Here is a 72,089-nt window from a genome sequence, read left to right on the forward strand (position 1 = left end):
GCTCCCATAAAGTCGAGTCCAGTGGACTACAAACAAGACTTGAAAGAGGAATTGTAATTTTCCATGCTTGCCTTTTTCCCCCAAAATCTCTGTGCTATTGGGCAGACAATTCAGAACTTTCTGGCCTGTGTGGCAAGAGTTAGACATCTTTAAAATCCTTATAGAAACAAGAAGTACTAAAAGGTTTGCTTGGGGTTTGGTTAATTGTTGTGGGAAATGCACAGGAATTTGGAATAAGACAGTTAGTTCAAGACTTCATATATTGAATAAATATATTAGGTGTTCTCATATATGTATAATATATGCATCCTAGATGGCACGCCAGCGTGCAGAAGAAAATCACTCTAATAGTTACAGCACTGCAAAACCTAGACGTAAAGAAGACCCTGGAAGCTCTTAGTGGATTCTTCTTGGTCTTTTTGTGAAAGTACGTTAAAAAACAGATAGCTGTTGGTTATGCATAAGAATGAGGGAAATTCTGGTGTTGTCTGAAAAAATGACTGTTTTTTACAGAAAATAAACAGAAACAAATTAGTTCAGCTGTATTAAGTGCTTTTTCATAGATACCTCCAATCAAATAAAATATTTTTACAGTCTTGATAACAACATACCTTTATCAAATAGATTGAAAGGTTCCACTGGCTTTGTGTTGCACTGTGTAAGACATCCCTCATAGACAGGATGCAGCCGACTTAAAAGCTCTCAGCAGGGACTGCACTCTGGGCTTAACTGATTACATAAAACATTTTAAGTCAATTTAATGAAACAAAATATTTCATTGTGGATGGAATTAACTCCAAATATTTTATTTGAATTTTCCCCATAGAAGTGTGTTACTTTGGAGGGGAGCTTGACATTTTCTTGCAGGTAGTACCACCAATTTTAATAAGAATTTGTTCTCATCAGGTTACTGCGGGGGAGAATTTCTAAGAGCTCTGCTATGTTTTCCGTAGAAGAGCTAATTAGGTTTGCACTTCTCCAGTCCTGTTGGAGGGAAGATCTGTAGTGCAACCTTCTCCATCACCAGTGAAGTGCCAGACCCTCCAAATAAGTTAGAATAGATTGCAGTACCCCTCCCTGACTGCGAGACAGGGTCAGGCCATGGCTCTGCAGGGTTGTATGTGGACAGTGCCTTTGGGTGATTTAGCTTTGCCAGCAGTGAAGGAGTGAAGAGCACTGCAAATGCTCAGCTGCTGTTCAGCAAAGGCAGCTGGAGCTGATGTGTCTGAATAAAGAGGATTTCTTTCAAGCCCATTGGGCCCAGGGTGATTACTGAACACTACAATCAGGGTCTTTTACTGTTTTTTATTTTTTTTTAAGTTTGATTGCCCTCGCATGAGACTGGAAGGCAGAGAAAGGGCTGTGGCAGTACAGATTCCTATGATCTCCCCTCGCCATGTAATCAGAAGAGCTCTGCAATTGGATATTTCACAATAATCACTGCATTTTCAATGGAGATGATATAAAAGCAAATATCAAGGCCTCTGGCTGACAAAAGCAGAATACAGAGGGAAAATATGAAAATAGCAACTTACTTCAGCAATAAAGAGAGTATATTTTATTCTGCAGTTTTTCTTTTTGTTAAATCATGACTTTCTAGTAAATGACATCCCAGAAGATATTTATCAAAGCAGGAGAGCACTAGAAAGGAGCACCCTGCATTCACTTTAATATTTCTCCTTTTCTTCTGACATTTTCTTGCCTAGAGATCTAATTCCATTAAATATGTACATTTTTGACTGGAAGACTTCTTCATGTATCTTTCAGATGAATCTTAAAAGTACATAAGGTCTGTAGGGCAGGTTTTTTTAAGTGCAAATGAGGCACACAGTAGAATATTGTCTATGAGGTTTTTCAAATTATTTATATTCCTGCAGTGCTTTACCTTTCTCTTTCTGTGATAATGATAAGGAAGAAGTGAGACTCCAGTGCACCTTCTGTGGAACACTGTCAAACAACGTAAGTCACATTTAATATCTGACATGCAGGAACTTACTTTGGCTGATCTCCATTTTTATTGGATTTATTAGACGTTATCACGTCTGTAACTTTCTCTGATTCCGTGGCACATCGAAGTGTTAAAACCCATTAGGCCCATGATTGGCCAGTGTTAGAGCCCCGTTGTGCTCTTGTGAATGGATATAAATTAACATTCCCTCATTAAGCCTACTTTGCAGTACACGTGAATCTGCTGGAGGAATAACGGCGGCTAAATGCTCTGTTGTTCCCCAGCCATGCCCACTTGTGCCGATCTCCTCCAGCCTTCTTCTGAAGCTGCGTGGGGCTGGGCCATGACAGTGCTTGGAAAGATGTACTCTGCAGGTCGCTTGGGTGCTGTAGAAAGTGGCATGGGTGCTGAGTAGGTGGCTGTTTTCCCCACAGCACCTTTGAAACAGTGACCTTATGTTGTGTTAGAGGCCACTGTGCTGTAAGAGGTGCTACTTCAGATTTGGTATAGAGCAGAGGCCCTGACCATTTGCAGTCATTAAAGACTTCATTGCTTTCTCATAAGAATTTGAGTTAAGGGTGTTAATCCTGGTGTCCCAGCCAAATTGCTACCTAAATAATTGTAATCCCCCTGCCTGTACTGCTTCTAGCATCATCCCCCTAAGTGTCTGCCTGTACTGCTGCTAGCATCACCCTCCTCCCATTACCTCTGAGCATCTTGAGCCTTATTTCAGAACCCACATTTGAATAACTTATCCTCACCGTTGTGCAGTGGTCTTAGGTGTGATTTACCAAGAAATATACAGAGCTATGAAGATTGGAATGGTAAGACTTTGCTTTCTGTGGTTCGGTGAATTAAACTTCTACAGAGAAGGGGAGGGTCTTCAGCAGGAGTAAGCAGTGACAGTGATCTGTTAAGTCTCTCTAGCAGGAATCTGAGAGCTGAATAAGTCTTTCCAAAGCTTTTGCTAGGCCAAATGTTTCTACCTTCCATAGTGTTACCTAGCTGTAATACCTCCAAAAAATTATGTAGTCAAGGGCTATATGAGATATAAGGCCATCTTCAGTCCACAAACTCTAGGCTATTCATTCCTATCCTAATCAGAAATGACAAATTGTTCAACAGAGCTTCTCTCTCCTGCCCTGGTTATGGCTACTTGCATGTTCTTGTGTAGGATCATAGAGTCATTTAGGTTGGAAAAAACCTTTAAGATCATCGAGTCCAACTGTTAACCTAGCACTGCCTATTCCACCACTAAACCTTGTCCCGAAGTGCCACATCTACCCATCTTTTAAATACCTCCAGGGATGGTGACTCTGGAAACTTACTGAGGGTGCACTCAATCCCCTCGTCTAGATCATTGATAAAGGTATCTTATACCTTTAGTATACCTTAGTAGCTAGTCCCGAGTATTGCTGTTGGAGCTGATACTTAGTCTTTCCCAGGAATTTAGTTTACTGTTTGCTTACAAGCTGCAGAATATAAATAAGCCTCATTTATGGTGACTGCTAAGAAAGCCTATCCCACTGAAAAACAGTGCCTGTATATGGACTCTGTGGCTTTGTGGTTTCTCTTAGAGTTCAGCTCCATGTTACACTTCGAGCTTGAAAGCCTGAGCATAATTTTAGTCTCCACCTTCCCAATGAAACTCCTCTTGTTTCTCATCCTTGCATATGTTAGTTTGCTGTTGAACTTAATTCAATGTGTAATCTGCTATGATAAGACTGCATTCGCCTTAAGTTCCTCAAGTGTTTTTGGACTGGTGAGTGCTCTCAGCTTCTTTCACCTTCTCCTTCATTTTTTTTTTCCCTTTTCCTTTTTTTCCTTCTCCTTTTTCGATGTCTGGCTGATTGGTCCCACATCTGGAAGGAGATACCCATTTCTGCTCAGATTCCTTCTGGTTCCCTGGCTGAAGCGGAATACTGCCATTCATCACTGAAGTCAGACACTGTGAATAGGATGCCACTTTATCCCTCGCTGCCACCACAACCCCCTTTAGAAGTCTGTGGGTTTATCCTATGTAAATATGGTCCTCTCCAATGCTACCAGCCAGGTTTGAATGTAGTAAGACCCTCAGCCCTGCAACCCACTGAGATCCCAAGCCTTCCTTCACATAGGCCTTTTCCTCCTGAAGTTCAGGAAAGTGGTTGCCTTTCTTTAATTGTTGGTTTGTTGTATGGGATTATTTCCTCTTCCCAAGTCTTAACTTGGCTTTTGACAGGGTTTCATTCAAAGAGTAACTCATACAACTTTGGTTGCTGAGTTTTGAAAAATCATAGTGCTGATGTTGAATTATATCTGCATGTTTTACCTGCTTAAGGAGTTCTTGTGCCTGCTGACTTCTGCAAAGTGCTGTCTGATAGCATCTCCCATCAGCTCAATATATTCCCAGAAGTACTTGAACTGTGGCAGTCTTAGTTGCACTGCAATCAGTGTCGGGGGAGGAAAAAAAAGGTACTTTTCAGTTTAACACTGGCACTGCAAGAACTTCCCCTCCATGTTTCCTTCCTTTGGGCTGCCTGGCTGCTGCTCTCCGCATACACCCTCCATCCCCAGATGTTTTGATAACATCTCTGCTGATATGTACTAGCAATACATCAACAAATAAAAGTGCAAAGCAAATGATCACTGTCAGCAGAAATATATAGTTGAGACAGCACGTTTTGAAATACACAGAGGTGAGAGTCAGTGATGTGTTGAAGAGTCAGGACCCACGTACGTATTGCCATATGGCTGCAGGCACCTATGGGATCCAGTAAGAAAAGTCACAAGTTTTTCATTTATACTCAATGTAGCAGGATGCAAGGTGCATGCATCTCTTCATGTCTTCCATGTTAAATATCTGAAGGCAATGGGTGAGGCATTAGCAAGACAAATATATGGCCAAGCCCCAAAGAAAGAAGACAGATTGATGCTAGGAGAATAAAATATATATATACACTTCATGCTTAACAGCCTACCATAGGAAGCTGCTTGAGAGAGGGAATGATGCTAAGTATGAGAAGCAGCTCCTTTTCTCACAGGGTGTCCCCTGCCTGAATCTTGTCAAGCCAAAAAGAGTTTCTCTAAGGCTTCTTGTCCCTACTATGTTAAATAATTGTTCTATCCTTGCATTGGTTTGTTCTTACTACTGCGACTGATAGCAGCCTAAGGGAAGGGGGGTAAGGAAATATGTCGCTTCTGCAAAATCATCGTAGGAAGAATAGCCAGAACATAACTGATACTGTTTTGGCTTCAAAAGGGTAAGCAGGTGTCTTAGGAGTCCCAGAAGAGTGATGCGCAAGCTTGTACAAACAACCTCCGGATCACGCCTGTTTGTTATTCACACAGAGTTGAAACGGTCTGAATTCTTCAGTTCCCAGAATTCAGATGGTGCACAATGGCCCATAATGAACAACACCTGTGCTTACCTCAGTTTCTACACAGAGCCAAACAACAGCAAGAAGGGCTTTCAAGAATATTTTTTCAATAATAGATTTAGTTATGTCTTTCATAATTGGATTCAAAAGCTCAAAATTTCATTTTGCAACTTGTTCATGAAATTTGTATGAAAAAAGTCTGGCATTTATTCAAAAGAAATACTCTATGAGCAAGAAATTGCAAAACAGCCAACTGCTGGTAACTAAGCAGCCAAATTATAGTCCGAGCGCTTGGCAAATACACCGTCTTTTTTATTATTTCAGTAATTGAATTTCTGTTAAAGCGTGGAGCATAATTTAACATCAGGAATTTATTTATAATACAATAGTGTTTCAGTAATAAATGCATTATTATTGTCACTTTTAATGGAGTCTTATGTATTCCCTCAGAGACTATGTGGCAGACTCTGAGACAACCACTGCATCAGTGTTGTTTGTAGACAATTGAATTAATTGGAGACAGGGTCATTAACTCGACCTGAATACCTCTGATTGCTTCTGTAAATAAGGTTAGAGACCAAATGGCTAATCTTTGTTGTCATTATAGATTCTTTTTACATTTTCACACTGCCTTGTATATTAAGATCATTTTGCTAAGCAGCTTTTCAGGCTGTTGTCATGTTTACAGTATTGTCTTGCATGGCATACAACCGTAATTGTATCAGACTTACATTTCATTTCCCATATCTATATAAAACATGATTCTAGAGAGAGGCCTATTCTGAATTGCAGCACATAAAAACCATTGGACCAACAAATTAATAAACCAAAATGAATAAGCTGTAGCATTAAAAAAAAATAATTAAATCACAAAACAAAAGTTGATTTTGTTTGCTTTTGTTTGAAAATTCCAACCTGCGAGACTTGCCAGGGATAATACGGTGAGTCCATTACTCAGTTGGGAGCATGACCCACAGGGCCAGCTCTGTGTATACCGGCCTGCGAGTTAAAGGTTATCTGGACTTTTGGCATGGGTTTCCTTGGAAAACGGGCAGCAGGCTGTCATATAAGAGCAGATAGAACACGGATATTTTTCAAGGAGAGATCCAAAAAAAGGTTGTGAGCACACTGTTCCATTTCTCAACAAACTTTAATAAAGAGTATAGCCTGAGAGGTCTAGGAGGGCATGTGTCAGGAGCTAGAGGCACCCCAAACTTGAGAATGAGGTCAGGTTCCCATTGAACTCAGGGATACCAGCTTGTCATCACTCCCATATTCCACCATATACTTAAAAAGACTCATTGCTTTCTCAGAAACAGTCTTGTAAGTGGAGGAAAACAGCTGGCAGTGACTTATAATATGTCTGGTATTTGCATGTATTTCTTTCGTTCTAAATTTATACTCAAGATGGGCTTGAACCCAAACCCCAGATATGCAGTGTGAGTTATCCAAACTCTGGAGCCAAGTGTGGGATCCTGAGTCCAACGGTAACCTAGACGATAAGTGATGTTTTATGAATTCAGATTCAAAAATAACAGCCTCTCCACTTCAAAACTAGCAAGTACAGATTTTAGCTTCAAAACTCTGCCCATGTCAAACTCCCATTGACAGTAGGTGCAGGAATCCAGCCTGACTTGAGCACAGTGGGAGGAACATGGTGCCACACTGTGTTTTCTCTCAGCAGCCTCTGCACAACTCACTTGGAAGAACATTTAGGGATGTTGTTTCATTATAAAACAGTGGAGGAGACAAAGCATTGAAGACATGCTAAATTGTTCCAGAGTCTGGAAGGCTTCATATGAACTTACAGACTGGCCTTGTAGGTTTTGCTCTGCAAAAAAAGAGACCAGCCAAGTTGTGTTACTAGCTGTTAGATCAGCGTTGTTACTGAGCAGGTTCTGGCTTAGTACTGATCTGAAATTCAGGGTGAGCCTTTTAAGTCTGGGCCACAGTGTTTGTTTCTCCCTGCACATTTGCAGGGGATCCAGGCACTGGTGGTGGTCGCCTTGGAGCACTGCTGCAGAAGCAATCGGTCCTGCTCAGCTTCTTTGACCATTTGTGCTCCCTTCTACTGGTGGGGGGGAAGGAGGGGAGGGTGGCTGGCTTTTGAGCTCTGTCCTCAGTTAATTTAGCTTTATTGTCCATGATATCCCAAATTCTACAGGCAAAATTAGAGAGGATGCTTTTTTTTTATTATTTAAAATCCTAATGCAGAAAATGTGTCAGTACTTTTCTACTTCCCTGCTAGTAGTGACACTTTGCTACTGATTTTTGTCATTAATGAGCAGGAGAGCTTCAGGTCTCATGTCACGGGCAACCACCATGCCGCACTAGAGCATTAGGAGATTGAGGCTGTCTGGGCAGATGTGTGAAGAATACACTTACACCTTACTAAAGGAATGATTATCAAGTTGAAAACAATAAAAAGTTCAAGGGAGATTGAACTTTGCCTGTTTACCTCTGTGTCCATGGGGGGTTTGGGTCTTCCTGACCTTTGTCTGTCGTCAGACCTTCAACAAATCATTGCTGATACAATAACCTTTTGTCAGTCTGAGGAAGAATGGATGTTGGTAATGCTGAAAAATCCATTTCTTGTAACTCAGGAACATAAGTTTCCAGAGTGAAAGCTTCTTAGCTGGAAGGTTTTTAAGAAGAATTAATTTAACTAATCCTAAAGGTCTAAATTACTTTGTCAATATTGAAAAGATAAACAAAATGTTGCTTTTTTTCAGCATCCCATTGTCAAAATCCACTTCTTTATACTTGGGATTATGGTCACGCCACTTCTCTTTCCCCGAACCCCTCTTGGGGAATATATTTGTCCACAGTCCTTTCCTGTACAAACTTTACCTGCCTCTGCCAGGCATCCCAGTTTCTCTCAGCCTAAGGTTAAGCAAGCAGGCGGTGCGATGAGAGGATAAAGTACTGAGGTAGCACTTCAGGAAGGCATCCAGTGTTGCAACTGCTACTTCTGGCAATCCCAGTTAGCCTTTCCTGTTTACATCGCAGCTGGCTCTGAACTGGTCCTGGGCGTGCGCGCAGGCAGGGTGATCCTTCTGCTTGTGGTGTTTTGACTTCACTCCCACAGAGCTCCATCCTGAGGGTGCTGAGCACTACCAGCTCCCTCTGGAAGACGTGACAACTCTGTTTGCCCACAAGGTCCCAGCAAGTAGGTGCGGAAGCTGGTAGGATCTTCCCTTTATTTTGTTGTGGATGAAAAAGGCTGAAAGGCAAGATTTTCAGCTAGATAAGGTTAAAGAATTAAAGATTCTCTGTTTCCTTTCGCTGTCATTCAAAATAACAAGCATAGAAAATTCCATTTAAAATAGCTGAGCCTCTTGACTTAAAGGGTTTTCATGTCGAAGATTTAAGATGTCAGGTTTAAACATGACACTGATAGTATTAGGCAAAGTATGAGAGCAGATACTTGTAGTAACTGTCATTTTTTCTGACTGTTTATTAATGGCCTTTTGTGATTTATAGTCAATGTTGTGAAGGATCTTCAGGTCCATTAATCACTCAAAAGAAGCGCCATTTTTTTCTATAATACCTTCGTACATCATAATTAAGGGCGGATGCTGCTTAAAGATTTAGCTCTGTTCTTAACATAAGATTTCTCAAGATTATATTTAATCCTAAATAGATTGAATACCTTTTCTTAATCTGTAAAGCAGTGTATTATGTAACTGGCACAAATCAACAGCATTTAAAGGAGCTCACATTAGACAGAAATATAGAGGAGGTTTAGATTTTCACTCCAAGTGGAGTATTTCACTCGATTTTAAAATAAATTGTAAGGAGTATGCCTACGTTTCGGCGTTCAGCTTTATTAATATTTTGCTAGACAGGTTTCTCCTTGTTCAAAAAACAAGTCGTGTGCTGAAGTACATCTTTATAACCATGAAAGGCTCTGGTGGTGTGCCATAAATTCATCATGTGCCTTTAGGAATACTTCTTTAAAAACTGTTTCAGAGTAATTGCCCATTATTAATAATGATGATTCCTTTTTACTATTATGGCAGTAGCAGTGAAACTAAGCGTCTGCTTGCGGTTTTCATTACTGTCTGTGTACTTCTGCGGCCCCTGTTACCCTACGACATAAATCTGATGCACGTAAATATGTTTAGAGTCTCACAATACTATCTGTATTAGAAACAGGGAAGAAGTGCCAGGAATTGAATTGTTTTGCCCATGAAATTCCAGAGAGACACAGGGATCTAACGAGTTTTCTACAGTGTCAGACCAGTGCTATAACCACAGGGCTGTCTGTCCTTACAGAGGTGCAGTACTCACCTCCATAGAGGTGGATTATTTGTGCCTTAATCATTTGAGTACATGCCTACGAACCACGCCATGCCTGTAGCACCAGTCCTGCAGGTTCATGCTTCACACAGTGCATAATGCATAGAAATTGCAACCAGTTTGTGAGCAGCTGAACCTTATTTAGTAAAATATTACCCAGTTTGTTCTGATTGTCCTCCGTTTTTGCCTCTTCCTTTTTCTGCATTGCTCCTGACAATAGCCACGGTTGGAGCAATCTTGGGCCTTTCCAGTAGGGGTGTTTGCCCTTCTCTGGCTTGCGGAGACTCGTGTTCCTGCTTCATCGTCTTTGCTGTGGTCTGGAAGTGGTTATACTGCTGACCTGCTCTCAGGGGATGCCCCTGGAAAGGAAACACTCAGAGGGTTTCCTGAGCTGACGTGATGATGCTTGTGCATAGCACCCCGGTGTGAATGACTGCGTGTGTGCTGTGAAGCTCTGCAAAATCAGGATATGCCTTTTGGCACCTTTTCAAGCTCAGAGGTGCTGTCTTACTTGGACAATTTAAAAAAAAAATCCCACTTTCTCATGTTTTCTGACTTCTTGGTTGCTCAGGATTGTAAAATTAGCTTTCCTTAGATAGCAGATGAGACTGGAAATGTTGAAGATTTGGAGGTGTCATATGGATCCATCTGCACCAGTGCGTTTTGGTCCCATGGTTCCCTCTTCCCACTGGGCTCTGTAAGCTAGATTCTGTTTTCAGTTAGCCCCGAAGTAGAAATGAGTTAGAATGAGCCGAGTAGTTAATTTACAATGTTATATGTCCAAGTTTCTACCATGCATGAATGACAAAAAAGCCAACACTGCTTTTGGAGATTCGCTTTGGGTGTTTTTTAGCATGCCCACACTTGGGCTTTCTGCTGAAATACAAAAAATCAAAGTGCAAATAAGTGAGTAATTAAAAAACATTTTATGTTAACTTAAAATTGTAGAGCAGTACAGGAGTGAATGTGTACTTCTAAACTTTCATGGAGGATTCACAAAGTGTACTGAAAGATGCAGTATTGCACATTTCCTTTGTGGAAAATAAACAAGTTTCTATGTATCAGCACTCGTATCTAGCTTGATTCAGTGGGGCAATATTGATATAACGAAATGGTTCCATTTACATCGAATGAGGCCCTTTGGAGTCTCACGGTAAGAGATAGTGTTCTTCTTGTTCCAGATGCCAAACAAACAGGGCATACAGGACATACATCAGGGCATAGTACAAATAATGCTCTCTGACACTTGAATCCATTCACTAAAATATTGTACGTCAAAAAGCCCACATACATTGCATTCCCTGAATAATATCATGCTCATAAAATTGTTTCCAAACTCTGAGGTCAGCAGGGTGATGCATGCACAAATCATGGATACAATATTGCTTTTAATATGCAAAATCCCCTTCTCTTCCATGTCAAGTGTGTATAAGAATGCTGTGAAATTGGAAGGAGAGCGATTACCATACCAATAGTTCAGAAAGTTTTTTTATGTACACCGTTAGGGATGTGCCATTAAAATTCCTCCTCTTCTGTTTGCTTTTTATAATTTCACAGGCAGTTTGCTGTGTTACACCTCTTCTTTATCGCAGGTGTGACAGGGAGCCAGAACTTACTGCAGCCCAGGAATAAAACCAGGAGAAGGGGCAGAATAGGACAGTAGAAACAGTACCATGGTTAAAGTCACATTGCAGATGTATATACACAGTTCCACCTAGAATATGTGGCTAATGTAATTCTTTATTGGAAGGCTTTGACCTTGTTACGGATTCTTGGCAGCTTTTCCCCACTCTATTCATTACTAATGCAAGCTGTCAATCACTTTAGTTCTGCTTTGACATAGATTGTGGCTCATAGGAGTTAGCTCTGTCATTCTTTTTATTTCTTTCATCTTTACTATCCTTTTTTATGGTCTTTAAAGCTGGATGTATAAAAGGGTTATATGTATATGAAAAAAATCTGTTTCAGTACCTCTATCAACCGTGTTATAAACAGTCTTTGATTAAAACAGTTACTTTTGAGCACAGTAAAATGAGAATGTGGCTCTTTACATACAATATCTTGTAAATTACCCTCCTTCTCAAAATAAATCAGAACTCCTATTTGCATTACAGTGTTCAGGATTGATACAGGCAGATCAACTGCCACATCCTGAATAACGTATTTCCGTGTGCTTTGACATGAGCGAGCCATCATAAGTGATGTCTTACTATGCGTGCTAATGTTAGCTGAAGTAACAACTTCCACACCTTGTTTCATTTCATTGACCTGGGTGCTGATTAATATTTCAAAAGGGCTTGATACGGGTTTTCAGTTTCTGTGTCAACCCAATCTTTGAAAGTTTAGATTTGAATCCTACCAGCATGATGATAAATAATTTAGTACTAACCAATGGAAAGGCAATGAACAAATCACTCAGAGCAATCCTTTTCTTTAAAAAGCAATCTAATGGCAGTCATATATAAGTTTGAAGATATAGATATGAACAATTCATTATGAAAAAATGGCAACTCCCTTTCAAATTAGAAGAGAATATTACTTCCTGATAATGGTGTAAGAATAGAAGAGAAATAAAACTTTTATGGTATTAAATTCTGACACTAAATATTAATCTGCTTGGTGCTCTCTATTATTATCTGCTGGAATAATGAAGCAGCCTTTTTTGAACAGTTACTGAGCCCAGTAACTCCTAGGAATGCCCCTCAGGTTCACAGTTTTTCCATAGAAATAGAATCTGGAGGGGAGGTTGGGCTGAAGCCGATTTGTTCCTGTGTCTCTCGAAATAAAGTGCAATGAGTGGGAGAACGACAGTATCCCCCCAAAAGTGAATGCTACCATCAGCTCTGGTAGGTGATGTAGTGTGGTTGTAGTGCACAAAAGTCTTACTCAGAGCTGGGCGCCCACTTCTCAGTGCCCTGTGCAATCAGAGTCTTTGTTCTGAGGAATTTGCATTTTAAATAGACAGGCCAGATTAAGGATAGGCAGCATAGTCTGTCTTTTCCTCAGCAGGATCTAATGCACAGATGTATTTTCTTCTCAGACACAAAGCAAAATTCAGCCAAGTCCCAGTCCAATGCCTCCACAGGAAGATCAACCATTCTGTCAAGTCTGTAGTCACTTTTCCAGCATAGACCTTGCCCTCTCCAGATTTCAGTGGTTGGATTTTCCCTAAAAATGGGCCTGTGCAGTAAAGCAATCTTTGTAGAGTGCTGCTTCTTTTAGAAATACATTGCCAGCATTGATAATAGTGTTGACTCACTGGTCAGCTCCCATCTACAATTTCCCACTGCCCAGCAGTGCTCTGCTTTCTCAAAGTTTACACTTTGATTTCTGGGTAGAGCAATGGAACAAGTGGTTAATTCATCGTTACCCTAAAAAGGACGGGTTGAAATGAATAAACCTATTGTTGGAGGGCACTGTCTGTTTGCCAAATTCTCTTCACAGCAATTAACATGACTGCATCTAATTGGTGAAAAGTTCAGGGAGATAGCTAAGGACTTGTTAGGGATTTTTGTTCCTTGATGAGTTTTACTGCAGTGGTCTGAATTATATGACTTTTTTAACATATGTATTTACAAGGTAAAAGTTTTATTAATTTTCTTATTAGAGATTAATGAGTTTTAGTATTTCACATTATCTTTGTTGTAACTACCAGGTTTAGTCTTGAAAGCCATTTATTACAACAGTAGGGTAAATGATGTGTTGAAAATAATATAATAATAGTCTAGACGACAACAACAACAAAAAAAGGGTAAGCCACACATCGGGCCTTCAGTTGTCTAGGCAGCATAATAATCCAAACACATAATAATGTCACATCTGCTTTAATTGGCTTCGGAAAAATAACCCATGAGTTGAAAAACAGGCAAACTGGAGAAAGACATTGAAACTTGGGCAGATCACCCATACCAATGAATTGCAGACAAAGAAAGATGGTTGGTGTGTGATGAGCTTGATGCGGTTCCTGACCAGGAGCCATCAGCAGTCGGCTGCCTGCTTCCTGCTCTTGACAGATGCCACACACCTGCAGGTCTCAGCTGCTCTCTAGTTAAGCTTGAGCTCAACGAGTGCTGAAAACCACTGGTAGACACTGGTGACACTGGTATTTGTCCTCTCCTTCTCATCTCGCACTTTGTGCCCACATTGTGCAACTAGAGACATCATCACGATGATGGCCTTTGCAAAAGATGGATTTCTGGTTCTCCTCCCACCCACAGTATGGGTGTAGCTCCAGTGTCTCTTATCCCCAAGGCACAGGATAAGCTGCTTTGAAGAGGGGTAAGGGGACACCGGTCCATCTGGCCTGAGTACTGGGTTCCTCACTGCTGAGCCACATGTGTATTTTTCCTCCCAAATAGCACATCCATGGCCAGGCCCCTCGGCCAGGGCAGAGTGTCTCTGACTGCCCTGAAGGGTTCAGCTCAAGCGATGAGCACAAGGCTTGGAAAATGGGGAGAACAAAATGAAAAGGGGTGCAAAACTGATGTTTCCATTAACTGCAGAGAGGCCTCGCACTTGGAGAATGAGACAGGCCCACACTGAGTATGAGGATGATTGTAATACCTCTGATGTTTGCTTTGTGTGTTTGGATTGCAAGCTCTTTGGCCCAAGGACTGTGTCTCATCATGTATTTACACAGATCTCAGCTCAGCAGGTCACTAGTCCCAGTAGGAGCCTCCTATCCCAAGTGATAATAATGAACTGGCTTTCTTCTAAGTGTTATTTACCCAAACAATACTGTGTTCCATTGTGCAGCATTGTTTTTATTAATTTTTTTCTCAGTTCAAATGAAATAAAAACATTGTCCACCCGAACACTGCAAAACAATATGAGTGCTTATCTCCAAGTGGGAAATAAAAAGCCAAGATTTTCAAATACCAGTGCTTCCTGCCCTCTTTAGTCAGTTTGAGGACTTGATTTTGATAATAAAATGCTTTAAATCCATGTCAAAGCTTGTCCAAGCTGGCATTCCTTGTCCAGATCTTAGCAACACAACAAAGCTCGCTTTGAAAGTCTTTTAGAGAGGCAACCCCCAGTTCATGTAGTTGATGCTTATGTCAAGAAGCCCAATTTATTTGTATAACAGCTGCTTTAATGCACATTTGCAGAATCTATCCCAGTATCTTTTAAAACATGTGATTTAATCTGGAGAAGTCTTTGGGAAGACTGCTAACCAATCTGTTCTTTTGAACTAAAAGATATGTTTTATTTAAGGAAAACAAACAAACACCAACCAGAAAACAACCCATAATCTCTTTACTAAATTCATTTTATTGGAAGCAAAGGGGTTTTTTTTTCCATGCACTTGTATGTGAAAGGTCGTATGTGAAAGGTCTGTATGTTTTCTTCTGTTGTGCTGAACAGCTTTATTAGAAGTTGATTGCCATGTAGCTATGTGAAAGATCTCTCTATCTTTATGGCGAGATGCTAGGAAAGTCATTTTGGGCCTTATCTGATTGCTTTGCAATGTGTACAGTTACTCTCAAACCAAACTACGAGATGAAAAGTGAATGCTTCTACTTTAAAAATGTAGATCAGCAATGATGTCTTCAGCATGAAACTGCCCGATGTAGCCAAGGCATAATTTTATCATCCCAGATGAAAGACAAATATGACCTCATTGTGTTTTGTATGAAAAACATTATTTTAAGTCTGTCTGGTTCCTGCAAGCTTGCTGAGCTGTGTTATTCAGTAAAATTTGGCATATGATAACTTTTTCTGAGGCTGGTGTGGAGAAAGAAAGAAAATAAGGCCAGGATGAGCTGCCATCTATTTCCGTGGTTTTATTCTTGCCCCTTGAGTTCTTTGTCAGACAGTTGCAGTCTGCTGCAGTACAACTCCGGTTGTTTTGTGTAAGCGCATCCCAGCTACGGTCTCGGTTCTCTTCCAGAGCGCTAAAAGACGTAGGTTGTGTTTAAAGGCTGGAAAGGTCTGGCCTTAGCTGCTGGGACAGTGGCGTTTCCTTCCTTGATCTATTATCAGAAGTTACATTCTCTAAATGAGCTATCTTAATGAGAGCAAACTTGCCAACACTGACAACAGAGCCTTTTCTTGGGCAGATCTGCACAGATGCGTGAGCAGCCCCACACGCACCCTTCTGCACGGGGGCTGCTTTGGCGTAAACCTCCCCAGCCAAGGAGCTTTGTCGCTGCCAGAGTCTGGTGCAGGTTTGTACGTCCTGCTACAAGTGTGCGTTAACTCCCGTCAGGGAGCTGCAGGGGAGGTGGCTGATGCCTCCCCAGCTTGGTGTACCCATGGGCCCTGCTACTCTCTGCAAGCCCAGCATGTGCCAGGCAGCTGTTCACTTCAACACATTCACTTCTCCACTGTTCTCTTTCCTTCTTTACTGTAAAAAAGAAGTGAAAAATATATTTCCCTACGCTTTCCTGAGCTTCAATGAAAAGGAGGGGTAAAGAAAGAAAAGCGAATGTACAAATGGTTTCCAAATATGGTGACATTAAATACAAATGCAAGGTCCATTTCTAATTCAGCAGTGCTTTGTTTTCCATAATACTTTTGGAAATACCCATATTTTTAAAAGCATCTGCTCTTTTGATTTACCTGCTGCTTCCAGTTGAATTTTTTTTTAAGTAGCTCTACTTAAGTCAGTTGAGTGAAGAGTCTCTAGAAGAAGAAGGGAAAAAAGTATATGCACTTAATGAGCAACAAAGTTAGTGATCTGTAGCAATTACCCAAGTGAGTAATTTTGTTTCATTAATGCACCCTAAAGCACCAAGCTGTTTTGTCAATGGGCACTGCAGGGCCATTGCAATGCTCAAAGAGACAGTTACGTTACCAACCGCAGCGTAAGGGATAGGTTTACCAACAAGGAGGGAGAGAGAAAGTAGCTCAGTGTAAGAAGAAAATTAAAGACCATCTATTATAGTCACAGAAGCCAATGGCAATACTTGCAAAGACTCTAGCAGAGCAGGGTCACACATCAGGTTTTTCTGGCTTTTCCAACTTCCAGTTTCTTGGTTACTGTGTTTTTTTAAGAGGGCATCTTGATGCGCATAGCATCTCGGTTTGAAAGGGGATGGAGGACATGTACCTGGTTTGCTTGAATCCTCCTCAGAGGAAAGCAGAAAAGCAGGTAGCAGAAATGAAGGCAAAGCTGTATCATAACTTGTAGCATCTCTGGATCACTCAATATGGAACACACAGAGCATATGATATATTAAGGTAAAGTATTGAATATCCATAAAGGAGTACTAGCAAATGGTGTCAATTTTCAAACACTTTGCTTTGTCAGCTTCACAAATTTAAAATCAATCATCAAAAAGTCTTGGTATAGATCAGCTGAAGAGACATAAAACGTTATGATTATCTCCCTGACAAAAAGGTTGACATTAAAGATGAGTCTATAAAGACCCAGATTGTCAGAATTCTGGAGTGCTAAAAACTGGGGTCATCCAACCTCTCAGATTAGAAATAAATGCTGAAGAAAAACAATGACACCCAGTGCACTGCTAATAAATACATCTTGGAGGACAGTTGAACACACAGGAAAATAGATTTCACAGAAAGGCTTATTTTCAGCATGAATGCCACTTTCTCACCGCATTATCGTAAACATGAGAGAAAAAACAGCTATAAATAAAAAATTCTTGGGCAGTCCCTGGAGACTTGTCAAAAATACGTCGTTTTTGTACACCGCGGTGTAAAAGTATTCATTAAAATTAATTTTTAAAATGCCCTGTCCAATATTAGTTGCCTGATGTCCTCTCTTTGAGCATAAATTATAAATGAACCAGCAAAAAAAATGCAGAAACCATGATTCCGTTAATAAATTATTGAAGCATGATTGTTAGTTTTCGCAATCATTGGGCTAATAAGCTGAGGCTTGTGACACTGAAGGGTTTCTCATTTGAGGGTGATGATGATGGTAATGTTGTTAATGCCTTTATCAGTGTGTCCCGTGAAGCATAAACCCGAGTGGCTCCTTTGGTGGCTGCTGGAGCTTTCGTTTGGCCTGTACTGCAGGGGAGGGAGTTGACACCGAGGAAAGTCGGGTTCACTGGGTTGTTCCCTGCAAGGCAACGCTTTACAAAAGACAAGCAGCACGCTGACACAAGATGATCTTCTCCCCGCAGCAGCCTGCCCGTGCCGGCAACACACGCAACCGGCTTGGCCCATTCCAGCGGCGGCTCCGGGAGCTCCAGCGAGTCCGAGAGCAGCTCTGAGTCCGACTCTGACAGTGAGAGCAGCTCCAGTGACAGCGAGTGCAACGAGGAGTCGCGCAGTGCCACGCCAGAGGTAAAGCCGCGCTCTCAGCTCCTCCCCAGTGGGAGCTCAGAGGAGGAAATGTGGAAGGAAGTGAAGTTGTGCTCCGTGTGAGGAAAATGTTAGAGTTCTGTGCCGCTTGATGCTGTCAACTTTTTTCTTCCTTTACAGTTTTACATGTATGACCCACATACTCATTCCAGCTTTTGGAAGAATCCTTCTGGCCTACATTTGAATTGCTTTAAAGAAATATTTAGATTTTTGCCAGTAGCTAGAGAAGATTCTATTGACACAGTATTCAGCTGGGACTAAGGAAAGGCAACATGACAAAACTATGTCTTCAGGGACCAGCTAAACTTTTTAGTTGTATTAAATTTCTCCAGGGCCTCATTGTAAACCAGATAAGGAAGCCTAATTAACCATAAATACTCCATAAATACTCCCATAAAACTCGTAGTCACCACGAGTTGACTGAAATAAAAGGGTACGTTAAAAACGTTCTCGTTTAAAGGGAAAAGCCTTGCTTCTGTCTGAGATTTGTTCTTTGTCGTTCTTCAAACTGCAGCCTGAACCACCCTCAACAAACAAATGGCAGCTGGATAAATGGCTAAATAAAGTGAACCCCCACAACAAGACCATCATCAACAGTCAAAATGAGCCTCACAGCGAGACCAGCTCCCAGGCCCAGAGCAACCAGCAGGCCGAAGGGCAAAACAAAGGGAAGCTCAACAGCAGCCTGCCCCCGACCGATTCCAAAGACCGGGCGATCCTTAGTCCCATCCGAGAGAAAGCCAAACCGCGGGTTGCCCAGAAAACCCCAGAGGCAAAAAGCTCCAAGCAGAAGTCACCAGCTCATAATGAGCCAACTTCACAAAGGACTACTTGGAAAAAGCAACCCAAAAAGGTAGAAAGGACTTCCAGTGTAGAAGAGTATAACTGGCCCAAACCAAATAATACCAGCAACACTCCCAAAGAGAAAGACACACAGGAACCCCCCGAGCAGCCAAAGGTTCGAACTAAAGCAGCAGTTGGGAAGACCGCTCCAAGGAAAGAGCCACGAACTAGCACAGGTCTCACTTCAGAGAAGAAAAAGTACAGAGGCCCCAGCAAAATTGTCCCTAAGTCCCGGGAATTCATTGAAACAGATTCATCTACTTCTGACTCCAATACAGACCAGGAGGAGAGCTTGCAGGCTAAGGTATTGCCAGCTTGCAGTGGGCCTGCCAATGGCATCAAAGTGAAGGACTCAGGCAGTAACATCCTCAGCGTAAGTAGTTTAACTAGCAATGGCAGCAACACATCCAGCGACCAGACCAGCAATGACTTGGAGGAGCAGCTCTTTTCTCCTATCCCGATCGTACAAAATGAACTTCTGTCCCCACTGAGAGAATATGAAGAACTCAAATCTCTTTGGGTGAAAATAGACCTTAGTTTACTCTCTAGGATACCTGGACAAGAGCCTTTTGAGACCGCATCTGTGAAAAGTGAACCAAGAGAGGCAAATGTGAAACACAGGCGACCATCTCGAGAGTCCCCTTCCCCAGCAGTTGAGAAACCACCCACAAAATCCAAAAGGAAACACAAGGTAAGTAGTTTTCACCTTTCAGAGAAAAACGCTGCATTTCTGTGCATCCTCGAGGTCTGTCGGTGATTCCTCACTGCACCTGCAGCAGGGCTGTAAGGAGGCATCATAACTTTATTGTTTTTACAAAGAAGTGCATTACAAATTAACATCAGCGACTGGTGCAAAACAAACTCCAGCTGACAGAGTCAATGAACAATGTGGTTTTTTGAGATTTATCTTACAAGCTTTTCCACTGTATTTGTTCACTTACCCATTAATTTCCGGTGTTCTGTAATCTGCAGAAGGATTCCCAATGATGAGTTTGTATTACTATGGGTTCAGCCGTACTCAGAAAATAACGGCTGCTGTTTGGAAGGCAGGGTTTTATTGTCTGCAGAATTAAGGCATTTTCACCACTGGTGTAAACAGGCATAGCTTCATTCAAGTCAGTGGAATGGTGCTTGGTTGTGATTCTGGTGAATTTAGTCTTTATATTGTTTAGTTGTATAAACAAATGTGTTTCATAGAAATATCATTTGTTTAACTAGCTGCTTTCTCTACACAGCTACCTGAAAAAGCAAATGTTTTGACTTGAGGCATTATGTTTTATCATGTGTTTTATGTTATTCATGCCCAAGGGTATCCTATCTTGTGGGATGTGACAGCGCACCTCAAACCAAATGTGTTTTCAGAAAAGAAACTGAAGTTTTATATCACGAATGAATTTTTGTAGTCATTTTTTTTTCAGCTGAGATGGTTGTACTGAGAATGGTCTGTGAGAAGTCATCATAGCATATTTTTGATATCCCCCCAAATTCTATAAATCGTCGTGAATGTGACTTCTGCTGTCTGTTCTAGTGGACTTCTTGAAATCCTGAGTGGTTTGGTACGAGATCCAGCAGAGTGGTATGAGAGAGTTAATACAAGACAAAGACAGACAGTGCCAGGCAGACACAGGGTCTGTACCCCTGCCTATGTGAGTCACTGCACTGGCTCCTTCCCTGTTGAATTAAGTGGAAATAATCACATGAGTAAACTCAGCAGGTTTTTATGCGATTTATATTCTAGCTGTACACAGGAGGCAGAGATGTAAGAAGGAAGGAGAAAAAAAGAAAGAGGAAAGGGATGTATAAACATCCATGCTTATGTGTATGTGTAAGTACACCAGGGTGTATATTAATTTTACAAAAAGCCTTCTCGCTAGGTGACTTAGTGAAGTGTCAATATGATGGAAAAGTAATCTTGGCTAAAACAAGAGTATGGTATTGGCAAATAAACTAAGGGCTCTCGGGTATAAGAAAAAGAAAAAAGAGGGAAGGTTATATGAAATTTGGAACCACATAATTTCATTAACTGGGACTTTGAATCGGGAAGTAGCAAAATGAGGAATCTCACTCTGGGATTGTACAAACATAAGCTACGCTCTGAAACAGCTCGTTCAGTTGCTGTGTGATTGTTCACTGCTACCCAAGGGGAAACAAACCAATTAGGATGACTTGAGCGTGTATCAACAGTTAAAACAGGGGAGGGAGGGCCTGATTTTGGTTTCTAAACCATGCTATTAAAAGATTTACTTTAGCCATCTACTAGTGGGCTTGAAGGCTGATACAAAGGTTCCAGTGACAGAGCAGTAATCAGCTTTGCTTGTATCATCCTGGTTCAGGCACAAAAGTCATGCATCAGGGAATCTTTCAAAGCAAATTCTGAAACAGTTATCGCTGTTAATGACAGCCTCAGCTCAGTCCTGCAGTCTCTCAATCCTGTGAGGAATACTTACTCAGGGAAGTTGTCCCATCGACTTCCATTAAGTCAATGAGTAAAAGCTATTTACACGAGTAAGATTTGGTGCTATCAAGTCATTCCATCTGAATTATTAATTAAATTCCAGAACTACAGAAGATAACTATAGCACATGAGGCGTTTTGCTTCCTAATTATCTGGCTGTGTCACTTGTTGTATAACTCCGTGTCATGTATTTGGAGCACAGTTAGCCCTGATTTCAGGTGACTTTCGCTGCTCTTAGACCAGTATTTTAACTGCTGCTGCTGTAAAGGAAGTACACTGAGATTCCTGAGCTCCTTTTAGCGGCAAGTGAAATTGTCCATAAATGCCGCATCTTTCAAGCTCTACTTTTTTTTTGTTAAAGCAGCCGGAAAGCCTGGATACCTTTGTTGAAAGCAAGAAGCAGCGCCTGGAGGACCCTTCAGCTTCATGCCTGCTCCCACCTTGTATCTCTCCGATACCAAATCACAGATTAACCAGCACTAAAGAGTAAGTTCTTTTTTTTTACCCCACGTAACATTCACGAGGGATTTTACAGTACTGTTCTACAAATGTCCTTGCCGTAGAGCCAGGTGGATTTTACAGCCTATAAGTGTAAGTGACCCGGCGTTGCTATTCCCATCCGTCAGGAAGAGGATCCATACGTTTTTGGATGAGATTCGTTCATACTTCTGATGGGCTTCAGGAATTCAGAGCACCACCACAATCCTGGTGTACTCTTCTACCCCCACACTGCATCCTGTCAATGTTCTTTCTTGCCCCCATCATCCTTAACCTCTATGGCCAGAGAATCCTACTAAAAGTGGGCTTTATTTGACTGCCTGGAATCTATTTTTTAAAATCATTTTTGCAAGAGACAGTTCTATTAAATGGAATAGTGACTTTGCTATTCACTTCAGCAGCCCTTATTCTTTAACTGTGTATACAGCAATGCCAAGGGTGAGCATCCTAAATGTTTCAGACATACGTGCTTTGTATTTCAGCGGATATATAATCAAATAGTTTGTGCCTTTCAGAGTGTCTTTGAGAGATGGCTATAATGCTTGAGCAGACAGGTGCTACATAAACAATGATTCTGATTAGTACAATCACAAGATTAACATTCTATAAATAACCAGTGTCCAATTCCCTTCGGTCATCAGTTCTGTTCTTTTACAGTTTTGAGATGAGGCACTTATTTCTACTTCGCCCTAGGAAAAGCAAAGAATCAAACCCACAATGTGCCTCTGAAAACAGTTTGATCGTAGTAGTGTTTACATTTAAATAATGTTCAAAAGTGATTTCTGAAATAGCACACAAATTTAAAAATCCGTAAGGAAGGTTGTGCATAATTTCATTTATACTGATGTAATTACAGAGTAACTTCAGTCCTTGCACTAACATTCTACCGCTGAGAATATCAGGGTTGGAGTCTGGAAGAGGCAGATGAGTTGAAAGTTACAATGGGATCTGTAACACGTTGCACTTTTAATAAACATCATGATGGGTGTTGCCTGGTTGTCTTTGCTAGAAATACAATGAGCAGAGATATATTGCAGAGGGAATCAAAGATTATCCATTCCCAACACCTTCACAATCCATTAAAAAAAGTCTTTCTATTCTTGTCGCCAGCAGGCCCTAAGGATCCACTCCCAACCTGATGTTTCTTAATTTGGGCTTGTTTTCCAGGTCATTAATTTGATTCCTCGGAGCTTTCAAGCCTTTGGTATTCTCTGTTAACATATAATTGTGTCCATCAGTAGTTATTTTCATATGCCAGATCTTTCTTTCATCTGCCTCAAGTTTTGAAGCTACAATATAATTGTGTCCATCAGTAGTTATTTTCGTATGCCAGATTTTTCTTTCATCTGCCTCAAGTTTTGAAGCTACATTTTCTGACTACTTTTCCATTGCAGTGATCGAAACTTGGATCCCGTTGCATTTGTTATTAGTGTCTTCTGAGTTCACTTGAAATAAATGCAATATTGTTTGATAATTCAGGCCTTCAACTCCCAGAGATGTGCAACTAAATGTAGATCAATGTATTTCCCAAAAGATTAGGGAGCTGGCTGAACTGTGAGATGACAAATTGCTGGAGAGCCCCAGATTGTTTTTAAGCAGTTAGGAGTGGTTCTGTTCTCTGGAGGGTTATGTAGAATTTTAAGGGGAGGCAGAAGAAAGGGGAAGTTGAAAGTACACTATTCAAGGCCGTGGGGTAAAAGAACACTTCAGTGGTAAAAGGTTGAAAGACAGACTTTGTCATTTGCTCCTTTATTCCCAGAGGTCCTACATTTTCTTTCAGAACTCCTAAGTCCCTACGTAAGGACTTTGAGAAATGAAGGTTATTCACCAACAGGTGTGATGATGATGTTCATCCATTTAGAAGGTGTTATGTCCCATGGTGGATGTTCTCACTCAGTTAGGAACCTTAGGTCTCTCCCATTAGAAGTTGATCCCGGTGCCAACACGGAAAGTTTTCCAAGGCAGACTTCAGAGAAGTTCATTGGGCTTTTTTGTAGATACAAGAGTGTTTTGACAGAAAGATCATGATCTCTGTGAATCAGTGAAAGATAGGCCACACCTGTGTTTTGCAGGTCCCACTGGCTGCCTATGGATGGTTTAGGTCTTTGAATACATTTCTTTCGTAATCTCTCTCTAAATATATGGCTCAATAAAGCAAGCAAAGATGCACAATTAATTTTTAAAGGGTTACATGTCTAATGTGGGCAATTATATGCCTGATTTCCACAAGTTTCTATGGCTATATGTACAATTTGAGTGTAGAAATTTCAAAGGGTCAGTTGTGAACTTAAAAGCCGTTTGCACAACCAAAAAGCCACATTGTATTATGTAGTCATTGCACAGGCAACTGGTTATCTCCCTGTTCCTTCCCTCATACACTCGGGCTGATGCCTCTGACATGACACTTAAAATATAATTATTCAAACTGTATTATATCTGATATTTCATAGCAAATGAAGGAATAGTTGATCCTGTGTTTTGTCCAAGTAATTCATAGTTATAACACTGCTGTAAGGCTGGATTTTTGTCAGATCAGCTCCCAGCTTTGCAGCAGAGGATTATATGTATTTACTTGCTTGCCAGAGCAATTTTTGTTCAAGCATTAATTGTACATATGTGCTGCTGAATACCTGATTGGTAGACCCAGTGCAGACAGAGCACTACTTGGCAACGTTTGGCAGTCTGAATTTCAAACCAGACTCATAGCAGTGAAACACGCCTGCCATCTAATAGGCACACTTAGAAGTCTGTGTGAGGCAAGCATTTCAGCCCGTTTTTCAAGATTTCCACTTCGTCAGGGTTCTCCGCGGAGGCAGCCTCCTACATCTACGACGACCTCGGCTTCATTCAGTTGCTGCCATATGGTCCACGCTAATGCGAGAGTGACCTTTCCCTGCTAGCCCCCTGCAGAAAATCAGATACATCGTCAATGTGCGGCATTTCCTTGTGGACAGGGAGAGCAGAGGCACGGGAAAACCAAGTGACTGGTATAGACAATGGCTTTGTCTCACTAATAGGCCAGAGATACCACTGCATGCCACAAGGAGTGGATAAAGAAAGGCAGCTCGAAATGTGAGAGTAGATGGAAATTCACTCTCCTTCACACCGTGACCTCTTGTTGCCTGCTTGCTTGCTTTCTGCCCTGAAAGAAATCAGGCTGGGAAAAAAAAGAAGCAGATGGGGAGCCTTCTTCCTTGATAATTGGTCTTTTAAGACACAAAGATTAAACCCTGCAGCCACAAGACTATCAGTTCTGCTTGTATTTTTCCCTTGCACTTTTATTGTGTTTCTCCCTAGATTTTAAATATAGTTTAACTAACAGTCATGTCAGCAAATTAAACCGTTGAGTCTTGGTAATTATTGCAATAAATTCATTCAAAATTAGCGATTCCTGCAATCAAGGACCAGTTTCTTAGCCCATTAACAGCCCAAAGCAAAGTGACAATCTGGTTAACTGCTGGTAACAATCCTTGCACTTTTATTGTGTTTCTCCGTAGATTTTAAATATAGTTTAACTAACAGTCATGTCAGCAAATTAAACCGTTGAGTCTTGGTAATTATTGCAATAAATTCATTCAAAATTAGCGATTCCTGCAATCAAGGACCAGTTTCTTAGCCCATTAACAGCCCAAAGCAAAGTGACAATCTGGTTAACTGCTGGTAACAACCTATTCCATGGAGGTTATTGTTAACATAAATGCTTTGGCGTAAATCTGAGGGAGGTAACATTGCTAAAGAAATTATCAGCTTAATTCCTGCAAAAATTCATAGGGTTAAGTTGGAAATACGGGGGAAAAGAAAAGAAAGCAACAGACAGCATTATAGCTACAAAGGATTGTTAGTGTTTTGGTTTGCTTCTTTTTCTTTGAGTTATGTAGTAAAAAATATCCTCAAGTGTAATTTCCTTTATGGTTAAGTCTTCCCGCTCACAGGATGACCTGTGTGTCAAAGCTGAGGAGCTGCACCTGTGTCTTTGTTTGCCCCATCTTCTATTTGAATCCAAAGATGACGTGAACTGGTGAAGTTTTAACCATGGTACCCGCAGCTGCCATAATTTTTTTCTTGTACTCTTAATCCAGCCACATCCCTGCAGCAGCTGAGGAATGTTGTTTCAATTACTTTATATGTGCCTTAAATTTCCCTATGCAGTGGTTGACTGTGTGCAAGTGACAGAGTCCTGGACTAGCCCTGGAAGCAGCCACGGATGCGGTGAGGAACCTCACTGGTGCTGCAGGGTCAGATTCTAAAGGGGACTTGGCCATGGGCTCACACTGAGGTTTCTTCAGGTGTTCAGAGTATTATTATGCTATAACTATCTTAACTTGTCTGCATTCCCAAATGCCCTTTGGGGGAAAGAAAGCTAACAGGTGAGGTTTTGAGTGAGAACTTTTTGGAGGACGTGTTGCAGGACCACGTGTGCATAAAGCCAGCCTCCTTGAAGAACTCCCAGTCTCTTCCAACCTGATCTTCTTCAGGCCCGTGTGTTTTCTGAGCAGGACAGCATCCATACCAGTCCTACTTATGAATTCTGTGCTCATTTGATTTCTTCAGTGTGAAGATCTTTAATATCAGAGAGTTCCAAAGATGTTTTTAACTCTGCTTCAGTCAAATTAAAATAGTTTTGAGTACAAAAGCTATAAAAGCTATAAAAACTGAAACATAAGGAGTTTGCTTGATTTTAGTCTGTGGTTTCACAAATAGTTTTGTATCACCAAAGGTCCAAAGCAGGGGAGTGACCAAAGCAGGAGTAGGTATTGGTGAAACTGCTAAAGAGGCCAGACTGGAATGAGAGCGAGCTCCAACATGAGCAGTAAGGAAACTTGTGTTGCCTTCTCTGCTTTCCCTGGTTACTTTAAGGAAAAGTAGATCTGTAATTCCTGACACTGACTGAAAGTGACTGGAAACAAAACATTAAATTCTTGTTGACATAATTTGTTATTGAAATTTTGGTCAACAATAATGAAAAGTAAATGATCATGCAGTGCAATATTAGATTTCTAACAAAAGATTAAAATTCAGGTTATCTTCATTGACTGAGCTAGGGCAGTACCCAAAATAAAAATCTGTGAGTAGATTAACATCTTAAATTGTTAGTGGGCTGTTGGGTTCTGGTTTTTTCTTTTTTGATGGATTTGAGAAGAGAAAGGCCTAGCAGGTTTTTTTTTTGTTTTTACTGTGTATCACAGCTACCATTTCTTGCCAGCTAACAATTTCTGTACATAAAACAGACAATAGATTATCATATTACTTGAGCTTTCAGGTCAAAACCACATTCATTTTCTGAATCACGTTCAATTCATCAACCAATATTTGCTCAAGGGCTTTTGCCAGCTACAGTGTATCATTTTAATATAGTGTTGATCAGTGGTTTTATTCTAGAGGTCAAATAATTATTACCTTGTTATTGTTATGGTTATCATTTTGTAGTTGTTATAAATTATTTTTTCGGTTCACGTGCCATGTGCTATTAAGGTTTTTTTTGCCAAGATTGCTTATTTTAGGCCCTAATCCTCCTCTTAAAAAGATGCTTAATGTTAAACACATAAATAGTTATGCTTGATGTCAAAGGAACTAACCCCGTGCATAAAACTTTCCAGCACTCTGCTGAGTCAAAACCTCTATGACCTCTCAAATGAAGACTGACTGAAATTAGCATTTAAATTGGGTGCAATTTTACTAATGCACTGGCAGCTGTCCTCCAAAGCAGGAGGTTTCTGCAGCCATTGACAAGTCAGAGGTAGCTCTTCTGTTTTCGCTGCCTGTCCCCTTTTGACTTAGCTCCTAGGACATGGGGACTGCATGGCATATTTGAAGGCAGCGCTGGCTTATCAGTAAATAAACTCTAGAGCTTTGTGCTACCAATGTTCTTGAAATGCAACTGGTTCTTGTCTGTGTCCCAGGAGCAACGGTAGCTCGGTGAAGAAGGTGGCAAAAAAAAGAGAAGAGAAGCTGTTCCCTCCTCCATTATCCCCCCTCTTGGACGAGCCCGTGCACCGGCGGCACAGCAGTGACAACAGCTCCTTCAGCCAAGAGACCAACATCACTAACACCTTGCAGACCAGCAGCTCTTCCTCCTCTGTTTCTAAACACAGAAAGAATGAAAATAAACCCTCTTCTAACCCCAAAGGAATCTGTGTAAGTAACCAACCTCAGTTGCTGGAAGTGAACAAGATAAAATAAAATCAACTTAGCTTTGCTCTGTTTGATTTTTTTTTCCCCCAGTATCTATTTTTAAATGTTTATGTAGCCCCACTTAAGAACAGCAAGGAGTGGATCTTTGCAGAGCCAGGCATAAGCAGTTCTTGCAAGTTCCATTTTTAGGTCATTTTTAGGCTACTGCTTGGCATTGTGTATCGCTCCCTGAAACACACGGTCCCTGAGCCTCAAAGGGGATCCTCTCTAGCCACCAACTAGCTGTAATTAGTCCCTTAACTCTGTAGCTGCAACACAAGACGTTTTGAAAATAACACTTCAAGAATTTTGGTATCCGTGACCTAAATAGTTACCTCAGGTTCTCATCCAGAATTAAGCACTGTAGTTACACTGAGTATTGCAGCCTAAACTAAAAAGACAATACAAATCTATCAAAAAAGCTACCTATCCATAGCACACTCAGCACAGAAATCCCTTCTCTCAGGTTTGCATGCCCTCAGCTTCCAATGAATTACATATATAAGCTTTTAGATACCGTGTTTGGGTTTGGGTTTTCCCCCAGAAAAATGTCATTCTGTTAGGGTCATCTCTCCATCAAAGGTTTTCACGTAGACAATTCTTGCTTGCTTTTCACCAGATTCATACAGGTTTTTTACTGAAAATGCGTGAAAAAGAGCCCAAACAGCATAGCAAATTCTCAAAAAAAATCAATCAGTTTGTCATCCTCTTTTAGATTAAAGAGGGAAACTTCAGGGTTTTTGCCCCATTTTAGAAAGTAGTCCTCCCTCTAGGGTTTCAAATATATCGTTCAAACTGTATCTTAGTATCACTGTCAAAATTAAAAGACAAGAAGAAAATTCTGCCTCAGAAAAGGACATCCATAGCCGTATTCTTTACAGTTCACCACTTTGTGAGAGGTTGTTACCCTGCAACTGTAATGGTAAAACTCACAAGTTGCATTGGATCGTAGGTGACAAATCACTTCACCTTATTCATTCATCCCTGTAGCTTTTTGATATCATTGTGTCACTTCAAGCTGCGAGAGTAATACACACGCCTTCAACTGAAATCAATGCCAAAACGAACTGCATATGTCAGCAAATAAACAATGCTATGTAAACAGCAGGGCCACTTCCTCTCACTCCCAGCATCTCGAGTCACATTTATCCTTGGCTTATCTATTACCCTGATACATTAAATATTTGTCCTCTAAAATACATTAGACTTCTTTGCCTAGTTCATTGGTTCATCTGCAATTTAGTTTATCTGGTTGTGGACCTAGCTTGAAAGTTGCAGTTGCCTGATTTAAATGCTTCTGCTACGCTTCTGGTTTTAATCAATGCAAAGGCAAAACTCCTGACTTCTTCTTTTCATTCTTCCCTCTGTTCTGTGTAGGCAGGGTGAGGAAACTGTTCCTTGCTGAAATCAAGCAGACTTTTCAGACACCTGACAGTTAGCTAATAATAATAATATAGAAAAAAAGGTTATATTAGTGTGATACACCTTGAATGAAGCTGAGTTTCCATTCAGCTCTTCTGCATTAGATATCCCCACCCTTGTTTTAACCTGTGTTTGCAGTCAGTAACACTGATATCCAGGCTGACTTCACCTGAGAGTGTAAGTCATTGAGTGCAGGTGTGGGGTCAGAGGTAGAGTCATATTGCCTAATTAATCTAATTGGCTTTTGTTATAAAAGATGGAAGGGTGGTTTTGTGAGGTAACCTGGATGTAGTTGGGTGTATATGAGTGTTACCTTGTACATTAGTCTTTTCTTTGGGGTTTTTGTTTTGTGAGGTTTTGGGGTTTTTTCTGGGGGGAGGTGGATGTAAGCACTTGTGTTGTTGGCAGGTGTGTGTTTGAACTATGAAGAGTTCGTAGCAGTCCCTTTTTTTCTAGGAGGAAGAATCTCACAATACACCAACAGCCAACGCTCTCCTTGACACCAGCCATCTAGAAACAGACATCTGGTCTACAATGCCAGCACTTTCCAATGGGAATTCTGAGCCCAGAAGACCCAAAATAACATTTGATGATGCGTAAGTGTTGTTGGATCTCTGTGCTAGCTGCACTCTAGGTAGCTGGGATTTTCATGCAAGCAGAGCTCCCGGTGAAAGCGAGTATCTTTGATTATAAAGCCAGCATTGGGCACCTGTGTGGATAGTGCTGCACGAAAGCACACAGTTTTAATCTTTGCAAATGAACTGTTGTCACTGATTAATGAAGACTCTGTTGATAAATGTTTTCAGAGCATGAATATTGGTTCACAGTAATTCTTCTTCATTTTTTTTATTTTAGCTCCTCTAATGAAAACTTCTTATACTTAATTAGTTTAAAATGTTTTTCCTTTTCCTCCCTTCAGCACACACTAATGAGTCCTTTGGGTGGCCAGTTTCTACAGCTACTTATTTTACATTCTGATCACCCATCATATCTTTGCATACAGCAGATTCAGATTAATATCAGGTTAAGATTTAAAGACATAAGTGGGACTACGTGTTGAAATTGTTCTTGGAAGCAGTCAGCAATTTTTTTCAAACAATGTTTGCCCAACTGTATGAAAACAGAGATTTGAAATAATTGATTTTGTCTCTTTAGGCTTCACAATGCGGATTATTACATGCAAGAGGCTAAGAAGCTGAAGCATAAAGCAGATGCGTTGGTAGGTTATCAGGTCTTTTTTGTCTTTTTCCACCATGGAGCTGGGTGTTACAAAAGTGTGCATTCTGAATGTCATCTAAAGCCTCAGAAACCAAGAGGAACCCTGCTATGGACTGAAGCATGCTTCAGCTTGTGCTCCTTAGACACACTGTCCACAAGAAGTCAAACCCTGAGCGCCATTTCTAGCCTCTAACAGTTTGGTCCCAAAAAAAGCAGCTTACAATAGCTGGTACCTTTTCTGAGGAGAAGCACCAGTCATGCTGTTTATGAAGGGTATAAGAAAATTTTATGAAAGATTATCTGTATGTGAAATTTGTTCTGCTATTCCCTTTGAGCCAAAACCAAGTGTTGAAATATTCCATAACAGAAAGCTAAGAAAGGCAGACCACCCTCCACCCCATTATCACGTGGTAAAACTCTTTGATAGTTCCAATCCAATTGTTTAAAATTTGCAACAATTTATTTTTAAATAGTACATTCATTGTTATTGCATGCTTTTAGGCAGGTAAGTAAAAACTTTAAACTCTTCTTCCCAGAAAATCTTGCGATGAGGTAGTTCAATGCTGGGAAAGCTTTATTTACTCACTTTACCCTAGATGAAATTCCAGTAAGATTGGCCTAAATTTGCAAAATGTTTTGATTTCGATAGAACTACTTAATCTGGCGGATTATACTCTGTGAGAGTTTGTTCAATTCAAGCTATTTCTAGCACTGAAGTACCTTTAATGGCCATTTGCTTCTCTACGCAACGTAGAGTGCAGCTTGTTTACACAGGCCTAGTGGAACTTAACTCCTCTATTTATTCAAACTAAGATGTCTAAAATGGAGCGTAGCCATTCCCTTTGCCCCTCAGAATTGTAACTGAAAAAGAACTGGGTGATTATTCACCTCTTGCTTTATTACTTGTGTATTTTTTGCATGCACGTTATATCATTCCACATCGGAGGTTTTGTGCTTGGAAATAAGGCTTGTCCAAAAAACCAAACCAAAACAAAAGAACCAAAACCCAAAAACCCCAAACAATCACATGCTATGTTTTTAAAAAGCAATGAAACAAATAATAGAAAAGAAACATGCTCTCCCTCTGTGGTTGATGAGCTAAAGGAGAGTTGACGTGTCAAGCTGCCTGCTTCAGCGCGCTGGGCTCCCTTTTGACTTGAGGCACAGTGTTGCCAAATGTGGTTTCTGTGGGAGGTGGGTTCAGGTTTTTGGCAGCCTGTCATGACTGTCAGTAAGTCAGCGGTTGTCCCTCCCGACCTGCCCATCTACAGGAGGTGGCCTGCGCCAACTCCTGCAGCCTGACTCAGCAGAGCCCGTTCAGCCAGAGCCCTGACATCTGTGCACAGGAAGGCTGGCAGCAGCAGACTGACAACACCTCCCACAGCTGATTGACCTTTAAAGAAAACACACATGGTTCTGGCACAGGGGTGCTGCTCTACACTAGAAAATATTTACAGGCTCAGACTCCTGATAATCTCAACACGCTATGTCAATCCACTTCCCTCCACAGCCTGATTTACTCAGAAAGTGTTGACCTGTCTCCTGTCCTCTTACCTTTGACTATGCCTTGAGGAATCAGGGGTGCTCCTCAAGCAGAAGTAAGAGGAGCAGGCACAGCACGTCACACTGCTGCCTGCAGGCAGGCCCTGCCTGTCACATGCAGTTTGACACTCGGAGTGCTCTTCTGGGAATGCGAGGCTATTCACTACGATACAACTTGTTGGCAGACATAAATACCCGTGAACGAAGTATCTGCTTTTTCTTTTCGCTGTTTAAGTCTCAACTTTTTTTGTTTTGTCCACCCAATATATCTGTGTTTGCTGCACAGTCCCGTAGCGTGAGTTGTCCTGTGGAAGCAATTGCTTCTGGTTACTTGGTGCTGACACGACAAAGCACACGCAGCATTGAAAGATGTGTTGCAGCGGCTGGGAAGATAACGTGTGTGACCTCAAAATGTGTCAGCAAATGTTAATGAGATTTGTGGCAATGCTGTTCCTGAGCTTGTACGAAAAGCAGATTTCTGGTGAAGGGCAAGGCGTTTTGCGTCTTGTGGGAGCAACCCCATGAAAACCTATTCTTGTCTGCGATGGCGGGAAGGAATCGACTAATTTGGGTGGGCTGCTGCAGTGGCAACTGGCTGTACCCTATGGAAGAGATCTTGGAGACCTCGCTGTGTTCTTGGCTGGGCTGTGAGGAGCTGGAGTAATTCCACCTGCTTCACTAAAGTCAGGGTGGAGTGAAGGACAGGATCGGATACCATTTCTGGCTCAAACTATGTGTCTGTACTATATCTGCTATCAGCCAGACTCTTATTCCTTTTATTTCCCAAAAAGTCATCCCTGGAAGACTTGAAGCAAGGAATTTGAAGAATGTGCTGAGAAGTGGCCATTGGAATAGAGAGAACATATTTAGAATTATTTCCTCTTTTGTCATCATTGAAGTGATACCCATCAGATAGACAAAGGCTTTGTACATTAGCAGTGCACAAGAGCAGAACTTGAAATTAAAGATACACAGAGGGAACTACTTGTAAGGATTGCTTAGAAGTGGCCTCAAAGGCAAAATACACTGTTACCTTGGACCAATACTAAATTTTCTGCTTAATACGTTGCTAGGATAGGTTTCCATTTTGTGAATGGAAAACATATGCAGATGCATCAAAAATATTTGCATAGAGACATACAAAGAAATTTTAAAATTATTTAAAGTATATTGGATCTCTTATATCCAATGCCACATTAGTAGAATTCGTACATCCAGCTATCAAAAACTGAAAATGTTAAATACTGTTATAAAATACTTACTATAAAAATGTCATATATAATATTCATTACACATAAAAAAAGAAATCAGTATGTCTAAGTCAGTTTAATCACGACCGTTATGAGGGCTAAAACCTTTTGCAATAAAATCCTAGTAAAATAAAATATTTAGCAGGGCTATATTTCCTCTTCTTTTGCTTTTTCTGCTCTTTCAGTCATCACATAAGTGATGAGGTGGTGTTTTTTTTTGGTCAACAGTTAACGCCAAATGTGACGTCTGACAAATGGCATGGAGCTGTTACTTAACCCATGCATAGTGATATTCAAACTTAGTTCATATATTGAGGAGTGATACGGATTTGTTCAAACACGCTTAGTGTCCCTCATTGCCTGTGTAAATCCATGCATGTCAGTGGACACACACTGACTTTCCTCCCTGGAGCCTCTGGCCATGTACTACCTGAAAAGACTTGTTAAAAACATAGACCCTGCCTTCATTACTGTATGCATTCATTCTTGACTACCAGCGTCACTTTGCTTTCATCCTAATGCTAGTGTTGCTTTGTGTCATGAGCTGTCTACCTAGAAATTAAAGCTGAAGGATTTTCTTGACGGTGTCATTCTCATTTCAGCTGGAGAAGTTTGGCAAAGCAGTGAATTATGCTGATGCTGCCCTCTCCTTCATCGAGTGCGGGAACGCTATGGAGCGAGATCCATTAGAAGCAAAATCTCCATACACCATGTACTCAGAGACTGTGGAACTCATCAGGTTAATGTCCTTTCTGTGATCATTCTCATAATCTCATTTCAGTCATAATTAGAACCTGCTATGTTTTAAAAAATACCATTTCAACGTATTAATGATTTGTCCAAGGCATCTTCATCTCAGAAGTCATCATAATTAGTTCTTGCCATTTTATTAATGCCACGGAAAATTTATAATTGATGGACACTGCTTTTATAAATTATCCCCTTTAGAGGTTATAATGTGAGTGTTATAATTTGCAATATTCATAAAATTAAAATTGAAATGTAGTGGGTGGAAGTAAAGTATAGTAATTCCACTGTTTGGCAATGACACTTGTCTTTTAAAAGGTGTAGTTTTATGATTCAAAACATTAAAGTGCGTCTATCAGGATTTCTATTACAAACCCTGTTTTTAGAGGTTTATAACTTGGCTGTTTTAAAAAAAAAAGGCTGAAACTTGGCATGTAAGATCATAGCCAGAGAGGAATCTTTTCACAAGTATTGTATTTTAAAAGTGTATTTTTTAATGTTAAAGGAATGTGAAGCAGCTGAATTAGTTTTAATACGGATTTGTAGACTCATAGGCTAGAATAAAATTACTGAATTATTATTTTTAAATCTGCCACTGTTCCCTATAGCTGTTTCATACTTTTGGCTCTGTAGAAATAATGGTCTCCAGAGTAACTGAGGGCTTGTTTGCTTTACTTGCGCAAATTATCAAAGTGAAATCAAGCAGGATTAAATTTACCTGTAAGTAGAACTGCAGGATTTTTCCTCTTCACTGTGATGCACCTTTGCTTTCCCCAGTAGATGCTGGGAATATCACCATTAATGTCAGTGTAATTACTGGCGGTTTACACAAGAGAAAGAAAAGGAGGCAAATCAGACCCTAAATGTTTGGGTTTTAATATGACAAACGTGGGGTTTTTTTAACATGCAGGATTTTAACGTGCTAGATTAGCTACGAGGGACTGCCAAAAATAATGCATGTTTTACATTTTGAATAAGCAGGTATTTACATAATAAATGTATCAAATCTTAAGAAGCTGTTCCTGTCAGGTAAATAATATGCCCGTTAAATATTTAAAAACATGTTTTTACGTTGTGCATTTTACAAAGAGAAGAAGAAAAAAGATTGCTCAACAAAAAATTATGCAAATGGACCAAAGATCTTTGTTCGTTCAAGAGCCACATCACCAGTAGCACTTAACTCGGAGGATGGCAGCTCTAGGAGTAGCTCACAAATGGGTGATACCTGCAGCTCCCCGCCACCCTCCAGTGCTGGTGCTGGACCGAGTCAGCTGCGTGTACGGCTGCGTCCTGGAGCTACTGGCACTCAGTGGTGCCTTGCTCTTCCAGCAGCTCCTGGATCAGCACAGTCCTGCTGCAGGCTACATAACAGATAGACCTTGGCATGGTAACAGCACCTGAACTGCTTTGGGCTTGCTTTTTGAACCGCTTTTGGCTATGGAAGAATCCGGAGGACTTTGTTGTAGTAGATTTCAAATCTCTAAACAGCAAAAGTCAGATGAGGTTAATTCCACTACCTACCATCAACAGTAGAGCTTAACTTACCAACTCTTGTGTGCAGCATCCTGTAGGCAGCCACTGAGAAACTGATTTTCCCATTTAGTTGCTGCCCGTGTTCAGACGTAGAAAAAAGCTGATTGCCAAGGTTAGCAGCAGGCTGGTACAGGTTCAGTAAACGCCACGGACAAACGCACGATTGTTGTGGGCTACAGTGGGTGCAGAATGAAGAGACCAAGTATGTAGGCGTGCACGCACACCTTCTCAGTGTGACTTCTAATGTTAACATAGATTTTTACTGTGAGATAAGAAATAGAAGATTTCTCTCACTTTTGCTCCTCCCTTCGTCAGAGGCACCATTTTCCCCTTTTGCATTAGCTGTGTCTGCCCCGAGTATCTGCATCAGACATCTTTTTGTAAAAGCAAGTGGAGCATCAAAGAGATTGGGAGTATCAGATCTGACTGGCAGAGGTGTTCTAAGTTAATGATAATGCTAAAATCCCTAACGTAACACTGCAAATCCCAAAGAGACATATGAGATGAGTTTGAGGAGATTCATTCAGTATGAGTGGAACAACAATGCCAAAGAGCAGGTGAGATGGGACACGGAGGAAGCACATCAGGTGGGGGCTGATGATGAGGGTGGTGGGAGGAAGGCAGAGCAGAGCAGCACTGCCTGCCTGCACTCCATTACCTCCTGGTAAATGAGAACTCATCAAGACTGCCTGGATACCTTAAAACTTTCTTACGCAACGCTGAACCCTATTACTTATTCTAACACAAGTACCTGTGAAATTGCATTAGGGCTCAGAACAATGATTTTATGCGATGAATTGATTTTCAAGAGACTAAATGCATGGAATGGAGTGTGCTCAGTTAAAGCAAAAAAAAAGAAAAAAAGAAGAAAGAGGAGGTAGGAATACTCAGTCTTTGATCATCCAAATGCTGGACAGCAGCAATTAAATAGAGAGGGAAAATCAAATACACAAGACTCATGAATTAATGGACCAAAGAATTTAAAAAGCTGTGAACGTGACCTTTCCTGTATTTAAAACCATTTTCTATATAAAATATATCAAAAGCTTTGAAGAAGCGTTTATGAGAAGGATTTTGAAAGTAGTATTCAAGCCCAGAGTATTACATGTAAAACCTCATTATATATTACTCTACTGTTCAGTACATATAGGGCCAAGAGCTTACGCCTCTGTCCAACACTCATCACAAATGTTTGCAGGACTTAGCCTAGAAAATCATTAATATGCCCAAGAACAGCTCACCTCATTGCCCCAGAAAATGGGTTGGTGATTTATTTTAGCCCTCCAGATTTTAAGTGGTGCTTTCTGTTGAATTTTACATTGATCTCATCATTACAGACCAGTGTGACCATTAACTATCAGAGTCGGAGAAGAATATCTGTGTGTGGCTGTTATTTTTCAGTGTCACTAGTATTCCTGGAAATATCTTAACTCTCAATTTCTTCTCACCTTTCTGATAAGGTATGCAATGAGACTCAAGAATTTCACAGGCTCTTCTGCCACAGAAGGGGACAAGAAATTAGCAGTTTTATGGTAAGTCCCATTGCGACAATGACAGCAGCAGCTAAAATCTTAAGGAGGACTTTAAAAGTACTGAATTACTTAAGCAGCTTACAGAACATCATTATTCTTGTTTTCCATTAAACTATTAAAGGATAACTAATGGATTTCTTCAGCAGCTGACTAAACATTTATTCTTGTAATTTATACTCTTATCAAGATGGGATTTTAATGCTTTTGACCACTTTTTTTTTTCCTCCATTCGGTTATGTTTGAAAATCTAACCTTAGAACAGAGACTGCAAAATATAGGTCAGCATTTTATGTTTTTTTCACAGTTTATAGGTTTCATTAAGCAATAGAATTAACATAATCCTTTCCTCATTGCCACAGCTACCGATGCTTATCACTTCTCTACTTGAGAATGTTTAAACTAAAGAAGGACCATGCTATGAAGTACTCCAGATCTCTGATGGAATATTTTAAGGTAATCTTTATTCTGCTTAATTTATTGATATGAAATGAAATTCATACCAGCACTGAGAGCTCTCATAACTATAACTGCATGACTTAAAAGTCCCACATTTAACCTCTCCCCTGGGAAATGGAGGCAGGATGACTGCCAGGGAGTGGGGACAGAAGTGATTTGGGGGATTTTTGGATTAGTTACTTGATTCAAAGGACCATACTCAGTAATTCTACTAAAATAACATTATTCTCAACACCATGTAATGTTTATGCAAGTTTCTGTAAAGGAAACTGATTCTATCAAGTTTTCAGTATGCAAGTAATTATGAACTGACCCCAAATGAACCTTAATAAAGCAGTTATTTAGGCTTTAGTTACTTAAATTTAGATTTTAAATTCAGTGAGGTTTGCTGCAGCTTGACTCAGAGATTTCTCCTTTTATTTCTGTGGAACTTCAAATCGCCTTATCTACATCTTGAAAGTTTGCCTTGAATCGAGTGGAGATCACCTGATAGCTGTGACTCAGTGATGTTTTTCTTTACCTTGTCAAATGCTTTTTACCCAGTGTAAAAATGACAAGTCCTCACCATTCCTAAATGAAGAGAGAGACAGAATCTTCCTTCAGCTCTGCCAAGGCTTTGATATTTATATTTTGCTGGTTAATGCTGTTTGAAGCATACATTAATTCTTGTACTTTATTGCTACATATTATTCTGTAATTATGTAATTATACTGGTTTGTCAGCCCATCAGTCTTTCTGCGTTGTTGTTTTTTTCAGCCTCTGCAAATTTGTTCCAGGCTTTGACATATTAGTACAGCAAACCAGTAAAACTTTTAGCACTGCAGTTTTAATATTTTCATGTAAATGGTGATAAAACGGTCCTTCTGCTGTAAAACTCCAGTACTGTCAGGCTAGCAACCACCATTTAGTCCTGGCCTTGCTGATGTCCTCTGTGTGTGTGTATATCTCTGTAACTTCAGTAATGATACTCCTGATCTTCTGCTTTAATTGAAGCTCTCTTGAAGTCGTTAGAAGTGCCCCTGTTGGACTCACAGAGTTTTCAGTCAGGGATTTGCACAACAAATTAAATTTGAACTAGACACATTTATAGCCTCAGCATTTTCATGAAATGTATTCCATACAGTTCAAATTTTATCCAGGATGAGCGTAGATTGTCTCTTTAAAAAAGGTTATTAGACAAATAATTCAATAAACTTTTTCTGCAGAAAGTAATGAAGAAAAAAAAGAAGGGGATGTGGAGGATTCTTTCTTCCCTTAAAGCCACTTTATTTTCTCTATCTGTGCAAATAGCTGCAATGAAGAACATGCTGCTATTCCCAGCATAAGACCATTTTACTGCATCCGCAAAGAGAAAATGTCTTTTAATGTAAATGAAAATAAGAGGAAAAAAAAACCTAAAATGTAATAAAATAGACAAATCAGGAAGGTTGGGGCATCCAGTTGAAGCTGAGTATTTCAACTAACGTTACTGTGCATATGCTATGGGCACTGTAACTTATTTGCTGGGAGCAGCGTTTGAGTGTATACAGATTATATGTTCAGGATCTTTGTGTAGTAAAGGCATAGGAGGAGAAAGGAAAAGAGGGAGAGCTATTAACTACATGTTAGTATTGCTGCACAGCAATATTCTCTTGTGTTCACCAGCTAGAATCTGTAACACAAATGAAGTAGATTAACTATTTGAATTGTTATTCAAAATTTGTCACAATTTTAACTGTAAAAAGCAGTCCGCTGTTTACAACAGAGCTGGAGAGGATTTTTTTGGCAAAAATGTTCTTCATATTTTTTCCTCACAGATTCCACTTTGTCCAAATAGAAACTATTTGTGGACAGATCTGGTTCTGATTAATTTCCAATTATAAGTTTCAAATTTATATTTTTGACATTTCAAAACAGAAAATAACAATTTAGTTGTTAGAGGTAACTTGGAGTAAAATATAACTAAAATGAGAAATATTTTTGGTTTGAAATAAAACTTTTTAAGATCAGCAGAAGTGGCATCCTTTGATGCATTTCACCTAAAAGTTTGAGGTAGGTGTTTATGTTTTTGAAAATGTGTGTTCAGTGGTCACTGGCAAAAATATTTGAGATATTTTCATTGTCAAATAACACCTCCAATCGAGATCTGGTTTTAATCTTGGCAGATCTAGTATTTGTCTCCAGATCCTGTTGGGAGCAATCCCCAGACAGTAGAAACTAACATCAAAGCTGCTGCTGCTTCCCTGAAGACTTTCCAGGGCAGTTTTGGATCTCTCCCCTTCTTACATATGAGTGGGTGGCAAGAATACACACTGTATATGCTCTGTAATGCGAAACACTCCATTTCATGCTCACATCTTTAATGGCACACAGTGGCAAGCTGTGTAGTAACACAGGCAAGGCCAGTATCAAGGTTTGGGCAGCGTTCTCTGCTCTGGTCAATACCATTGGGCAAGTTTTGTTGCGTTGTAGAAGGCAAGGGTAAGATTTTGTGCCCCATGACCTTGGGCCATGCCCTGGACTGCTCTGTGCTCCACTGAATCTCTGTGCCTTACATGCCAAACGATTCAGTAACCAAATGAATCTTGTAATAATGATGGTGATACTTTGCAGAGAACTTGTAAAATCTGATTGGATTTTCACTGCGCACGCTGACTTCTTTGCAAGGGAGCTCGAGAGAGATTGTTTTGAGAAAGCACACATAGATAGCTTCGGCCCTGATACTGCCACTTTTTATGGGAACTAAGATACCACTCAGTCTGAGCAAGGCTGGAAAAATTTGGGCTCTGTTGTTGCTGGGCAATCTTTCTGTACAGGGCTGTACAAGGCACTACACAGACGTGAAAGGCAGAATGAGTAAACAGGTAAGGAAAGTCAATTTTAAAAACAATGGCATTCAAGCAGGTCCTTACTGGAAGTTTTATTTCTACTGCTATCTGAATCCCAAGCCACCTTCCCTAGGAACTTGGGAGGTATTCATTTCATTAAGGCATCAATCCAAATTATTTTAAAAATGTTTTTTACTAAAAGGTATCTTATTAAAAACCTGCAGGTCCCCCTAAAGAGGTCATTTGCACTCTGAAGAACTTTGTGGAATAAGTTTCAGTGGTAATGAAACCACTTCTTTGTGAACTATATCTACTTTTACTGGAACTTTACTGTATTCCCCTTTTCATCAAGTGAGTTTCAAGCTACTGGCTGGAACCTTCCAATCATCCACCAGCCGTTTAATTATGAGACTGATGTGCAGAGCTGTTCTGCTACACGCACTGCAGCTCTTGCAACAAAAGCAGGGAGTGTTGAGCCTTGTGTCATCAGTGTCCATGTACTTGTGTCGCCTCTATTTACATTTTGGTTTTGTACTTACAGAACTCTTCGAAAGCTTCACAGGCCCCCTCACCTTGGGGCGGCAATGGAAAGTGAGTATTTTCTGCTTAGTGCTTCTGTCTGGGAACAAGTGGTTCCAAAGAAGGGGGAAATGTTTTGGTACCTCTAAAGACAAAGGGCAGACTATGACCCAGTGGTTTGGCAGCTATAGGTATATTTTAAATATGTAGCAGGTAGAAAGTGTTCTTCGGGGCTACAGAAATTATCTTATGACTGCCTTGGGCTTGTGGGGTTGAGGGGCTCCCACTGGACTAAACCAGTACCCATGTGAGCCATCCAGTGTGGGTGGGAAAGAAGAGCTGGCACACACCTTCATCATTGTGCAAAGCCTTCTTTCTTAAGCTTAAAATCAGTCGTGGTGGGTCTGTGCTGAATTCTTTGACAATTTGCTTCTCAAGCCAAATGAAGGCCATAAAAATATCTGTTAATTAGCTAGCAAGTACCATGTCATTTCAGGAAGCCAAAGTAAAGTTAACCTTCATTGCAATGATTTTTCAATGATTCATTCAGTAATGAAAGACCAATGAATATTTCATTGATATATGGTAAGTGCTGTTTAATAAAACTGAAGGCCTAGTAGTGGTGAAAATGTGAAGGCACTTAGTCAACCAATTATGGCTTTATACTGACTTGAAAAGCCCCTCGCCTCGGATGTGAAGTCAGGGCGATGCAGTTCTGAGCTGCTGTTCTTGAAGGTGCATTGCTGCTGCAACCTTGCCTTTATCTCACAATGTCTATTACTACTTGACACACATTGCTTCTGCTCCTTTCTCCTGGCCCCACATACAGGTACAGGTAGAACAAAGAAGAACTTTACCTTTCTTTCCTTCTTTATTTGAGTAGGCTGAATTCTAGGTAAAAATTATTATTGTCAATGGCCTCTTTCTAGTGGTTCATAAGAAGAAATGAGTATTAGGCACTCCAAGGAAATACAAAATCACTTTAAAAAAATATTTTAACATTGGAAAAGCAACTACTAAATTAAATTATTCAATATGTGCCAGTTTTTCAAGGCATTTGAAGGCATTTTTCAATGCCATTTTGAGACATCCCCTCTGTCTGGAGTCTCAGAAGAAAAGCTCTCCGGCTGGCTCAGAGCTGCCATATATCTTAGATCTCCTGGTGGTCCCAAGGATTGCCATGGGCCTGGTGCTGCCACTGGCAGCATGTGCTCTGCCTTCCCCAGGGCTGTGCGCTCTGCAGTTTCTTCTTATTCCCCTGCAAATGCGTAGCAGTTGGGAAGAGAAGTCGCACACCACAGAGGAGAGACCGAACATCATCAGGGTATGGCACCACTGGAGACGCGTCAGCATCCTGGTTCAGAATGAGGAGACAGCAAAGTAGTCTTAAATCTTTTTTGAACAAAGCGAAATTTATCCATTACCATGAAGTGTAGTCTGCTTGAGATCTCAGACCATCAGAAATCTCATCTTGGCTTACTGGAATTTCTGGCCGCTTTTGTTTCAAAGGGTTGTGAACCTCTACAGAGTTGGCCTACATTCCAGGCTGGCAATGAAACAAATTTTCCTGGTTTCATTACAAAAATGTTTCCCACCTCTAGCGACAGAAAGCACGAAATAGAGAGATTTAGTAGACTCACCACAGTAATAACGGCTGTGCACAACAGGATAAATCCAATGAACAACGTGGTTTATTTGGCAGAAGTGCGTCAGCTTGTTGTAAGTGGCTCTAACAAAATACTCCTGGTCTCCTCAGATACTTATGATTTTTAACTGCTCCCAGACCTCATCTATTATGGTTCAGCTCCACTGTGCATTAAAGACACCGTGGCATGTCAAGTAACCAGGATGTTTTGAGACTTAAAAATAAAACGTCTGTGCCGTAGGATATGCTTAAGTTATAACACGTAAGCTGTGTAAAAAGCTACTAGCTGCTGAAGTAACGTGGTCTCTAGCTCAGGAAAAATAATGTCTCACAGGAGCCTGTTGTTGAGCACAGGTAATAGCAGGGCACTGCTGGAAAATCTGCAGCTAAAGCTGTTGCCGTAAATGCTTTTCAGCCCAGGGCTGTGCCGTGGTGGCAGTCTGTCCTACAGCACAGCAAGGTATCGGCACAGCAGGTCTGGGCCCACACTTCGTGTTCAGGACCATTGGAGGGGGCTTGTAAAGCCAAAAGGAGGAGCCTTTTGTCCTGGGGTTTGGATCAGGCCCGTAGTGGTCTGAGTGAGACTGATGCTGTTGCACAGCGTGAGGCAGCAGTGGCTGCCTGTCAAGAGAGGGCTTGCAACATCCCCGTCTGGAGAGTTCTGGTGTCTTTGCTTCATGCAGAGAGCGCCGGGAGCATCTCTGCCCTGAATTTTGAGTGTATTCCACAGCAAATCGAATGCATTTGTTTAGGTAAGTGCTTCCAAATGGGGGCAAGAGAAGAGATTTTTGGAACCCTTAATCTCATTCACTGAAACAAATTTTCAGAGAATAGCTGTATGTGAGCGCTCAGCACTGCGCAGCGCTGACTGTGAGCTTGCTGTGCTGACATCCGCACTGCCTGCAGCCAGCAGGTGCTTCCTAATTGCTGGTGTTAGAATTAAAGGAAAATCTATATTAGAACATTAGTGCTGCACTAAGTAGGTAACTTAAAACACCGCTCTGTGCAAAACTGTGTGGATGAACTGCAGGCAATTAGAAACAAATCTCCATAGCCAGTCTTGAAGAATCCTATAGAGATATTCATAATCCTGCAGTACCCTCAGCTCCTAATACTGCTCTGCAGGGTGCTTTTAAGACGTGCACTTTACTTATTGTGGTGACTGTATTTGGAACAAACTGTCATTGTGGTTTCCACAAAATGCTTTGATAATAAGCCAATATTGCACATTGAGTGTTTTCTAACTGCCATTGCAGCTTCTGGCAGCAGGTAGAAAAATCATTACAGCTATGGGATACTTCTTTCCCTGAAAGATTGCTCTGTTTTTGTGATAGATTTATTTTTTAAAAAATAACAGGTTCATTTGTAAGGAGAATTAAATCCCTTTTTATTTTCAACCATTCTCAGTTTATAAGCTCTCCCTTCTCATAAAACCATTGCACGTTCTCCCCTGACTGGGCTGCAGAGTTAACTTTTCAAGTGCGTGTAGGGGGGCAATAGAGTGGTGTATGTGGGGGGGACTCACTCTCCCTTTACCCCTCACAGGAGCACAGAAACGCCATCGCCCATGTCCCTGAGCCCGTCCCCTGTCAGCTCTGCTGGAAGCAGCGCGGGCACCACCGGCTCCTCCTTGGCGGGGACCATCACCATCCCTCAGCGCATCCACCACATGGCTGCCAGCCACGTCAACATCACCAACAACGTCCTGCGGAGCTACGAGCACTGGGACATGGCTGACAAGCTGACTAAGGAGAACAAAGGTGCCCCACTCGGCTTCTTCCTTGTCCCCTTTGGCTCACCAGCTTTATCTTTCTTTCTGTTCTCGTAGGCGTTGCTGGGAATTGGACTCAGAACCACCGCATCTAAGAGCACAACTGTGACAGCTTGAGCAAACAGACCAAATCTGCTTGCTGGTCACTGTAGCCAATGCATATCTTCTCTTGTCAAGCACAGAGGGGGGGGATGTGTAACACGCTGAACATGGGGTTAGCAGAGCAGCTGGCAAATAATTTAGTGAACATGAGCCCCAAGTGATGAGAGCTTTTGAGTCTGCAAATTCGTTCACAGTTTCAGCTTCTCATAGAGCACAGAGGTTATTTTCATACTGCTCTGTCAACCGGTTTAAGACTATTAAAATGCTAGCTAGGATAATAAGCAAACATTAGGTTTTATGTTTATGCGGGGAGTCCGATTAGGAGTTGTCCACTGAAAGCCATGACCTTGACTCTCATATGGTTGGATTGCAAATCTGTTTGCTTATTCCTAACAACAAAATGTAAGTCTTTACCACAGTCATTTCAAAGGAGTTTTGGCAAGCAGTTTGTGACTAGGTTATATAGAGTATAGTGGAGTGGCTGAGATGTAACTAAAGGACAATTTTGGCCTATAGTGGGCCAGCTGTGAACTTCCCCATGATAATGTAATTATTCATATTCCAGCTTTGGGCTTACACAGATCATTGACAAAGCTTTTTTTGACATTAGAGGTGTAGAGCCTAACTGGGAAGTATTCTCATCATGAATTGGCTCATTCTCTTAAATTATACTGAGATTTCAGATGGCTGACTTTTCCTGACAAATGTGCTCACTGTATGCAGTTTGATCTTACTCCCATTAATGTCAGTGGCAAATTTCCACTGATTTAGAGAAACTAAGCTTGAGATTTATAGAGTTTTATGTCTGAATGGTGGGTCATAATGATCTATCCCTGGATGAGGAACAATAATAGAAGTTCTGTCCAGTCCTCCCCACTGCTTCTTGTCTCTCTTCACATTGGTTAATTTAGTAGCAGTGCAGTCACTTTGGATTTTTTTCCATAGCTGCATCCATTTTCACAAACATGAAAGGGATTCTCTGTCAAATGTACTGCAGAATATTACAGTGGGAATGCAGAAGGATGCTCTGATAGGAGAAAGAGATGGCGATAATCTTGTAATTAGCCCTGTGTGTTGTGGAGTTGTTAAATGTGCTATTTGGTATTGAATCAAAATAGCTCAGGCATTCAGCCAGCAGACAGAAAATGTACCCAGCCACTGCTGTTATCAGTCCTAGAGCTGGATGAGAAAAAACCTGCTGACTCTCTTTCTGCATTTTCCTCCCTACACTCTTCTTTGTTCTCTTTTTGATTTAAAATCACATAAGCCCAATTCTGCAAAGCTATATAGGAATAATCTTTATTCAGATGAGAAGTCTCTTTGACTTTAGTGGGACTGGATGCATGAATAAGGTTTTCTCACTTGAACAAGACATCTAGGGTTGTGCCCTGTTCTTCCATATCTTGTTTCACAAACTGCAGCCATGTTACAGGGGATGGAAAGTTCGTGTTGCTTCAAATTTCATTGAAGTATCGTAAACCATTGGAGAGGTCAGAGTTTCATACATGGTATAGCATGTCTGTCTTTATGCTTTGTCTGGAAAGATACCTCATTTCTAATTAAATGCTCTATTTAAAGTTGCATGCTTAAACACAATTAAACTGCAACTTGAAAAATTCATAGTGTAACAAAAATTATATATATAAGGACTGCTGTGGCACTCTGCAGGCCTTCATCGTATCACATGATGGATTCCATTTACGGAAGGATATATTTAAGATACTTTGGCATGAGAAATGTCGCAGTGTGTCGTGAAACCTCGCTGTAATTATTTTGGTAGATGTCATCTGCACCCCTCAAACAATTCAAAACTCCTGTATCCTGCTGGCTGGGACAGGACTCATCCTTTTTCCTGTAGCAGTCTCTAACCCACCTTTGGCAGCTGGAGTGCTGAAGGTACACTGGCGTGTGGGCTGTGAGTACAGAAATGTCCCATGACAGTAAAGAGGATAGCTGCAAACCTCAGACTCTGCCTTGAGTCCCAGGTAAAGGACAGATCCCTGGCTTCTCTCTCGGGGGTTTGGGCAGTTAGTTCACCATAAAAAAATAGATTTATTTATTTTTTCTCCCCTTGAAATAAGACTGGTCTCAAAAAACCAAGGAAACAAATATAGTCCCACAAAGAAACCCACTTTTAAGATAAAAATTAATTTTATTTTTTAAAAAACCCAGATCCAGTCACTTTTTTTTTTTTTTGCAGTCAGCTCTCATTGTTTCTGTTGTCTTCTGAATCACAGGGGATGTCTTGCCCAAGAGCATGTCCCTGATGAGCATATAGAGATGGGTATAAAAATGTGGCTCCATCATTGTAATGTCTAATAGCCTTTATATCTGGGTCTTGCTGCTGTCATAGATGTTTCTTAGGTCATGCCCATGCAAACACAAGAGATTTCTTCCATGTTGTAGGAGCTGTGCAGCCTCCTCTTGTCCACGGCTGTCGGCTTAGGTTTTGTGCTCCTCTAATGCCTGCACACTCCCAGTTTGGACTTGTCTCATGTCCAGCTGGCTCAGAGCAGGAGACAGAAGCCTTTCTCGTCAGCCTGACAAAAGATGTGCCATTAAAATAAAAAGGCGTAGCAAGAGGGAGAACAGCAGAACTGGGACCCACCAAGATGATCTGGTTTGAAAAGGAAAGTGGGAACTCACTGCCATGTACCTCTGGTCGGTAGAGATGAGTGTGTGGGAGAAGAGATGGAGTTTGTCATAAAGTCTGCATCTGGAGCAGGCCAGGCTGAACTGCAGACTGCCCAGAGCCAACCCATGGGCTGGTTTGTGTCGGATCACCCAGAGAGCTGTTCACCATTTATAACATCAAACTCTCAGCTGACTTCACAAAACCAGATAATTTTTTTTAAGCTTCCAAAGATAGCAGTAGAAAACCATCAACTCTGTAGTGACGAAGGCCTGTTCTTTCACATATAAATTTAATAAGTGTCTTCAGTGCTTGTGGCTTTTTCAAGAAGTGTTAAACTGAAATTAGGCTTTGAGGTGAATTCTCAGTGTTTAAAGCAATTATTGTTTATTGGAGCCCAGAATGAGATCTCTAGAATACGAGCGAGGCAGTGCGTTATTTCACTTCTAAATGTATTGATTTTGCACTGGAGGAGGAGAGTAAAAGACAGAGGAAGGAAGATTAAAAGTAGCTGCTGGCTGCAGCATCTTAACACAACTGGTGATAGCCCTAAGCTTTCATTATGCTTGCCTCCAGCCAAATCACTTTGTGCTGTGATACTGCTGTAGCTCCCAAGCTGACCAGGGTCAGGCTGTCAATACTTGGATAGAAGACCTCAAAGCAGCACTTACTTGCTGAAGAGAGTCCTGATAATGATTTTGTACCTGGTGCCTGCTCTCCCAAACTGCAGCCAACACAGTGTTGGCTGGCTGAGTGCCATGCACTAGATTTTAGACAGGGTGAGAATTTAAGGGCTCAGCCACCAGTTATTGTGATTGTTGGTTGTTATCTGAGCTCTGAGGGGCTTTTCACTGAGAACGGGTTCCCACTCACCTAAATATAGTGTAAGTGTTGTATTATGTGGGAATGCCTGTGTCCCAGTGAACAAAAAGACAAGCTGTGGGACACTATCCAGTTCCCCGTTAAAAGCAATCAGGAAAGGTCTGCTTGCCCAAACAGGATTAGTCGTTCACACAGAGACCATCTAACACATGGCATAAAGTAAACTGGTGTGTTGCTTCCTAACTGTGGCCCTCTGTTTAGTGACCTCTTATCATCCCTTCCCAACACCAGGTCCCAGTGGCCTTACCCATCTCTTCTTTCCCCTTGTAGGTTCCCGTCTCCTAGATGCTGTTTTCACAGTGTGCACCCTCTCTCCTCTTCCTTCTCCCTTCCCATCCCACACGCATCCTCTGGGGCCTGCAGCTGCAGCAGGATGAGCAGAGGGCCAAACCTGCAGTAACAGAAGAGGGAGGGTGGGGACAAGAGCAAGCAAGATCTTCTGCAAGATCCAGACTAGCTCTTGATGCCCAGGAGAGGGTACAGCATGGAAAGGCAAATGCCACAGTTAATTGCAGCTGTTTAAATCAAACGATCAGCAAACCTACACTCAAAAAACTGGACGTGCAGATCCTCAGAGCTAAAGGAAGACTACTGGCAGCCACTTGTACCATGTTGTGGTTGACTTCCAGCATGGATAATCTGATTTAGTCTGTTTAAATGTATTGTTGCCTCTTTAAAATTCTTTGCTCCTGACTGTGTGCTCACGTGCACAACGTCTTGAGAATTCACTAATTGCACCGCTGCTACTGAGTGGGAAGCCATGGTAATAGATGTGTTTCTGTACCATTGCCTGAAACAGTGACTTCTGCTTCTTGTGTATTGCAGAATTCTTTGTAGACCTGGACTCAGTGATGGGACCCTTAACACAACACAGCAGTATGACCAATCTGGTTCGTTACGTTCGCCAAGGACTCCACTGGCTCCGCATTGAGGCTCGTTTGTTGTAGTGACTGCTGCCCTCTTCATAACATCCCCATTCTTCTACCTCTACCAGCGCAGAGACGATCACTGGTGGAACTCCACTCATTTCTGGAAGTTTATTCATGTAACTTCATTTTTATTGCCTTTTTAAAATATCCTATCTATTGGAAGTAGAAGTCACCATAAATGGAACTTATGACTCGAGAGCAGTATGTGTTGTACCACCTAATCATTTTCGACAATTTTCTATGCCTTGTGTCTCCTGGATCCTGCCATCCTTATGTGCTTTATGGAACGGTACATTCCCTGCAGTATTGTTTTTAGTCCATGCTGCCTTCAAGTGAAAACAAAAAAGCACTTTGAGAAGATACGGATTCCTGAGAAATAGTACAAAGGGTCTTAAGTATTTGAGGGTCTATATGAGAAGTCCCTTCTGAAATAAATTAGTAGAAGTTATAGCTATTCATTCAAAATCATCTTCTGAACCTGAACCAAGTTTTTTGACGCTTAATTCTGGCATCGTTACCTGACACAGTACCTTCCTAAGATCTCATGCTTCCTATAGGCTTAATCTCTAAAAGAGAACATCGAGTATCTTACAGGTACATAGTGTAAGATCACCAAAGGTGTTAAGAGGTGAAAAGGTTGAAGGAATGCCTCATTAAAGAATGATGACACACTATGCAATGAGGTTTTGATATTCCATTCTTCCTGTTTATTGTTGGCTTAATAATTTCATTAGGCAGCAGAATTTATTGCAATTTTTAGGCAATTTCAAAATATTAGCTTTCATAGTCTTATCTACCATTCCTATACTGAATCTGCGAATTTTCTTTCAGTTTTACTGTTTAGTCTCAAACAAATACAAGGTCTTTCTTCATAGAACAATCTCTCCTTGCATAGTGACTCAGTGAAAGCAGATTTTACCAGGACCGCTACACTCTAAGCATTGATATTGTATGTAAAAGTCCATTAATAAGTGTATGCAGATTCTTCATGAAACTCTCTAGAAGTTTAACTAACCAGCTACTGTTGAAACATTATAATTACATGTGGCATCAGTTTTGACCTGTTTTGTTCATTTCAGAGCGTTAAAAGCAAACAGTATTATCTTGCTATCTGGAAAACGGTGTCAAATTAAATAAAATCACCAGATTTACCCAAAAGCAATATAACACTTGTTTAATAATGGCCACAGATACTTCAGTCAGACTCCCTGTTCTTCAAGCTCTGCCTCTGTTTACCCATGCTGTCATGTTTTGCACCATTCCTCCAACGCGTGAATCATAACGAGACAATTCAGATAGAATTTCAAAGCAATCGTGAATAAATTACACCATTTCACATTTGCTCCTTCCTCTTCTTTTTTTTTTTCCCCCCGTTATAAACTGCACTGCTCTTCTGGTACCACTGCAAGAAGCGCTGGTGCATGAAACAAAACAAAATCCATTTATATCAATAATTCACAAGACTTTAAACGCTCTCATCTCATTCTTGATATAACGCCTGCATACCTTACTGATCTGTAAATTCCATTTCTAGAAACAGAAAATGCCCATAGCAATGTAAATATTATTCTGTCTCATCTCATTGAAATAATACAATGTGTGTATTAAATGCCATCCAGATATTAGTTAATTGCAATTACCTTCTGCTAGATAACCCTGTATATCCTTTAATCTGGTGAGTTATTGGATTCTACTCACTGGGTTGTGACCAGACAAATAGGACAAATTTGCATTTAAAAGGTTCAGACTGTTAGGATTTTTAGAGCAGGCCTCGGATATTTGCAATAAGAGCAGTTTAAGGACTCTGCCCAATGCACATTTAAGACAAACATTCCTATAGCTGTTGTATATTAGCTCCCTGTAGTACTAACTTTTCTTAAAAATCAATAATACCTAATATTTTGTTCCACAAGACTGTATTGTAAATGTGGCCAAGGTGCATCATTAGAGAAATCATCCGGTTTAGGGGTGTCTGCAAAGGACATTTGCAGAACATGCCCGTCCTGTATTATCTGCACATTCCTGATCCTCCAGGGGTCGATATGCCCTTATCTGCTCTCAGAGGGTTTCGGTAACACGGCTGAAACATGAATCTGACAGCATTTGTCACGCTGATTCTGGCCCCAGTAGCTAATGAATAAAAACCACAACAGTGAGAACTGTTCAGAAATGTAGATGAAAGGTGGTGTTTGTTTTGGGTTTTTTTTAAGAAAAAGAAAACAAAACACTTGAATTATTTTCTTTTCTAGCAGGGTGAGTACTTGGGACGAAGTTGGGGTGGTTTTGTCACGAGCCAGTTTTCCATTCTTTTTGCAAGATCTTGCTAATGAGATGCAGTAACTATTTAGTCTAATTAACTGCACTGCCATCACTTGCTCCTTTAATGTAGACTGAAATCCTAGACTTCCGTGCATTTACAGAGGATAGATACGTCTTGAAATGCAATCTTCAGGCGCAGGACTGTTCAAAGAATTCGCTGCAGTCACTCGCTGAAGACAATGTCTTATCTTTCCCCTGTTGCTTGCAGTAAACAGACTCCTATCTCTTAATTTACGCCGTGTTCACAATCTTTTGCTTAACAGCTCAAGGAATTAGCCCACCTGGTTTTGTATCCTGTGTCTTAGTTTGAAATGCCTGCTGAATCAATGGCATGATTATAATAAGTCCAGCAGTCAAGTCTAGGATCACAAGCCAACTTAGTATTTAGCAGTCTTGTTTCAAAAGCGGCTTAGGAACAAATTAAATATGGAGAGTGAATTACCGTCTTATCCCCGGGGATGATGCTTCTTTTGGGTTAGTTATTAAGGATTATTGCACTTTTACAGGCACTATATTCATCTCATTTCAAATGCCAACATGTCATCTTTGTGGAATCATTTTACCCCTTCAAATATTACTTCCAGCAGAGTTAATCAAATTAGGTTGGTTGTTTGTTTCCGTCCACAGGGAAGCAGCATGTGTTTGCTTGGTCATTTCTATGTCTGCTCTTAACACTGCCCACTTCAGGCATTCAAAGTTGTGAACCGAGCACCAAAAATTACAAGATTGGCTTTAAATCATGGGTCGTTTGGGTTTTTTTTTGTTAAATAAAATTTTTTGGTTCTTTTATTGCCTTCTGGGTACTGAGGTTTGAGCCTGATTTCATGACATGTTTACAGGCATTTTTCAAGCGTGCCGAGGGCCAGAAATGACACATTTGTTTTTAATAGTGATAAACTGGGACAGTGATGTAATCTCTTGATTTCTGCAGCTGGGATTTAAGAAAGGCACCAAGCTTCGTAAAATATTGCCAGAGCTGACAAGACTGTCATTTGTGTCCCCTGCTTCAGGAGGTTTGGAGCAATATCAGTAGTTCAGCATGGAAGGGAGCATGCCAGTGACGGGCTAAACACAGGCATTTGGGAGCTCCATCGCCACAAGATCCAAGGGCAGCAGAGTTCTAAGTGCTCAAGCGCGGCATTTACATAGCACTTAACCTCCCTGTCAAGAGCTGCAGCAGGTCTAAAGTGAAGTATTTGACAATGTGCAGGCAGAATATCCTGCTCTGAGCGCAGTGAGCATCTCTAGCTGCATGATGTGTGTTGGGTCCTCAAGAGCAGGGACTGAAGGGAAAGCCCATACAGATGGGACATCTTCCCCTAGACCATGTCGCTGATCTCAGCTGTGCTCCTTTGGCTCCTTTCAAAGGACAAATCACCTTTCCCACACTTAGCAAACTAACAGTGTGCGTGGTTCACGCTGAGTCTGGATAGCCAGGTTTGGCCCAGTATTTGTGCTTTTTTCTTTTATTACATTTTTTTCTTATCTTTATTTTTTCAGTCATGCTGGTTTAGCTCACAGCCATTTTGGTCATAGTGTTGGTAGCAACTTTCACAGCTTGCTTCTTGTAGCTTAATTTCACTTTTTCTTACATGTTCTTTGGACTTTTAATGATTTAAATAATCTCCCTGTGAATATTTTGTCTCATTTACAAATGACCTCCTTTGAAAGGTAGGGACAGGTCTGTTGATAGCAGTGTGGGGTTTTGTTAAGAGTAAAAATTGAGAACTTCATTTCTCCTAAAGAAAAAAAAATCAAAGAAATTGAATCTGGGCCTTGATTTCTATGCTTTTTTAATTTCACAGATTTTACAATGGTCTTCCATTATAACCAACAGTTTCGATTCACTGACAAGTTTTTAGGTACTTTGGAAGAAATGTTTTCATTGTATTTTTATCAGTATTTAATGCTATCTAAAGCAAATGATCCGTTTTGTGAGTGTATTATTATGCCACTTGGCTTTGAGTTCAGGAGAGACTCCACTACGCGCACACACGTGTGTGTGTGTGCACTTATGTATGGATTTGGATGTGGATTTGCAACACAAAGTCCTTACTCATGCCTTCATAGCACAGAAAATAGATGCGATAACCGTAAGGAGAAAACAGGCTCACCACTGCTGAGTGGTGGCAGAGTTATGCAAGTGTATCTCTGTAGTTTGTGTATGGTCCTGTTTGCATCTCTTGTCTCCTTGCAGGCAATGAAGGTGTGACAGAAAGTAGCAGCTCCTGTCACCTTGGTCCTGCGGTCCCTGAAGTCATTGTCAAACCTGGATGTGCTGTCAGCATGTTTTTTCAGAAGGTTCACTCATTTGCAATAGACGTATGTCTTGAAATTTTAAGAAAGGCAAAGTTATTCACAAGTCACCAAAGAAAATGAATTTGTCATTTTGAGCCAAGTGTAAAATGTCCTACGTGTGGGCAGGCCCACAGACCAAGGTGTCACTGCAAAGGGCCTTTCCCTCTCGCCGCATCTCCCCGACCTCATTGGGGTGCACCAGGAGTGAGGCAAAGGGGGTGAAGATGAGAAACCACTGTCCTTATAACATCTTCCAGCTTTCCTTTACGTATGATTTTATAAATACAAATAAAACAAGTCTTGTTAATGCTGGGAAGGCTCAACTCCTCTGTTTCTTATACTATAAGTCCTCCTGGACTTCCGTGGTATAACCAGACCACTATACACAGCAATGCACATAGGCATTCTCTATTGTCTAATGAGATACGTATATCTCACTAGATATAGTGACATATTTTGGCCATGTCACTTGATATTTGGTAGCCTGTATGTATAGGGTAAAGGCTCAGTTAGGCTCTCCTTCATTATTGAAACCTCCCTGCTACTGAATGCAAAATGTTCCTGCCTGACTTACAGATTAGCCATCTCCTCTGCAGTATTTTTGTCAGACCGGCCTTTCTGATGGACACGGTAGCTTTACTTTAGCCGTTCTGTTTCAAAAATATTTTTGCCTGTTTCTTTTGTCTTCCAAGATCACTGATTCTGATCATCTCGTGCCAGTTTCAACCCATGGTGGTAGCTGCTGAAGTCAGAAGAGGCTGAGTTCAGCTCTTGTGTACAGCCGGGGGGGGATCGTATGGCTCTACAGAGAGCAAATACAGGCGCAGATGAGTCACTGCATAAAACTGGTGTCAGATGAGAATCAAACCTGGCCACATCAGGAGGCACTTCGACAGAAATACTATGAAAATAAGCTGTGCCCAGAATTACAGGGCATGTAGCAACATCTCAGGCAGCTCACTGACACTGTTATCATATTAGGCAATGGCAAAGATGTGAAGAGTGGCTTAAGGAAACTGGGGCGAGTTGATGTGGTCCGGCATTATGAATTTAACCCATGTGTTGCTTCTGGGAAATGGAGATTCATTACTGTTGATACATCCTGCAAAATAACACCTATACCATGGTATCCTACAAAATCTGAATATGGCAACCATCCCATCCAATTCCTTAACCCATCTCAGGGTGCCACCACATATCACGGAGCCAATGCTTGTCGCTTCCCTGAAGTCACCATAGAGTTAAAGTGTTTTTCCTTACAACTCCAGCAAGGACCAAGCCCGGGGACCCAGCGGGCAGTTCAAGTAGCAATGTGCGTACTCAGTGCTTTGGAGAGAGGCCACAGAAAAGCCCTGACCTTGCCTGACAGGCTGTGGAGCCACACAGAGCTCCCTGAGCCCACCAGCCTGCTCAGGGTGTTGGGCTACTACAGTGCAGTGTGAGCCCCCACATAGCCCTGGCCACAGTATTGGTGTGCAGGAGATGTGGTGGGGGACCAGTGCTGTGCCCGACAGGACTGAGTGATCCCAGCCCCACCGCCTGGGTGCAGCAGAGCTGTGGCTCTGCATTGCTCTTAGGTCTTGGTTCTCTGCAGCTGCAGATGGGACTGGGCGTTGAGCACTCGCTTGTACTTACCCTGTACCTGGAGATGCCAAATGGGTTGACAGAAGTGGTGCATGCAGTAACATCATAAAACTAAGGCAATATTCACTGTGTGCAGAATTGCAATTTAAATTGTAGTGTCCACGGGACCACTCATGCTTGCAGGACTCTGGCTGAGTCCCACTGATGCCAGAGGTAAAAGCCATGTGAGTGGATGATGCAGCTGTTTGAGATTTGTTTTCTCCTTTGCTTTTAACTGAGTTCCCCTCTATGCAAGTTCTGTAAGCTGTCTGTGCTGCATATGAGTTTATTCACAGTTGTGAGACTATCACCCTGTTGTAATTCCATTGAAAACCCCATCGATTGGAGATGGGTTTCCTACTTTGCTCTAACTTCTGCTCAGTGATTTCTTTCTCTGAGTTAGAAGGAAAGTCAGACTCTGAAGCGAATTTCGTTGTTTTAATGGACAACAGTAATTACGACAGAACCAAACTTCGAGCTGAGCAAATGTAAAGTAACTTGACTCATCTTGTGGAATTCACGGTACCAAATTCTGCTGTCCTATGGCAATCGTGCAAGTCCTGGGAAGCTTGCTTACCAAAGGAGAAGCTGGCTGACAAAAATGGCACAGCGCTACTGGAGTTAAGTTTATTGGGCCAGAATTTCGGTTGCATTAACCTCTTTAATTCAATGGAATTACACCCATTTGTGTTCTGGCTGAGCACTTACCCCACTGAAATTAGTTCAAGGTCTCTGGACTCGTGCTGGAATAACTGTGAGCAGACTTGCTCTTCAACCAGACCATGCGTTGTCCTTGCTCAGGGAAACCACCGCTGACTTCAGTGATAATTACCGTGGAGTTACAGACTTGAAGGAGCCTCGACCCACTGGCAGGAGGCATTTACCCTCGAATTTATGAATGAACTGAATAGCGGATGACAGCACGCATGCTTATTTATGACAGAGGTAGAGTACAAGTTCCTCACCTGGTGTAAACTGGCACAGGAGTACTGATTTCAGTGGAATTAATCCAATATGCACACGCTGAGGAGCAAACCCTTTAACTGAAAGCTAATTTTTTGCCAATATGTCTCTATGCAGATAAACTCCCATAGCTTTTATCATCATGCGGTTTTTACTGATCATGCCAATGAAATGATTAATGTCCCATAATCCTTGCCTATAAGGAAATAGTGTACTTTGCAAAGCTAGGCAGTATAGAGGACATCGTAAAACTGCTTTAGACCACACAGTCTGGAAAAACATTATCAGAAACAAGACCAACAGAGCAGCTTTTTATCTGATGGTGGTTACACTTTCACTGTGCTTCCACCGCTGAGATGGTTACATACGGAGTGAATGATGGTTGCACGTTTCTGATGACTGTGGGCCAAAGCTCTGACTGATGTGCCTCTGAGTAGCTCTGGAGATGTCAGTGCTGATTTACACCAGCTGAAGAACAAGTCCTCTCCCTCTTCGTACTGTGCTGTATGCCCCAGTGCAGCTTCATAAATCCATACAGAAGCTGAGTATATATTCGGTTATTCTGATTCAGCACCAGATAATCCCTGCTAAAAGAATTGGAGGGTAATTTCAGCCTGCTGTCCAGGCTCGCGTATGTTTTGGTTTTAACTAAAAGGCGTGTTGCAATTTCATTACCTCCGAGTTTAAATATTTACTGGCATCAGCATTAGCTTGCATAGCAAAATGGGAAATAAATTCAAATGTGTCAGAAATGCTCTCAGTCTAAAGATGGAATCTCTTACTTTAGTTCAAAACAGCAGGCTAAAGTGGTTTTTCTAAGCCAAATGGGTTTTGTACATTTAAAAGTCATGGCAAATATTTATCTAGGCCCAATTCTGCCACTCTTCCCCTGAGCATCCTAATCGGCAGGTCGCCCCACCGAAGAAACCGTGTACATCAGTGCTCAGCACACAGCTTGCAGAATCAGGCACCGGGTATGTTAGGTTGATGCAATCAGGAGTTTAATTTTAGCCATATGCGTCATTTGAGGACACTTACAAATTATGTACATTTTATCCAAGCTGACAGTCCTTGTAATTCCATGAAATGTTGTATAATTTATTCCTGTCTGTATTTCTGACATCTCTGGATTGCATATCTTCTACTGAATCTTAAATGCTGTTGTTTTTTAAAACCCGCATTCAAGAGGTCTAGGACGTATCATCACAGAGGATAAAAACAAGTCCAAAGACCTGGTTATTTTTTGGTGTGATTTTGAGCTCTCCTTTGCTTTGTGATGTAGTTTGCTTTGCCTTTGGCTGTAGTACTCCCAGGATTTTAAAAAGGGCTCGATTCAACTCAAGTTGCTTCCCATCTTCTGAACAACAAAAACGAAGCAAAATACAACTAAGGTTCAGGAAAAGTAATCCTGGCAAACTCGGTGGATGTTTGCTCTCTCTAGTCCTCTTAGTTTTTTAACCTGGCCATGTTTGGAGTAGTCTTATATGTGTGTTCTCCTGCCCACCATTTCTGGCTGTTGTGGCAAATACTAAGGTTTTTTTCTCTTTTTTTTTTCTCTTTTCTCTTGTGTATGTGTGCGCATGTGTAATTAACCAAAATAGCAGGAAGATTTTATATATGCTTTCTTCTGGTTCCTGGAAATAGAGCACCACGATGACCTTATGGTCTTCCAGCAAAAGTCAGATTTAATTTCTGCATTGCAGTGCAACTTAATTAGCTATTGGAATTAGATTACAGTTTACTAAATGGCCCTTTACCTTACATTCTTACTTTTTATTTACTATTGAATTAGCCTTTTTTTTTCCCCCCATGTGTGCAAATATCATATCAATAATCATTGCAATTCCACAAGGTGTCTTTGTTCTGAATAAGCATGTTATTCTTGTAAAGTTTTAAGTATAAGTTAAGATGTTTTGTACAGACCAAGGTAACTGTTAAAATGTCAAGCAATTACTGAAATGTTGTAAAGTTATAAAAGTTTTATTTCTTTTGCTTTATATGTATAAAATTGTATCTTGCCTGTTTTGCTTTGTATTTCCAATGTGTTGCACAATTATGCATTTTGTTTACATTTGTTCCTTCTTCAGAAAAAAGAAATAACAGTAATACTTTATGTACAAACATTTTAAATGTACTTTTGTTGTTTTTAAACACAATGTCTCTGTATAAATAATATTGGTTGAACTGGTACATTTGTGTCTCTCATAGAGGGATTAATTATACTGCCAGTGCATTGAATTATTTAAAAAAAAAAAAAGTGAAATAAAATTTTTATGAAAATGTAACCCATTTTATCACTATAAATTATTCTGTCTTCTGCTATTTTCTCATTCCCCTCCCAGGATACAATAAGTACGGTACAGTAAGTACTGTTTGTGGGAGAGCTGTCATTGCTTTTAATTTTTAATCGATGTGTTTGTGTCGTTGTGGAGACTTAGAATGACTTGATGTTAGAAAATAATGTAGTGCTGATACCAGCTGTGAGGTAACAGGATCAATAGTGTGTTTTCCCCATCCCTGAGGGGCCTCAGCTGCCAGACAGCAGCCTAAACCATGTCTGCCCCAAACCCAGCCTAAAGAGCACAGGAGCCATGCTTCAAAGGCAGGATTTTTTCGGTTGCTTCCTGACGAGCAGCCCAGGGCCCCAGCATGACTAAAGCGGTGCAATTCAGTGTGCTGACCTCGGCACAGGGCTGCATTGCTCCCCAGGGGCTCCCAGGATGACAACACGAGAAATGCCAGGTTTTATATCGTCATCACAGGATAGCTCTAAGAGCCAGTGCCAGGAATACCAGCTCAAAGAGCTGGAAGAGCTCTCGGGAGATGCTCGGCACCGTGCGATGTGGCTGCCCGGTGCTGTGGAGCGCAGTGCAAGTGAGGTCAAGCTGCCCACCAGGGAGGGCCGAACACGCGCTCCCGACACTGAGTCCATCTCGGGCCGCTGTCTCCAAGCAAAAGCAGCGTCACTGCGGTTTGCTGCACGGCCTCATGCGTAAAACCTTTCCATCTTCATCTGGAGAATCCTGTGCTCTGGAGGGGCTGCAGGAAGGCACAGCCTTGGCTGGCAGGGGTGTCTCAGACCAGGCGCACTCATCTTCTTTGGCACTGTCAGGGAGGGGACTGGGGGCCCGGAGTACAGAGGGTGGTGCAGAAAGATGCCTTGAGAGGCACACCAGTAGGTGTTAATCTGGGTTTGAGGGGAGGATTTATTGTAATGTCCTGCTTAAAACAAAGGGTCGGTTGCTGACACCCTCCAGCTTTTCTGCACCACCTTGATCATGTGAAGCAGCTTAAAGCTGTCTGGTCTGACCAGAAGAAAATCTAGAATGGGGTATTTGGACCTCACTTTGTATGGTATGTGCCAATTTTGCATTCAAGGAGCCAGAAACCATCGTCTTTGGGGTCAGCGGGAGGGAGGGAGGGCAGGGCTGATGCTGCATGTGCCATTCATTCCCTAAGTCCTCCGCATCCTCTGGGTGTGCCCAGAAACCAGCTTGAAGCTTGACTTCAGATAGGCAGCTCATGTCATTCCCTGCATGTGCAACCTTGTAATCGGCTGTGAAGTGTTCTGTGATCCCAGCTATGAATGATGAATGGCTCCACATAAACCTGTGCTGCACGGCACCGTTAGCGCCACTGCACAACTCAGAAAAAAGCCCTCTGGGAAAGAAAGAAAGAAAAAAACCCAATAATTATTCATACAGCCAGTACGAGGGATTCCCACAGCAACCAAAGATGCCGGCCTGCTGACTAGAGGGAGAAGTGTTTCCTCCAAACACAGCAATGATGGGGGTAACAGAAATTATACACAGTTTCACAACAACCTCAGGCAAGGCACTGCGTGCCCTTTTCCCCAGCCAAGGAGACACCTTCACTCCTCACCTGGCTGCGTGGGACTGAGGCAAGGGAGTAGGATGTTGGTAAGAGCTATGCAAAGCTGAAGAGAGGTGGAAGCGCTACAGTTTCCCAGTCAGCTGAGATGATTGAACTGCACGACTCCCCTAGGAATGAACTTGGCCCATGAGAAGCTGCTCTAGACCGTGGGATGTTTGGTTGCCAGCACTAAAGACATAGACATTGTGAAACCTTATTTATATCTGAAAAGTTTGGCTGGAGTTTCCCATGGCCTGTGGAACTACGGAGTAGGAAACATGGCCTAAATCCTTTCACTAAAAGGCTGAGGCTCTCTTCAGCCCCTCCTACGTGGTCCACAAGGAAAGCAACACAGGATCAGCTCCACGTAATAGAGAGGAATTTCACTTATGAGCTGCATTTCAAAGTGAATTTAGATATCCTTTTATCCCTTTGATTGAAAAGGTACAAGTGCATGGGGGGGGTTTCAGGGGGTTTTCCCTTCATTCTGTCCATGCAGTTGGAAGGTCTTTAATATAACTAACGTAAGTGTGTTCAGCACACAAACCACATGTGAAGCTAATGTTAAACAGAAGTCTGTGGTCCCATGAGCTACAGTAAAGTCCCTGTTGGTGTTTTTAGGCGTGTATGTAGACTGGCCTTCTGAAAATGACACGTGTTCCCCTCTCTTTTGGGAACCTGTGAACACAGAGAAACAGCTAAACACAAGGAATGAGTTAGTAGGCTAGACCTCAGGAACTGGACTGCAGAAGACAAGACACTACCTGACAGTGTTGGCCTTCCTAGGCCAGAAATATATAACCTATAACCAGCTATATAACCTTTAGGATCAGTTTTTCTTCAAGTTACACACCATTCATCTGTGAAACCAACTTTGGAGCTGTTCTCAGCTGCTGTCTGGTGGTGTTTCTCACACGGGTTTGTCCACTGCCTCTGGGCACCCTGTGTGTTTTGCTGAACTCAGCTGTGATTTGCAGCTGCTGGCATGCAGCTGCCTGAAAACGTGGCTGCTGCTATTTGTAGGATGCGTGAAGACTTGCTCAAGAGTTTACATTTTGAAAGGAAAATTTGAGTGAAAAAGTTTAAAAAAAAATAAAATCATCAAAACCAACAGCCACCACTACCGCTACCATTTGCTCCCCATTTTTCAGCCAGCTCCAGGCAGACAGAGTTCATCCTTTTGGCTGGGGGGTAGTATGAGCAATGTGTGTGGCTGGACGTGATGAAGCCACATGAAAAATGCCCCATTTTCTGCTTTCTAAGAGAGATGAGTCTTGCTGCGTGGTGCCAGCTTCTCTCTGCCCTGCCGCCCTCGGTGAAGCCCCAGTGCCAGCTGCTCTCATCCAGCACGCCAACCCGAATCCGCTGCAAGAAGGAAGCCCCTGAGTGTTTGCTGCATTTGAAGGGCAATTCCCACCTGTGGCTGCCAGAAGCTCAGCACACCCTTGAGTACACCCTAGTGCTGATCCTAGGCCTCGGGCAGCATCTGGAGCTTTGCTTAACTCTCCATCCCAAGGAGTGTCAGCCTCACAGTGGCGTAATAGAGAGCAAATGCTGCAGCACTTTTTCCATCTTTTTTTTTTTTCCTGGCAACTCTACATTCATTGCCTATCAAGCAGGAACTAAATAAAAAGACTGTTATTGTGCTTCGAGCCATCAATTTAAGAGCAATCACCTATGCGTTCAGGATGTGCTGGCAGGGAATTATCTGCAATGAGAAGCTGCTTGCCAATCAGTGCTGTAAAAGCCTGTTGGCTTTAGCTGTACCTAGAAGTGGCTGCGACTCATTCAGTTAAGTGTGGCACTCAGATCTCTGATGCCCTCTATGGTTTGGGAGCTGATGAGCCAAGAGGAGGCTCCTCCAGAGAGGTGACCAGGGCATCCCTGGTGCCCCAGCCACCCACTCAATGCTGCTGAAGCAATGAAAGACAGCAGATTTGCCATGGGGGAGCACAAAGGCTGCAAAATTGTGACTGGGACTGAAGGTGTCATAGGAGCAATATGCCTGGGAAGCTCTCCCAATGGCATTGAGGAAACAGAGCGTATGGTGAAGAAAATATTGTCCTATGAAGTATTGCACAGCCAAGACGACATGATGTCTCCGTCTTGGACCAAGCTGCATCAGTGAGCTTGTCCTGGCCCCAGGCAGAGACATGAGTTTCTTCCCAAGGGCTGCTATGACTGAAGGTCACCTGGGTGTCCAGAGACTGGATACAGACATTTTGGCAGCAGGCTCCTTTCTACACTACTCAAATAAATCCCTTCTCGGCTCCACAGAGCTGGTGTTGGTTCAAGGACAGCCCCATATTCTCCAGGCTGCTCCAACGTGATGGTGATGAGGGACTGGCCTCGCAGACCATCTAATTAGGTCTGTCCCAGCAGCAGTGGCCTCCTCCGCCACTCAGCTCAGCATGTTGCTCCCTCCTTTGGCAGTGGTGTCCTTGTCACCGGTGGCATTTGGGATACACAGATCCCCCCCACAGCTGGAGCTGCCCCCATGAGATCTGTGGTTATCCCAGCAGGCACTGCCCTGCTAAATGGGCTTACTCAGCCGGTACAGGTAGGGTTGAACCAGGCCTTATCAGGTGAAGTTTAATGTCCTGAGCCTAATTCCAGGTTATTTCACACTGACTTAACATGTCAAATGCCAGGGTAGATGAAATCAGATTCAGGCCTGCAGATTTGTAACACCAGCATGAAAAACAATGCAGCTGCATTGACTGCTCAGGGTTTTAGACAGGCGTAACTATGCTTTCGCTGTCAAACCTGGCATCTCCTGCGGTGAACGCTGGACTCTCTAGGCCTACAGAAATGTCACCTCCATGTCTCAAGGAGGCATTTCAATCTCAATCATCTCTGAATCAATCAATGAAAATAGCACTTCTATTTTAATAATGAAGCACCGTGGGCCAGCGCACAAAGCTCCAGGTGCCTGTCACTGGGGCTGCCGACGCGCTGCCAGCCCGTGGCTCAGACCCCAGTTCTCTGATCGCCTCCGCCAGCGCCATCAGCCCCCCAAAGTTGCTGCTCACTTGCGATTTCAGGAGGGTAATTTGTTACCGTGAAGAGCCTGACTCTTCTCTCTCATCTGTCTATATCTCTGCGTTACATTGTTTGTGTTAGCATAATCATTTCTCACAGAAAATGTCAATAAACGCTGCAGACAAAAAGCACCACCACCACCACCACCACCAAAAAGCCCAACTGCTAAATAATTCCTAGAATGAGTTGTCAGAAACCTTTTATTTACTGATCCCGCGCATTTCATTTATCCCTGGCAGCGGGCCAACCTTTCTGACAGTTAAGATTTATTGATTTAATTGCCTAGGGTAACCATGCAATAAAATCATCTCAAAGATAAATTTTCATGGCACTGTGCAGCATTGAAGTAATTTTTCAAGTGCTATGGCTATATTTCTGCAGGTTACAGGTGCAAAATTTGCTTAAAGCAGAAATGTCTCATTATTGTAACCCCAGCTCATCAGTGTGGTCCCTCCTGTGTAACTCCTTTCTTTTTTCTCTTTTCCTCCTCTCCTTCCTTCCCCTTGCTTTCTCTCTGTCACTGCCTTTTTCCCGAGCTCTCCCACCTTCCCCTATTTTTTTTTAAGGGGGACAGCACAGGTCTCTCAGAAAAGATATTATATTTTCCTAATTGGTTCATATAATCAATGCCCAGGAGTAGCGATGCTTCAGTTTAATTAGTAGTGGGCTTAGAGGTTATTTACAATGTTATACAGAAGCATTTGTCTCCAGCTGTGTGATGCTTTTTAACACAGAGGCCTCACATAGTAGATGATTGCCATTTGTGACATTATAGTTTATTGAATCTTTAGATCTTTTTATTTACATTGTTAAAGGGCTCATTATCGTTCAGAACAAGGAGCAAATGAAAATCTCTGACTAATTCCCTGGTTAATGGTAACATGTCTGAAGTCAGAGATACTATAAACTTTTAACAATGTGAGATGTTTTCTTCTCTCATGATTTATTTAGGGTAGGGAATGTTGTTGGGTTTGAGTGCGGGATTTAATGGCCTATTGCTCTGGCAGCCTTGGTAGCTTCCCTTGCCAAATGAATGTTTCATTTCACTCTCCTGTGCCATTGAGGACATTTGGCCAAAGCCAGCTCCAAGGTGCTGCCAGCACAACGTGGGCACCCATCCTTGCGGTGGAAAGGTTGGCTGATGGCCATCCTGCGGCCTCGGCCACCGTGGCCTCTGCGAGCTATGCCAGGGCTGCATCCAGCAGCCCAAACATCAGAAGATAAACCAGGAAACAAAGTAGGGCTTTTGTCTGCCAACCTGGCACAGAAATGCAGTGAGGACAGGCGAGAGCTGTGGTGTGGAGACAATGAGCAGCCGGCTCCCAGGCTCACCTCGGGGTGATGCTATCACTTGAGATCCGCTGTTCCATCACATCCATGCTGCCATGGGCCAGTGAGCTTCCCCAATACCTCTGATGGCTCCTGGAGCCCTCCTCAGGGCTGCTGTCAGGTTTGCTCTGCTGAGCTCATCCTGAATGACTTTTAGTCCCATACTCTGGTGGAATTTCCCCGACACTGACCTCATCTTGCAGCTTTCTCTTTCTTTCTCTTCACTGATAAGTACAGACCAAATACGTGGCCCTGTGCACTCACCACCATCCTGCATCCTTCTCCAGCTCTCAACTGCTGTTGCCATGTCTAAAGACCTGCCTGTGGAGAACTTCTTTTCTGCCTGGGTGCAATGAATTTGCAGCCAATTGTGGGACACAGTGCATGGCCTGTGGCTGCTGGGCTGCGCACACTGCCCACGAGCACAGCCCTGCAGCAATTCGGTGAGGGTGCAGGTCTCCCCAGCCCAGAGCAGAGTATCATCCCACCATGCTGCTGCCTGCGTGGACACCGAGACACGGCACTAAGCACTTCTGCTTCTGCTTACTAGAGAGCTACGCTGCATATAAAAACCACCCAGCAAGTCAGTCACGAAAAAACCCTGTGTAAAGAAAAAATGCATAAATGACCTGTTAAAGCTGAGTTTAATTTACAAGCAAGACAACTACAACTTCAGTCTGTTAATTTGGATAAGCTCCAAGACAAACAGCATGTGAGAGGTGTTCTTATCTGTGAGGAAAAATTTCCTCCTTGTTTTCAAAGTCTGAGATGGGCAGATTAGGGTCTGTGTTATTGTTAACTCATGAAGGGATCATGTGGAGGGCTTTGCAAAACAAACTTATTTTAAATTAAATTATTAGTAATAAAATGTGAAATTGGCTTGATGGCTTACATTTTCTGATGGAAAAGAGAGCTCAGACTTTCAGATTTTCTCCACTGACCAGCTTGTGGATTTTACATTGCAAACACTGACTTTAAAGCTTAGGACCTTTACTCTTGCAGTTTAACCTCTTCAACCTCTACCCCTCTGACTTCAGCCTTTCATGAGGTGAAATACGAAGGCAGGTTGGATACATTAAAAAAAGGATTAGTGCGAAGAGAGGCAGCTGAATCAATAATGTCACTAAAGGTAGAACTATTTATAGAGAAACAATGTCAGCATATGATAAACCTGTGAGTAAATTGGCCGAAAGCCCAGAGCTTTGTACTGGTTTGGTGAGCTTGAAGGCATCTGAGCAGCAACAAACACAATCAGTAATCCTGGGGTTCAAAAATGTCAGACATGCCAACTGGGAATCAGAAAAACCAAAAAAGCGTCCTGGGGTGGGAGAGGAAGGATGGCAGGAAGAGGGGAAAATGGGCATAGCTTCACGTATCGTCAAAGGGCAATGCCAGGTCCTTAAGGCAACGGTGAAAGCTGAGGTCTGCATTTGCTCTCTTTAAAACAGGGAGCTGAGCGGGCTATGAGCCATGCAGACCTCCCACCCTGCAACCACGCATAAGCCTCCAGGCACCTAAAATCAATAGGCACCTCCAAATTCAAGACATGAAGTAGGCTTCAGTGAAGTAGGACACATCAGATGGCGTGGGTGGTTACGTTTCTGCTAACTCTTTCTGCTAATTTTTTTCCTTTCACAATTCACTGCTGCTGTGGGCAGGCTGACAGCCCAGGAATGTAAGAGTGCATGAAACATGATAGACTCATGTTTCGGGGGGGGGAATTCAGAAATAGCAACCAAACCAAGGAGCCTTCAAGTGAATAAAAACCCATTCAGAAATGCAAGCAGTGAGATCAAGCCTCTACCCTGAGTCAAAGATGTGCAGAGCCAGATGTGTATCATATAAACGTGGGGGTACCCTGTACATTCCCAATAAACAAACACAGGAGAAGATAGGCCCACATCAGAGCACACAAAAAATCACTTGAGCCCTACCAAAAATCCAGAGTATTGAGCCCTTCCAGGAGATCTCAGTCATCCTCACTTGAATTAAGGGGTCAGGTAAGGCAATGGTGAAAGCATAACAGGCGGCCAGGTTTAAAGGCCTTGTGAGTGATGGCGTCTGAGAGCCATGTCCTAAACCACACTGGGGCTGCTGGTTCTGCTGCAATAAACCCAGCATTCAGTCTGGAGCCACATTAGCCCAGTTCTGGTCACAGAGTGAGTGTGTGCTGGATGTCCCAGATAGAACATAAATAAAAAGGGAAAGGGCTATCAGTCACATTAAGACACACACCGTGCTCACATACATAGCATAAACACCTCTAAAAAGCTAATTTTTAAAGAATCAGAATTACAAGATCTTTCAAAACCCCTACACTTTATTAACACTGAGAATGCATCCTTTGTTATAAATTCTTCTACAAATTATTCAGATTAATTAGCACAGGAAAATCTTGCTGAGGTGGAAAGCGCTGAATCGGGAGCAGTGCAGCCAATGAATAATGAAAGTAAACCGTCATTCTGAAGTATGACTAATGGTGACACGGCCTGTCTAGAAGAACAAATAACCAAAAGACATACTACTTGGCCCCAAAACTGGGCTGAACATTTTTTGAAATGACTCCACTGCTGTATGAAGATCATTAACAAAACAGGAAACCCTGCCAACTCATGGACTACAAGTCCAATGACGGAGAATTTCACTTGTCCACAGGAGAGACAGATGATTCACTTTGTAAAAGAGCAGAACTTATTACTCTGAGCGGCAATATTAATAGATCCATCCAGAATCGCCCATGGAACAGATCTATCGACAGTGCCAAGATCCTCAGCTGAAAAATGTGCAGAGAAACTTGAATCTGCAATGTAGAATGCTGCAGTGAAGTGATTACATTTTGTGGCACCTAAAATGCTTTTATCAAAGGATGACTTGACAAGACATCAAGATAGCTAAATGCTTAGGACTGAATGTCAATCAAAAACTTACATGCATTATTCAAGGTGCAGACTAGGCAAAGGGAAAATTCTAAACTAAGGCTTATGAAGAGCGTGTTTGGGAATAGATAGGAACTATCTTTTGCAATCTAAGTACACTCATTCTGCTGCTTGGGCTAGATGCATCGGATGTGACTGTACCAGCTGCATGGGGAATGAATTTGACCCATAGTGCCTCATTTAGGAGATGGGGTAAATACATTGTCTAGGCATGATGTGGTGCGAGGACCCAGTTAGGGCTGCAGAGATTTTCAGCTCAGTGCTGGTAATACAACAGCCTATGGCTGCCGCTTATAGCACACAGTAGAAGAAACATCTGTCACCAAGAAAATATCTTTTCTTTCCAACAAGAAGGCAAGAACAACTGAGCTGCAATTCGGACTTAGCACAGTGATCCATCATTTGAATGCCCCCACAACAAACGATACTCTCCACCAGGAGGTAGGTACCCCCCCCTCAACATTTTAAAGCCCTGACACAACCCAAGAGTGCCATAACTTACCCATTCAGCTTCTCAGATGTCCCAGACCTCAGCTTCTCTGGGATAGCCAGGAAATTGCCCACACTTTCAATGGTCCCCAAACACCAGGTGAAGCTTGTTTAAGTGACTAGTTCTCTGTACGCAGACTTGGCTGCTGACCACAGCAACGGGCATCAAGAAGGCAGAAGTCCTGCTCAAGAGTGAGATCTGCAGCTGAAAACGCTGGTGATATTTTTCCATCATCAGAGCTGTATAAAAGGCATAAGCCTTAATCTCAGTCCTGTAAAACACCAGAATGACAATCAGGCTCTAGCTTAAATGGCAAAAACAGCCTTCCTACAACTAATAAACAACCAGAAGAGACAATTAATGTGTCTCTATGCCTTTATACATGTACATATATAGATGCTTTCTAATTGTGTCAGTGTCCTAAGGGTTACATAGCTAAGAAGCCAGGGAGATACACATTATACAGTCCAAAACTGGCCTTCATAAAATTCCCAGTTGTTCCACAGGCGTTGTTTTCTACAGCCTTCTCAGAGCATCTGACTTGAAAGTACTCATTTTACTATGGAAGCAATCAAAACAGGGGCAAAATAATGCGCTAAAGAATCAGGCGAGAAATCAGGGGCAGCACAGAGCCCAGGCTTGGGAATAACCCACCACTGGTCACACGAAGAGAAGGAACATGTACTTTCACCCTCCTTCCCTCTGTGTGGTCCAGCTGAAATACGGGGCATCACCTGAGGAAAGGATGAGGTTGAATTATTGCACTGTTAAAACAGGAGTGAAACAAAGGTAAACACAGCTTCGTGGTTGATATGTCGTCTCCCTGCAAGTGTCTAATTGCCTTCCATGCCCAAAGCATTTGAAAGGCAAGAGTGGGAACAGAATGAGAAAGAACTGCCTTAAAGATGTTAAATATATCTATTAAGAGGGAAAAAGCAAAATTATCCTGTAGGGTATGCATCAATTAAACCTTTCAATGGGGAGACCTCCCTTGTGCTCCCAACATTAGCACTGGCTGTTACACAACTGTATTTATGCCTTTCATTAATATGAACGAGCAGTTACTATAGCAATTATTGCATTTCATGATGTACATAAAGTTCCTCATACAGTTAAGAGATACGGTCAGTGTTTCAGTTTAGCTCAGCATTTAGCAAGCTTTCCTTCCTAGATGTTTTGATTACTTAGGAAAACCTCAACAGCTACCACATAATGAAAGACTGAAAAGTTGCAGGCTGATTTGTAGGAGAAGGGGTATGCATGAGGATATATGCCCTATTATAAAGCTCAATAAATAATCACGTGAAATCACTGGCATTTAGGACCCTCCAGAGAGGAGCTTTCCCAGCTGGCTCCTGATCCCTCATACCCTGACTAATTCCAGATTATATCCAGTGACTTTGTGGAAGTGCACGTGACAGCAGAAACCCACCGTGTATTTCCAAAACACACACTTTAAGTGGCTCCAGACAGTGGCAAGGGAGTTGTACACGGCTACAACCGTAGGGCTGCAGGGCCTCCATCCCCAGTGTGGCTCAGGGGGAAAGCAGCGCAGCACACAAATGGCCAGAGCTGTGGGAATGATGTAAGATGCCTTCCACTCGCATTTTATTGAGAGAGCCCATAAAATTCAAAATCCAGCTGCGCGTGTTGGTTCGGTCTGCCTATTAAAAGGGGGGCATTTTCTCATGCCTGTGATTGATACGGTTTTAGGCACATCTGTGTACTCACTTAACCCCCTTCCCTCTACCTTCTCCATCTCAAGCCACTGCTTAGACTGGAAAAGTGGGAATTTGTGTTTTGTACAAATACGTGAGGGTATAAAAGGCTTCTTGACTTCCACTGAAGGACAATAACTGGCACTTTGATTCCCTTTCGATGTTAATTATACCTTAGTTTTACCCAGGGAAAACATGGAAGCCCAGCACCAGGGTAATCAGCCCTTTTTTCTTTCTTAACCTCCAAGGCGTAGGAAAGGGGCAGCTTGGTAAAGCGACCCGGACACAGGTTACAGGAGATAATCAATGGCTCTAGTAAAATGCACATGAAAGCATTTCAAGCCCACATTTCAGTAAACATTCTACAGAATCTGTGGCTATTTATCAAATATGAATGTGCTTTTCAGGATGAGGATCTCATTTCCCCCCGGTGTTTTTGTTCCAAAAATAATTGGAAGTGACAATACAGAGAAAGATGATGTTTCAACTTCATGTTTAAAATAAATATAAGGCTGTCATCAGAGCCGACCTGTCTCGTGAAGATCCCTCTCACAGGAGTCAACAGGCAGCTCTACTGATAGAGAATCGTGTTCCATTATTGATTAGCTTTTAAGTTCTTGTTACATATTAGATTAGGATCACTGTATGCATAGGGAATGAATAGCCCAATTACAGTCTAAAATAGCTCATCTCAAAGTGGTTTAGGATTCTGATATTACAGAAAGAATTTTAAGGAAATTACAGGGTTTATCAAGAAAGCCTTCAAGGCAGATATTTACATTTTTATTGCGTGACTTCTCAGGATGGGGAGGGCAAAACACTGCTCCTTTATTACATACAAGGCTGGTTTTAGCTACCTCTCAGTTAGTTTTTAAAACTTTGGGAGTTAGGGTTTTGCTACATTTGGGGTTGTTTTTCTGCATAGAAAGTACCAGACTAAGCAGCCCCTGAGTTACACCTCTGAGCTCCCCCAGTTTAAAGGAGAGCACCCTACACCAAAACGTACACCGAGCTCTGTTCTAAGTGCTGCTGCTGAGACTCCAGGGCTTGTTTCAGAGGCAGTGAAAGTTCCCAGCAGAGGCTGGCATTCAGACTCTCAGGACAAGCTATTTCTTCCTCTTCTGTGAAGGACAAAAATCTATCAGTGGTGCTAAAACTGCCACAGCTCGCTGAAGTTGGCCCGCAAGGGTCATGAGCAACCTGGTGTGGGCTCAGGGCTGCTTGAGCACATCCCAGCTCTCAGCAAAGGCATCCATCCCAGTGACCAGGGCTCTTGTGGACATGGGACCAGCACTCTCATAATACAGTATTCCTGATACCGCTTCTTAATCTGTTTTAGTGTTGCCAATTATTATAAGACTGGAGCAATTCTAGGGATTAATGCTTACTTTTCAAAAACAAGCAATTTAATTGTTTTAGCTAAAATCTAGCAACCTCAAGGCCAAGAAATTCTCAACACCAGTGTAGGCAAAGCCATAGTTGATGTAGTCTGGTGTTGGCAAGAGGTGGGACCTCAGAACTCCAGAGCTCAGCTGGTGTTTTGTTGCCCTCACAGACACAGTGGAAGGGCCCTCAAGATGCTGCCTGGGGGCTACCCTGGGGTGAAGCGAGGGCTGCTGGCACAGCCCTGTCTGCTGCACTGGGGGTCACAGCTCCCTAGGCCTGCTGGGGAACAGGGGGCTGCAGATTGCTGCAGCTGGCCGCATCCCATGGCAGGGCTGCCAAGCAAGCAAAGGAGAGCAGCAGCAGCCCTGCATCCAAAATGCCAGAGACACCAGTCTGGCTGCAGGGCAGCGTGAAGCGGGAGTCAACGGTGTGTATCGCAGTCGGCACGCAAGCCTTGACAGGATGGACTGCCAGCATAATTTAAGGCCACCTGAGGTACCTCTGAGAGATGCCAGCCCTGGGGACTGCAGGAGGGGGATGAGAAAGAGCTGCTTCCCACTCCCACTGACACACACACACAGAGCCACGGCAGCCTCCGCCCTCCATCACAACCCAAGTTTTAGCACCAGCTTTAAAGCCCTCAAATGTTAAAAAAACCATTTTTTATAGTTGTCCAAAACATAGTCATCTTTCATTTCACAACAACATATAGTTTTGAAGTTGGAGGAAGGGGTTAGAGGAGCCCAAATTCAAACCTCATCTCCCAGTATTCGCTCATCACAGTGCCAACAACATTGCATTTCAGAGTTTTCATTCCATATAACCACCCTGAATATCTTGGTATAGAAAATAAGCACTCTTTTCCTACAGAGAATTTCCAGCCCTCAGCAAGGTGGAACAGTTTTAAAAATTGATCTGACTTTCCCTCAAATTTGCCTAATTAATCATTCCCTTCATAGGTTAATCTCCCATATGACGCTAGTTGACCACATCTCCAACAAAGCATGGAAAAGGTCACCAGAAATGTATTCCCAAGGCCTTGAAGGGAAACTGTGGGCAAATGGTTGTCACTATTTAACACTGCAAAAGTGTGATTAAAGGTAAAAGGGAGAACCAGGTATGGGAGCTGAATGGACTCCAGGATCCTTGCCAACGAAAAACCGCAGTGAAAACATTTAGTAAGTACTCCAGGCTCACTGAGTCCCTCTTTTTAGAAGGTAAAGCATGAAATCTTTAGAGAAAGGTTCTGCTCAGCAAGTTGTACAGCACTGATAG

At 42.0% G+C, this 72,089-nt stretch overlaps 1 protein-coding gene across 1 annotated transcript; it reads left to right on the forward strand.

Annotated features, from left to right (window-relative positions):
• Positions 1-17,702: 17,702 nt before the first annotated feature.
• AFF2 (AF4/FMR2 family, member 2) lies at positions 17,703-49,613 on the forward strand (the record flags this gene model as incomplete). Its single annotated transcript, XM_010191716.1, has 13 exons — positions 17,703-17,865; positions 18,398-19,417; positions 21,543-21,667; positions 27,580-27,814; positions 29,729-29,868; positions 30,428-30,491; positions 33,885-34,021; positions 37,023-37,094; positions 37,454-37,547; positions 40,431-40,433; positions 40,899-40,948; positions 44,067-44,281; positions 48,734-49,613. Coding segments are annotated over 13 exons (2,440 nt in total), but the record flags the coding sequence as incomplete, so codon positions are not given.
• Positions 49,614-72,089: the final 22,476 nt, after the last annotated feature.

The sequence above is a fragment of the Mesitornis unicolor genome, unplaced genomic scaffold (assembly GCF_000695765.1).
Source record: "Mesitornis unicolor isolate BGI_N332 unplaced genomic scaffold, ASM69576v1 scaffold3469, whole genome shotgun sequence".
In the NCBI taxonomy this organism is placed as follows: Eukaryota; Metazoa; Chordata; class Aves; order Mesitornithiformes; family Mesitornithidae; genus Mesitornis; species Mesitornis unicolor.